At 47.0% G+C, this 71437-nt stretch overlaps 1 protein-coding gene across 1 annotated transcript; it reads left to right on the top strand.

Moving 5' to 3' along the window:
- The first annotated feature begins 4041 nt into the window (after positions 1 to 4041).
- On the top strand, positions 4042 to 37718 carry TGFBI (transforming growth factor beta induced). The gene is made up of 17 exons (XM_012436681.2): positions 4042 to 4175; positions 8735 to 8833; positions 18923 to 18987; positions 20429 to 20589; positions 20935 to 21099; positions 21356 to 21502; positions 23823 to 23964; positions 27267 to 27479; positions 28284 to 28421; positions 29010 to 29155; positions 29955 to 30091; positions 30915 to 31042; positions 33325 to 33449; positions 34729 to 34831; positions 35405 to 35484; positions 36563 to 36587; positions 37084 to 37718. The coding sequence occupies exons 1-17, from the start codon at positions 4042 to 4044 to the stop codon at positions 37122 to 37124; spliced, it is 2049 nt and encodes a 682-aa protein (XP_012292104.2). The 3' UTR covers positions 37125 to 37718.
- Positions 37719 to 71437: the final 33719 nt, after the last annotated feature.

The raw sequence follows: 71437 nt of genomic DNA on the forward strand, positions 1-71437 counted from the left end.
GCAAGATTGCGGAAAAGCCTTGAGAAATCAATCCAAAATCCCCTAAATGGTGATACGATCATACCTTAATGTTAGTAAACTGGGATGTTTCTTACCTTTGTTTGTAACATGGAAAAAATAATTAGTACATATAAAGTGCCATTCTAAGTGCTGTGTGTTATACAGGGGTAGAAATTCTCCCCAAATTTGATTCATGTCTTTTCATTTGGATATCTCATGCCAAAACTCACCTTTTTTTCTCCCTAGCAAGTCTCGGGGAGATGAATTTTAAGAGCTCTTGATTTAGCTACATGGTGGCCTCTGAAAATGATTTTGACTGTGTCTTCCGTCTCCAAGGATGCCCAAGCATCACCAGGAACTTATGGAATACGGCAAAGGCAGGCCCGGGGTCAGCCAGGCTGCAGATGCCAGCTCTCCCACCAGCAGGCCCAGAACTAGTTTCTTTCTTAGGTTTCTTTGTGAAGAACTTGTTGGAACTACTAATTTATCCTGATGTGCAAAGCTTGTTGTCATTCCCTACGGGGTTATTTTCAAAAACCAAACTATTGTCAGTGATCTTTCGTGTGCCACAGAATGTAAAAGCAATCATTTTTTAAAAAGCGCTTGGAAAAGTCTAGTAAAGATTCTTCAAGCAAGTCTCACTTTCTCCTGTTTAGATTATTTAATCTGGAAGGAAAAAATCTTTCTCAAATGAAAGGGCTTCTGGTGCTCTGTGTTTGCCTGGTCGGCTCTGGGTCATCTGGAGATGGAGGGTCTCTGCTCTTACCTCCAGCAGCATCACTTTTGTCTCCAAAGAAGCAGCAACCTCAGGTGGGAAAATATTTATATTCACAGGATTCTGCTTTTTACGTTTGAAAGAGGGAATGGGTGGTGGGGCATGGAGGTGGAATTTTTTAAAAAGTATCTAAACCATAAATGAAGTATTACTGCAATCTCTTTATTGAGCTCATGGAAAAACTCAAGTCACCAAATGTTAGTTTTGCAGGCTAGGGAAGTGAGGTCCAGTGAACTTGCTTGACTTGCTTTAAATCTTGCTAGAGAGAGAGCTGGAACCAGATGGCAGGGCTCCTGGTCTCTTACATACAAGGAGCATTTTTCCTAGAAACTGCAATGCAGCCAAATTCTACTGGTCTCAGGGGAAACTTGTTCTGGGAGTTAGCCTGAGCTTGAATCCCTTTGGGTTCTTCCCATTATCCTATGCCAAGCAGTCATGCTGAAACAGAGAAATGTTTTGTTTTCAACAAATGAAATGAGCATTTTCAGATAATTACTTCTATAGTTGCTCAAAACTGTCATATTATTTCATTGACCCCTACTATATAGAACAATTACTGGGAAGAGGCAATAATAATAATAGCAATGGATATTTATTGGCCATTTTACTTGAATTGTATCCTATAATCTAGTTTAGAGTCCCGTGAGGTAGGTTTTATTATCCTCTCTATGAGGTTGACTAACTCGCCCAAGGCCACACCGCTAGGAAGTAGCAGGACTGGTATTTGAACCCATCTTATCCTTTTCTTCCCCTTCCTCCTCCTCCTCCTCTCTTCCAATACATGGTCGGCAGGGAGCTCATCCAGTGCATGGCTTTAGCCACCACCTGCTCGTGGTGGTGACTCAAATCTGTGTCTCCAATCCTCACACTTCTTCTGAGCTCTAGACCTTTGAATGTAGCTCCCTCCTGTCTATCCGTCCTGGAAATGCAGGTGGCTTGTCATGTACAATGTAAACTCAAATGGAGCACTCTCCTCACACACCCAAATGTGCAGCTTCACCAGGCTGTCCAGCACAGGAATCCCTTCCTGCCAGCTACGAGCCTCGAGGGTAGCTCTACGCCTGCTCACTAACCCTCCATGCCTAAGGGGTTTCCAAGTCTAATCAATGCTACCACTGAAATCTCCCATACACCTGTTCCCTCCTCTCCACTCACTTGGCCACTGCCCAGGCAGGCCCTCAGTTGTGTTATACCCTTAGTAGGCCATTCCTCCTCCAGTACCCGCGCCACTCTGCTTGCTCCCTGCTTCCCCTTGCTCCTGTCCCTTCACTCTCATTATCCCTCTCCCTCCTCCTTCCCGCCTACTTTCTATCAGAGCTCTAACCTCTCCAAACCCCTCTTGTCTTTGTCTTTCCCTGGCTTCCAGCCTAACTCTCCCCTTCCCTTCTCAGACCAGCTTCTACATGCTACGCATCTCTCCATCAAACCACCATATTTGGGCTTCTGCCATCTGCTTTCCACAGCCAAGTCCCCAGTGACCTCTCTGCTTCCGACACAGTGGACACCATTCAGATCTGTCTTGAGAGCAGCAATCCTCACTTTGAGCAGCGCCCTCCTGCTAGGACTCCCCTCCCTGACACAGCCCCACACTCCCCACTTCCTGGGCTCTTCTGTCACTGGAGGATGACTTCCAGGTGTCCCTCACTCAAGCCCCCAATCCTCATATCCAGCTTTATTCTCATGGGATGCTTCACCAGGATGAGTCACAAGCACTTCAGACTCAAGGTGTCCCAAACTACTCACCTACCTGGCAAGCCTGCATCCTACATGTGCCTCATTCTGAATGTGGCACCGTCACCTGCCACAATGTCCAGACTACAAACACCCTTCGATATCCTTGACTCTCCTTTCTCTCCCACTCCCTGTATACAGACTCCAAGTTCTACCGAGAATGTTACCTCCTACATCCCTCAAATTTCCCCAGCCTTCCCCATCTCTGCCTCTACCACCATAGCTCAAGCTCTCACATGGTCCCTTCCTGGTTACCTGTTCTTGCCTCCTTAAACCTGCTCATGACACTGGCCATGTCACTTGCCTCTACTCATCATCTGCTTGGCTCTTAGCTGGAGTGTGGGTCCTGCTACCTTCCTTCCATCTTTCCTACCCTTGACTCCACCTCCCTGTACTTGAGACAACTAGATACCTTGAGTTTCCTGAATGCATGCCCCAGTTTTCCTAGTTAACTCCTTTTCATTTTTTGGGCCTCAGAGCAGTTATCGCCCTGTCAGGGCCAGGTTCCTCCTCTCAGCTCCTAACACCCCAGCTACACTTCATGGCACATGGTTGGCTTGGGCTATGGATCTCCACAACTGGGAGCCTTTTCACAAAGGGCTTAGGTCTCACTCACTCATCCATCTTTGTCTCCTAGCAGTGCCAGGTAACTGATGGGTGATTAATAGGTGCTTGGGTGAGTGTTACCTCTTCACCATGTGACAATTTGTTTACCTGCCATGAGTTCCTCCAGGGCAGGACTCTCCTCTTTGCAGCATCTGTCTGGCAGGCAGTGCTGCAGAGATGTTTACTGAGGGAGGGATTGAGTGAGCACCAAGGTGAGGACTCCACCCTTCCCCACAGGCTCCAAATGCAGCTTAAAGCCCAACAAAACCTGCCCCACATTTTTTTACGTTTCAGTGGATCACAAGATTTATTCATCTGTCTTTCAATGAGCATGACAGGTGGGGTGGAGTTGGGGGGTTAGAGATTGAGGAGCTGGGGAGAAGGTCGGCTCCTGGGATGCTGAGGCTAGTCTGATGGGTCATGGTATTTGGGGAATACCATGCCTCCCCCCACCCCTCCCTGCAGTGATTTGTAGCCTCAATATCAGTGAGGGATCTTCAGGCCCCCAGCACGTGGGACCCAAGCCCCAGAGACAGCTGTTCCTCACTCCCAAGGTCCCCATTTGGAAGCAGCCACAGGGCGCCTGAGGGACCCACACCGTGGGTTCCAGGGAGCCTTTGGCGAGGGAGGGAGGGCGTGGGTGAGGAGGCAGTGAGGGCGAGGGCTGGGGAGTCTGTGAGCACGGGCACAGCGGGGGAGCGGGTGGGTGCCCAGCACAGCCAGGGGCGCGAGGGTTGGGAGGCGCCAGGCGGCCCGCCCTCCCTGCCCCGGCCAGCCCCGGCCAGCCCCGCTTCCCCGCCCCTGGCGTCGGCTCCCTCCCGCTCGCCGCTTACTTAACCTGGCCCGAGCAGCAGAGGCGCTCTCACTTCCCTGGAGCCGCCCGCTCGCCTGTCAGTTGTTCGCTCGCTCTGTGCGCGTCCTCCGGCTCCATGGCGCTCTTCGTGCGGCTGCTGACCCTCGCCCTGTCTCTGGCCCTGGGCCCCGCCGCGACCCTGGCGGGTCCCGCCAAGTCGCCCTACCAGCTGGTGCTGCAGCACAGCCGGCTCCGGGGCCGCCAGCACGGGTAAGCAGAGCCGCCCGGCCAGGAGTGGCGGAGGGTCAGGACGTCGGGGCTCGGAGCGCACGCCGCGGGGGGCGTTGAAGTGGGCTGGGGGCGCAGAGGACAAAGCCGGAACCAAAAGCCGGCGGCGTGGGGCGCTCGGACACCAGCCCTGCACGCGGTGGAAGGAGAGAGAGGGAAGGAGGTGGGGGAACATGGAGGGAAAACGGGCAGCCGCCGCTTTGTAGAGGGAGTGGGGAGACGAACCAGACACCCCCGACTCAGGCCAAGAGCCTGAGATGGACAGTGCTTTTAGCTTCTCCTCCCAGCCGTTGGAGAAAGGGGGAGATGGCAATTCTCTGGCCATAATCACCGTAGGAAGGTGCCAAGGGCAAAGCCCATCCAGCAGTGCACCTATTCCAACCCAGCCAGGCCCCCCGCCAGTGACTCCAGACAAGAGCCTGGGCCACACACAGTGGCAGCATCCAAGGTGCCCCAGGCTCCTGTGCACCTGGCCAGACCCTGCACTCAGACACTGCTGGCACCCGACAGTACTCTCTGGATACAGCAAGGGCGGTGTGGCACCTCTTGCCCTGCCCAATGAAGAGCAGGAGAATGCACTGGGCCTTCACACACACTGTTCAAATGGGGAAACTGAGTCCTGAGTGATTCCACTTTCCCCAGTTCTGAAGTGTGCACTGGAGCCAGGATTGGAGTCTGTCTTAAAGTAATAGCTGGGTTTGTAAACGTAGGACACTTTTGTTGCAGGGATTCCTTTGAGACACTGAAGACGTGTTGGCTTTAGGAGACAAACTCAGGCAGAAGGTCTGATCTGGTTACGGCCCTAGCACAGACCCAGGCAGAGGCAGGCAACATTTCTACATTGAAAACCGGGCCATACCTGTGTTACACATAGCCAGGCTTTGCTGCAGCTTCCAGCCTACCTGGTTGCACCAACTTCTTTTTCACAACTAGGTAAAACTATGTGCGAGTAGAATCTTGTAGTGACTCCTCAAAGGAAGCCCAAATACCATTGGGGTCCGGCTTTCACACCCACAGGCAATGCCCGTATCTCCAAGAGACTGGGCAGATCTGTACTCAAATCAGAACTCGTTGTTGGGGATCACAGAGTTGACTTCAGAAGCCCTGACAGTCTTGGCTCCTTGCACTAGGAGTGCTCTGGGTGCGGGTACAGGCTGCCCCTTGTTGGGCGTAGTTGCCCTTGTTTCCTCTGCCTGTGCTGTGTGGTCTAGGCCTTTCAGGTGCTTTGGGCTTTGAGGGAGAGGGCCTGCTGGGAGCACATCTGACCATCCTACAGAGTGAAATCAAGCCAGGCTCGGCTGCAGCCTCAACACCCTCCTGGAAAGCAGAAAGTGCTGGGGACATCCGGGGGTCTTTGTGGAAGTGGGAGAATCACCTTTGACTTGGGCAGTGTGCAGAATAGAGTGAGGGGGGATGTCAGAACGACAAGGGGGATATGAGGCCTCAATGTCAAAATGCGAGCAACTGGCATTTGTATTATCTCTGCCCACCTCTCTGTTGGTCCCGCTGCCTTTCTTGCCAATGGATTGTGTTACATTTGGGTGCCTCAGTCTGCCTGGGAGGTTTCTGTTTCTTCTGTATCCTCACCACTAAGTCAGGAGAAGATCCTTCTAGCATGCCCTGCAACAGTGTCACCTGTAAGGGCATCTCTCTGCACATCCACAGTGGAGGGTCCTCAAAGGTATTGAGGGCTTTCCATCATGAGCCATCTTTATAGCAAACCACCTTCCCTTCAGAGCCCAGAAGAGTGCTGACCAGCTGGAAAATAGGGTTTTTTTCTTAAATGCAGATGCTCTTGATTATGAGTTCCAGATACTAGATCAACTTCCCCACCATACCCCTGCAGGCGAATCCTCTCGATTAGCTTCCTGCAGCACAGCTGGAAAGACCTATGGTAATCTGTGATGGGCAGAGTAATCTAAGAAGTCACAGGAGCACCCGTCTCCCAGTAGAATCTGGATGCACAGGCACATGAACCATGACAAAATGATTGCAGGCACAGTTGTATTTACTCTGATCTAACTGTCCCCGTTAATGCCACAGGGCTGCCTGGCCTGGCACACATGGGTGTGGCACCTCGTGCAATTGGATAATATTGTTCAAGCGCCAGCCTTTCATTCAAAGTGAAAACTGGTGGAAAGGGAAGGAAAACTTTACTATTTTAAGGATTTGTTGTGTGCTGCCAGATGCAAAGGAAGAAATAATAGCTGTGTCTTGCTTGTGCGCAGCACTTTATCATCCATCAACACTTTTGCTTTCGTCCTCACCACAGCACAGTGAGATCTATTGTTCATGTTCCCATTTTACAGGTGGTGAAACTGCAGCTTAGTGAGATAGAAAGTGACTTAGTTTGGACACAGAATACTGTTGGGAGAGTAGTAACTATGATGTGGTCTGTTGACTCCCAGCTATATCTGTGTTGCTATAGGTAAGGGGAAAAATAATCCTGAAAGAGAAGTAAAAATACCATCACTCTTCCAAACATCAGCCACCAAAAACTGAACTGAATTTCCTGAAGCACTTTGTTTTCAAATCCAAGTTGAACATCAGTGCTGTTATTCTTGAGGCAGAAGGCCCAGAAGTGACTTGCTCACTTCAATTAAGCTTCAGCGTAAATTTCCTATGTACACAGCCCACCCACACTCCCTGATGTGAAGAGGAGAGGGTCACAGCCACCCCCAGCCTCTGCTACTGCTACAGGACAGCAGCAGTGAAAACACTCAGCAAAGGAATGTTGGAGCCACATCCACAAGAGACTCACTGAAGATTCGCCAAACACCTACGGAAAGTTGCAAGGAATTCATCGACAGTAATTGTTTCCTGCTTGGTCAGATTGAAGAGCTTCTGAAATTCTACAGCAATAAACAGGTCCGGGGGCTAGAGTATGGCCAGCAAGGACTCTTCAGGGGTTGTTTGGGGACCGTCTAATCTGTGAATCCTAGGCAGCAAACAGAAGCCCGGTATTCAGAAGTCTGGAGGATTTGGTCAGCCCCGGCTAGGACTGGGTAGGCACAGGCCTCTGCTGGCTGTGGTCCCTTCTCCAGCCTTCACTTCTCTTGCCCTCAGATCCTTACATGGATTCACTAATGCTCATTGTCCCTCCTGGGCCCACTCACTTTCACCTGTTGAACAAAACACTGACAAGAGGTGACAGTCGTATCACCGTAGAAGAAACAAGGCAGAGAAATGAAGGGGCAGAATGGACTCCCGCCCAAAAGCCTGACTCTGAATATTTAAGAATTGTTCAATTTCCTGCAGAGGGATCATAATAGGGACAGAAAGTGTAGTTCTTACCGCAATATTGTTGTCTTCCTAAAAAAATACGCTGCACATCAAATGATATCTGTGGATTGCATTTTTCAAGTAACAGGGAAATTGATGTTAAAGAAATACTTCAGCCTTTGGTGATACCTGAAGTTCTCTGAGCTTGGAGGTCTTGTGAAGCCTTCAGTATTGTTTGTTTTCTTTGTTTTCCTCTGACTTGTGATTCAGTCAGATGCACGCCTCCCTCCGGCTCAGGAAGATCAACCCTCTCCTGATTGTGACCACGTAGCCACAGCAGCTTCCTTTCCCTAGGGGCTCCTAATGAAGGTTTCCAGTCACCTGGCCTGAGCACGGTTTGGGTCAGGACTTGGTATACTTGAATAAAATACACAAAAGCAAAATCCCGTGGCTCTGGAAAAGACCTCTTAGCAGAACCCCCAGACATTTAGACTCTGCTTTTTCACAGGGTCCCTGAGGATTCTTTAGATCTAGGTAGTTTGGGGAGCAGTATTTTCAACAAGTTCATTTCATGCTCCTTCTACACCCTTCCTGAGTGCTAGGCCCCATCTAGAATGTGAACAACAGAACAAGGCAGAACACTTGCCCTCTAGGTTCTGTTGAGTGTTAGTTGCAGAGAAGAGATACCCTCCACCTCCCTGCATCACTTATAGGATTCTGTTTGGAACCCAACATCAAATAAAGACTGCATCCACTGTCAGAGGATGGAAAGCAGCATGTCATCTGGGACATTGGAGAAAGGCACTGTGGGGAAATAGGACATGAGCTGGGATTTAAGTAAGGAACAACTGAGTGTTAAATGGGAGAGCATCCCCCGTCAGGGTCCTGACGGCAACCAGCCATGTCCTCTAGCTTATAGGATGGACAGTCACAATGGCTTGTCTTTGTCTTTGGGAGTCAAGCAGCTGGTCCAGGGATACAGAGCATGTCTGTACGTCTGTATGGAGAGCTGCCTGAGAGATGCTTTTGTTTACACTTACCGATTGCCCATGTCAAAGGATACTTACATGAGGTTACATCAATGTGTAAGAGAGATTTTAACAATTTTTGCGGGGGAAGCTTTCATGGGGGTTGATGGGAATCTAGGTAGACAGAACCAAAGTCTACCCCCAAGATACCCCCAGAACCAAGACTGAAATGACTGTCTCTGCTCTATCTCTAGAAAGTTCCAATGACCCAAGGAGGCCAACATGATGGGAGTCATTGAAGTGAGGTGGACATGCTGATCATCTTCCTAACTCTGCCACTTTTGTTTTCAGCCCCAACGTGTGCGCTGTGCAGAAGGTTATTGGCACTAATAGGAAGTACTTCACCAACTGCAAGCAGTGGTACCAAAGGAAAATCTGTGGCAAATCCACGTGAGTATCTGTAACCAGCCAGGAGGCCAAGCTGCATGCATGCCGGCCGTGGTGCCCCGGGGCCTGGGCCAGCCTTCTAAAAGGTCAGGCTGCCTAAAAAGCCATGAAGATGCATGTGTGAACGTGTCTGGGACCTGCGTACTGGGGAGTGGCATTTTTAGGAAGCTGGCCAATTTTGTTTTGCATTTTTAAGGCTGCTGACAAGACTTGGAGACATTTTTCAGGGCTGGTTTGGGATTGCAAGAAACATGAAAAACTGTGTGTGTGTGTGTGTGTGTGTGTGTGTGTGTGTATGTATGTGTGTGTCTCAATTCTCACAAAATAATACAAATATGCAGTGAAGCCACCAGCATGTGACTCTGGAAAAGAAAGCTTGTTGGTGAATTTGTACTAAAGAACGCCACCTTCCTACCTTACAGTCCTCAGGTAAACACTTCAAAAAGACTTTGAGTATAAACATACGCACATTATGAGACATTATAGCATATAATATTTGCTCAGACATCCTGAGTCAAACCCGGGCTCTACCTAGGCAAGTTGATTCATCTTCAGTACCCTCTACTGCTTTACCTGAAAAGTTGGTATAACAAAAGGACCCACCTTATTGGGTTATTACAAGGACTGAATGAAATAATGTACATAAGAGACTGAATATGGTGCCCAGCACATGTCAGTGCTCAATAAATGCTAACTACTATTATTATTATTACCTTAGAATTTGCAAATCTAAACCACACAAACAGAAGTAAGAGTGCCAACAGGGTGTGGACCAGTGTGGTTACAACAGGGCTTGTTGGTGTCTGCATCAGCAAGGATGGAGGCAGCTTTCACCCCACTGCCCAGCTCCCTGGTGGAATCAGGTGCATGTTCTAACAATGCTGGGGACACCTAATCTCTTTTGGCACTAACTGTCAGTTCTCAAAGCTGACTCCCTCCCACAGATAGGAAGATGTGCGTGACAAGTCTCCTGAGCCACTTGTGAGGGCCTGACCTTCCTCTTGTCTCCATACATAATAGGAGAATTAAGAAACTCTAAGCCACTATCTTGAGCACTTTCCTGTGTTAGGGATTTTTAAGTGTATTGTTGTGACATTGCTTTTGAGCAGACATCTCCTCCAATTTAAGAGCCAACTGAAAGAAGAGAAAGTGTTCTTTCCTTAAATTGTACCAGGAAATAAATATCCCAATGTGTGACGCTGATCAGGGTAGGCAGTTAGCAATCCTCATATGAATTTAGGGAAGTTGGAATTCGTGGCAGAGCTGGGGAGATACCAGCAGTCCCTGGGAGCCTGTCCAGGGCAGATCCATGGCAGCTTGCTCCCTGCCTGATTGAGAGCCCAGCCTGCAAGCTAAAAGTTGAATGAGCTAGGAGGGAGGACACACTACCCAGATTCAGCAAAGGAACGCCCAGCGATATTCTCGCTGCTATAAACAAAAAGCGACTATGCAAATCATATACCACCCATCCTTCCATGATGCCTGACTTAAAACATAAGAAAAAAAGAAAACCTTTAGTACTGATTGATTTTTTTCCCATGTGTGTATATTACCTACTCAAATTAACAGTTAATTAATTACCTACTTAAACGCAAAGCCAGGCCTCACATAATTGCTTCTTGGAAGGTGACCAGAGCGCTCGTACCAAGCAAATGACTCTTCTATATCTCAAGAGCACGGGGTTGGCTGGGTGCAGTGGCTCATGCCTGTAATCTCAGCACTTTGAGAGGCCGAGGCGGGTGGATCACCTGAGGTCAGGAGTTCAAAATAAGCCTGACCAAAAGGGTGAAACCCCGTCTCTACTAAAAATACAAAAAATTAGCTGGGTGTGGTCGTGCGTGCCTGTAATCCCAGCTACTAGGGAGGCTGAGGGAGGAGAATCCCTTGAACCCAGGAGGTGGGCGTTGCAGTGAGCTGAGGTTAAGCTATTGCACTCAAGCCTGGTCAACAAGAGCAAAACTCTGTCTCAAAAAAAAAAGAGCCCTGTGTTTCAGAAGACCATCTTTTTTTTTGTTTAAGTTTTTCTGAAAATGGAGACCCATTTATGATGACAAGCTGGCTATAGAGTAGCAACTGCCATGCATCTTTGGGGGTGCTCCTGGGCTGAAGCGTTTGCCTCACTAGTTAACAGTAGCTCAGTAACATTCTCCAGCAGTTCCCAGGCTGACAACACCGTCAGTGATGAGTTGCCTTGGCTCTTGTGCCTGTATCTTTGTGTGCCAGGACAAGGCACAAGCAACAGAGCTGTGTGTTGGCAAAATGTTCCTGAAGAGCGGGTCATCCCCTCGGGGGCAGGTTTGGATATGAGAATGTGGTGATGTGGTGGTGCAGCTCCCTTACCCAGTGAGCACAAGGGGAGTCCTCTGGGAAAAGGAAGAAATGTCTGGATGGGGTGTGGGTGGGGAGATGGGGTTCAGAGTGGACTGAGGCAAAGCCCAGTCCCAGCTGTTGGCCTAGTCTCACAAAGCCAGAAGGAGAGGACATTCACATTCAATTCTTGAATGTGGCCATTGCCTTGGGTAGCTTCAAAAAGAGGAAATGAAGATAGAAAAATATTATTTGATGTAAAACTTCAGGACAAGAGAGGCCCTTCCTGGAACATCACATGCAGTCTCAGGAAGGTGGAGCTGTCCTGGAAAAGATCCAGAGAACTCAGAGAGGGAAAGAGGAAGAGGTGGAACCCATCTCTGTTCTCCTAGAGAGCTAAGTAAGAGTGGCTTGGCAGGACCAAGACCAATGAGGGGACTACTGTCTGACTACCGTACGGTCAGAATTAAGTGCCGTGGGTGGTCAGGTGGGAAGGGGAGAGGGCTGTGCTGGCTGGAGTTGATGTCATCCTGGGGAAAGTGGATCCCTAGATGCCTTTAGTTGGGTGAGGACCAGACTGGGAAATGGAACACAGCAGTGGTTGGAGCAAAAAAAAAAAAAAGACTGTCTCAGCATGGGGTCCATGAGCAGTTGGGATTTTCTCAGCAAGACTCCAGAGAAGAGGCTGGAGCAGAAGTGTATGTTGGAATGAAAAGAAGCAAACTATCATGGGGGAGGGGTAACTCAGGTCATCAAGGAGAGTTTCACCTTGGAAGCAGACAAGGGATACCATGCATACAGGGGAAGACTTTGTGGTGAGAGGTCACACAGAGACATAGGACCTGACCTGGTGAGACAGGAGCCTGGAGCCACCTGCCTGCTGTTGTGAGGCCCTGGACTTCACGGCTCTCATCAGGTGAAGCTCTGTTGCCTGTACAAAAGCTTTTCTAAGAAGGGCCTGAGTCTCTGGTGCAATGCATCAAGCTAACATACGGGTTTTATTACAGGAAGTGGTTACCAGTGGGTCCCTATTTAGTGGCGTTTATTGTGAATTTTATTGTTTGGATATTTACTTTAGCATTTATTTCAGATCCTAAAGAGCACCGGAGTGATACAATGGCTAATCAAAGAGGGCTGTAGGGAGCAGACAGTCAGCATCCCCCTCTGTGATTTTAGGCCCTGGTTTGATTAGTAGCTGTAAAATTTTTTACATGTGGCACTTTGAGCAAAGGTGCAGGAAATTGTGGTCAGGAAGCCTGGCTGCCTCTCGACAGGCCTCCTTTATGCTAGCCCCAGGGAAAGGAGGTCTACTTAACAGCCAAGTCCAAGTTGACATCATGGGCCTGGAATAGTCATAGCAGGAGCTCAGACATCATAAATGTGGCACAGGGAGGGCTGGTTCAGGAGCTAGCGGGTATGGGTGGCAGCTATTCATTCCAAAAGTCTTGAAATTGTTTCACGAGCAATGCATTTCACAAGTGCAAAGCCCTTCTCTGGAGCCAAGATGAGCTGGCAGAGCACTCCTGTTTCTTTAGTAGCAAGTATTGCTTTGCTCGGGGGCAGAAATATTAATACTTCTTCAGCACTGCATTAATGCTTAAAGATTTAACGTTTAAAGAGACCAGCTGGTGCATGGTCTAGCTTTTCCATCAACTGGCAGGGCTTTTTCAGTAGCTGTCTTCTGGGCAGGACACCAGAGACAGCTGACATGAAGCTGAAGAAGATCTGTCCTTTTTCTCCCTTATATCCCACAACCTTGGTCCTGAAAGGAAAAAGAAGAAGATGGCGAGAAGCCATCCAAGCAGTCCCCAGACCCATACGAGCGCCTCCTTTCCTGTTTCATATTCCTGTGCAGCCAGCTGGGACCTCTTGAATAATCTGCTGTGGGGAACTGAGATTGGACGTATACCAAATACCAGAGATCGACAAAACACCTCTGTTGGGCAGTGTTTCTTGAAGGTTCTGTCCCATTCTGTAAACTAGGAGGCTGCCTAGCTGACAAGGAATTTTGTTCTGTTGGGTATTTACGTGAACCTACATGCCACCTGGAGTAAGGCCCTGTGGTAGGTAGAAACATGACCCCCTAAAAAATGTCCACATTCTAATCTCCAGTCCTGTAAATATACTCCCTTATTGGAAAAAGAGACTTTGCAGGTGTGATTAAGTTAAGGATCATAAGAGGGGGAGATTATCCAGGATTATTTGGTGAGTCCAATGTAATCATCAGGGTACTTAAAAGAGGAAGGCAGTGGGTTTAGAGTCACAGAAGACAAGGTGATGATGAAAGCTGACATTTGAGTAATGCAACCACAAGCTAAGGAATGCAGGCAGCTTCTAGAAACCGGAAACGACAAGCAATGGATTCATCCCCACAGCCTCCGTAAAGAACGCAGCCTTTGATTTTAGCTCCATAAGGCCAATTTCTGACTCTAACCTCTGGAATTGCAAGATAATTTGCATTATCTTAAGCCACTAAGTTTGTGGTAATTTGTCACAGAAAGCAATGGGAAGCCATCACAGGCCTTATATATTGAGTTCTATAGATGCATTTTTCTTTATTTCAATGTACTTTATCAATGGTCTCATGTAGGACATTGCTTTCAATGAAGTTATTAACAGAGCTTCATTGTTAAAGTTTAAACCTGGAGTTTCTTTAGAAGCTCCACAACTGACCACTTAGTTAATATGAAGCATCTGCTCAGTGCTTCTCATATGTAAGTTTATTTATTCTCATAATCACAGTATAAGATAAATATGATTATTAGCCCATTTACAGATGAGGAGACGAAAGCTCAAAAGGCTTAGGCATCCTGGTCAAAGTCATTCACTGGTAAGCAGAGGAGAGCTGTCCACTTCCCTTTGATGCCCCCAGGGAGAATCAAGCCTAGCAGTTAGTGTCAGTGACTTGGGAGGTGAACGAGTGAGCAGGCCTGTAGGGCCTGGATGAACTACCCCAGGTCTCTCTCTATAGCCCCAAACCTGTGGCTGTGGGTTCCAGAGACAAGGCCTCCTCATGGTCAGAGAAGGATGCCTTTGGCTTAGCCATCAACCTTCTCCAGGTTGCTCACCCCCGGCTGCAACGGGGCTCCCCAAGACTGCTCATCAGACAAGGAGCATGGGAACTGAGGTGACACAGTCAGCCTCCAGGAGCCCCCAGAATGCCCTCACATACTGCACACAGATTGCCACAAATAAAGTACATCCACTTTCTAAAGACTGTCCTCATCACTAATGAGGCTGGCCCCTGGCGAATGTGTAGTGGTTGAGGCGTTTGGTGATGGACAGTAGGTTAAAGCAAGCCCTGATTTTCTATTGGGAGGCTTCAGAATCAGCTTAGCTGTGTTTCCAAGAAACACAGGAGGAAGGCAGAAAGCGAGCCATTCCAGGCAAGCAGTCCATGGGCCATGCCAGATATCTAGACATTATGGGTCTGTGTTTGCTCTGCCATTCCTCTTGGAAACCATGGCACCCTGCAAGGTTTGCCTTCAGTCACAAGTGACTGGCCTACAGGTCCATTCCTTGCTCCAGTGACTTCTCGAATCTAGTTAATCCCTAGGTATTTATGGCCAGAGCAGCTGGCCAAATCCATGAAGCGTAGTGGTTGTTTTAAATTATATTAACTTCTGGTGAAACCCCGTCTCTACTAAAAATACAAAAAATTAGCTGGGCATGGTGGCGCATGCCTGTAATCCCAGCTACTCAGGAGGCTGAGGCAGGAGAATTGCCTGAATCCGGGAGGCGGAGGTTGCGGTGAGCCGAGATCGCGCCATTGCACTCCAGCCTGGGTAACGAGCGAAACTCCATCTCAAAAAAAAAAAAAAAAAAAAAAAAAAAAATTATATTAACTTCTTGGAAACTTATTTTGGGGAGAGAAACCTCAATACTTCTCTCTATCCAATCACGAGTAAAAATGTCATAAGGGACTGGAGAGCCTCCCAGACATCCCTACACATAGACTTTGGGTTGACATTATCTCTTTGCCCCCTCCTTTAAATTTTCTTCTAAATTAGGCACCTTCCCTAATTTAGGCACCTTCCCAGTACTGGTCTGTGACCTGTTAGGAACCGGGCCACACAGCAGGAGGTGAGTGGCGGGCTCCAGCATTCCTGCCTGAGTTCTGCCTCCTGTTAGATCAGCTGTAGCGTTAGATTCTCATAGGAGCCCTAACACTATTGTGAACTGTGCAAGCAAGGGATCTAGGCTGTGCGCTCCTTATGAGAATCTAACGGCTGATGGTCTGAGATGGAACAGTTTCATACCAAAACCATCCCTCCTACCCGCCACCATCTGAGGAAATACTGTCTTCCATGAAACTGATCCCTGGTGCCAAAAAGATTGGGGGCCGCTGTGTTAGGAGATCTGCTTTTTCCGACCTGAGGTTTTTCTTTATTAGATTGTGTCTGGCTGAGGAGAAGCCTGAAGCTTTTAATTAGAACAGCTTTGGCTGATGAGATTAGATTCAGAAACCAACAAATTCGTCTTTTCTATGCAGGGAAGCCTAGGAACTGGGGGGCCACAGCTGGGGGGCGCTATGGTTTCCCTCCTTTACTATGTTCATCCTGGAGGGATGGCATCAGACCCCTGCCTCTTTGATTGCCCCAAGCCCATCCAACCACAGCATCTGTGTTCTCCCTGGGACGAGAGCCAGGTAGCATGGCACACTGAGCTGAGTATAGGGAGAGTGGGGCAGGCCACTGCCAGCCCAGAACATTTTGGTCACGGTTGTCTGAAAGGGATCTCTTCTCAACCTTCGATTCACAGCTGCTCTCTGCTGCTCTGGGGCCATGCAGACCAGTTCAGAAAAGAGCTAGTTTTTGGGGGCAGTTGGAGGCAGGTGGACCACCAGCTTTGACACCTTTCCAACCCACAGGCTGCTACATTGAGGCGGAAGGAAGGCATGATTAACCGCTGCACACCTAGAGAGTGGCAGAAATGCCAGACTGGGCAGCAGGAAGGGAAGTGGATTAGGAGAGAGCTTCCTGGCAGAAAGCCACGCTCAGTTAACCAGGAAAAAGCCCTTGGCGCAGGAAGACTCAGTGGCCTGAGGGACTGAGCCTTGGTCGTGGGGTGTGTGCTGCATAAGCCATCCATGTGTGACAGCAGAGTGTAGTCCAGCCACTATGGGACCCGGGTGCTGAAAGCCCACATGGAGAGGAACAGTGAGTGCTGACAAGGCTTAGCCTTGATCACTTTGGAGACACCCTCTGTGTCTTCTAGATGTCAGACTTTCCAAATCTGTCTGCTATTCTCCAAACATGCGCATTTTCAAGAGCAATGGAAAAAGGATTGGACTTGGTGAAATGCAACAAGAGTCCTAGGTCTGTCCCTACCTACCTACGACCTGAAGAAACCCCTTCACCCCTCAGCATCCTTACAGCTTTCTTTCTGATTCTATCCTGAGTTACACTGCTCCAAGCTGAGACTTTTCTGCTTAGATCTATCCCTTCCTCCTAAACCCCCAACCTCCATTTCTCCTGGTGTCATTCTTTACACAGCCCCCAACATACACACACACACTTAGCCACAGGAACCAATGAGATAACATTTGAGGAGTTGGTTTTCTTTTGTCCTCAATGAAATCCTGGTGAGGTCACTTGAGCTGTTCGGCTCCTTTGTGGTTTTTTTGGGATGGAACTCAGAAGCTAACAATAGGGAAAAAGAGTCTTTGGCCAGCTTGCCCAGGGGCTCCACACCATGGAGAGTACTGTACATGTATGCACAGGGGACCCTGAAATGAGGACTTTGAGGATAACACTATTCCTCCAACTTTTTACTTCACCAACTCTGTGGATTTTCACACAGACACTTCTAGAAAGAAACTAATTCTGGGGGGACTTGACCTAATCCCACATCCCCAGCCCCAGTAAAACAGCCCTGGAATGTAGCACAGAGAGCCTGGAATCCCATGCACAGGCGTCCCTGGTCCTATGGGTTCATGGCTTGGAGCCCTCTCTGGATTTAGCTGGGAAAAGTTGGCAGACAGTGTCCTTTGAAAGAGTTCTTCTCTATCTTCTAGAAATATTGACTAGAATTGTGAGTGTGAGATTGCAAGTAACTTTTGAAATCATCTAGTTTAACTTCATCCCATTTTATAGACCAAGAAACTGAGACCAGAGAGAGAAATGGACTTTCAAGTTCACCCTGCTAGTTACTGATGGATCACAAGCCAAATCTCCTGATTCTAGCACTGTTTCTCTTACACCACACTGCCTTTAAAAGTGTATCAATCAAGTCTTACTTCAGTTGCAGGGGATGACTTTAGTTTCTGAAGATGAAATTGTGAGTCAGTCAAGATCAGTCCCAAGTCAATACCCTGTTTAGCCCTTGTAAGCTCAGGGATGAAAGTTTAGAAAGGTTAGAAAGGAACAGGATAGAAGGAGGACCGGAGAAAAAAGGCAAAAGAGGAAGGAAGGAGGAGGAAGCAAACAGAGAACAAAAAGAATATGCGTAGCCTGTCACTCCTCAGTCATTTCCTGGAGGCCCATTTCTAGCATAGTGACAGCTGCAGCTCCCTGGCCACCTGAGCATCTTTGCTGATCTGTCTCTGATACATACAGATCTTATCAGATAACGGATGAACCAGGTTTCATCTTCACTTAACTAAGTCTTCCCTGAGACGACTCCATTTGAATGAATAAGAGCAGGATGTCCTGGGCACTGCTGAGAGCACCCTCCAGACTCCTAAAGCCTGTATTTCTTCCTAGTCTGCCTGTTTCTCTTCTGGTGATGTCATTAAACATCCTGCGAGAGTCCCACAGTGAGCAGTTCTGTGGTAAAACCCGCTGCAATTAAAGTCTGAGTCCTTTCCTGTCCCAAAGGTCATATCCATGTAGAAGAAAGGGAAGGGAAAGGATGGATGTGTGCATTGGTTCCAGGCCTGTTGAGTAGAGAGCATGCTCACTCTGCTCTTCAGCAGAACCTGGGGATTTTGGTTTCTTAGGTGTGGGCTTTCAGAACACTTCCTTCCTTGCAATATTATTTGAAATTCTCAGTGTTTTGGGCGTCTCCAGAATATTGGGTTCATTAAAGCTGTGTATTTCAGATCTCCAGACAGTGCTTAATGTTTGCATATTTTCCATTTTAAACCAGAAAAAAAATATTCTTATTGATTAATTTTTTGATTTAAAAAAATGTGTATCTTCATAAGAGGAGCTTTATTTTCATTTTCATTTTACAGTTTAAAATTTGATTGTGAAGACGGAGAAAAACTTGGTTGTATATACACTCCCCTCTTTGGTTATTCAATCAAAGAGCTAGAAAACCGTGAGAGATTTAATCCAATGACCACTGCATTATACACATATGCCTTTTACAGATGAGGAAACTGAGACCCAGAGAGATGATGAAATTGACTGGGGATGTCTAAGTTGGTCAGTGACAGATTCAGAGCCAGAGCTGGTGCAGAGTTCTTTCTGCTCCTTCCTGTTCCCTTTCGGGAACACTCACTATCAGATTTCCTGTGAATAATAATGTTGAGGTAAAATCCTTGGTGCTTTATGTTTCCTAGTCACAACACTGAAAAGGCTGCCAGAGTCCTCTGTTCTCCCACTTGGTTTGCTGTAGGTGTTGGCAGCTGCCAGGAGCGTTCTACATAAGGGAGGAGTGAGACTCTCCTTGCTCAGGAAAAGCAGACCTATGACTTAGAAAATGACTCCTAAGAGGAGCGTGTTTCACCCACCATTCCTCTTCCTTGGCTGTGTAGGTGACTCCCTGGAGAGGGTTCCGATGACCTGTGAGGAACAGTGAAGCCCTGCCTAACACAAATGTATGGTTGTCTTGTTTCAGAGTCATCAGCTACGAGTGCTGTCCTGGATATGAAAAGGTCCCTGGAGAGAAGGGCTGTCCAGCAGGTGAAGGAATCTGCCGGGCCTTACCTGTTGGTGTGGGTGGAAGGGAATGGTGAGAGAGAGGAGTACCCACATAAAAGGCAGCAGAGTGTGAATGCGGGCAGTGGCATGAGGACATGGCATTCTCTCCACGTGCCCACTGGCCCCAGGCTCTATGCAAGAGCCTGAGGATGGAAGCTGGAAACAGTGCATTTCCTGAGTTGCTCCTTCTGGCCTCCTTACCACACTGGTGGAGCAGTGCCCTTCCTGGCAGGGCATTTCAATTCTGACCTGTCCATGCCCTTCCTGGCAGGCACAGGCTCAGGCTCAGGCTCAGGCTCAGGCTCTTGGCCTCTGCCTCTGGCTGGGAGTGATTCTAAACACATCCTGCAGGGTTCAGCCTGATGACCCATGGATGGGGCTGGGGGTCTCTGGTGGGCTGGCAACCTCAAGCTGAGGCGGGCTGGTCGCCTCAGGTCACGAGTTCAAGACCAGCCTGGCCAACATGGTAAAACCCTGTCTCTATTAAAAATTAAAAAAAAAAAAAATTATCCAGGCATGGATCCTGTAATCCCAGCTACTTGGGAGACTGAGGCAGGAGAATCATTTATACCTGGGAGGTGGAGGTTGAAGTGAGCTGAGATCACGCCATTACACTCCAGCCTGGGCAAGAAGAGAGAAACTCTGTCTCAAAAAAAAAAAAAAATCGTAAGACTGAGACATAACAGGAAGGAGGGCAATTTGGTTGGTGCCAAAGTCCCTAGAGCATGTGAGGGGAGAGATTGGTGCAGATGGGACCATGGAGGTACTGACTCAAGTGGAAGGACATGTGGGGAAATGGGATAGGAAAAGAAGAATGACCTTAGAAGGGGAGTTCAACCTCTGAACTCTAATTTCAGACTCTTGAAAATGAACATTAAGCTCATTTTGGTCTAAGAAACAAAAAACCAATGAACATGAAACTCATTTTGGTCTTTTAAGGCCTGAGAAACCCCTTCTAAACTTCAGACTACTTTAAGAAATAACATTTTATTACCTGCAAATACACACAGTACTTTGGAGATTTATAATAGTCTCTCATTTTAGTAGAAGCCATTAGGGAACCAGTGTCAATAAAAAGGTAAATCTGTAAGAACAGTTTTAATTAGGATATCTGTTTTCAATGTACATTCCTGCCTGTGTTATCTAAATGTCTGGGAACAAGAGGTTTGCTCTGCCGTGTTTAAAATGATTAAAAATCACCAATTAGTTGAGTTCGTGTAGCGAGGAATTTGACTTACTGAGTTGTTTTAAGGAGACTGTAACAAGCTTTAAGCCCCCCGGAAACAGCCTGCCTTTGTGCTTTCCCACACACCTCCTCGTCCTCTCCACCTGCAGATGTACCATGCTCTCTGGCAAAGAAGGGAGGGTCTGGTTGGGCTGGACCCCCAGAGGCCATCCTTCCTTCTGTCTTCTGCTCCTGCAGCCCTACCACTTTCAAACCTTTACGAGACCCTGGGAGTCGTTGGATCAACCACCACTCAGCTGTACACAGACCGCACGGAGAAGCTGAGGCCTGAGATGGAGGGTCCTGGCAGCTTCACCATCTTCGCCCCTAGCAATGAGGCCTGGGCTTCCTTGTCAGCTGTGAGATGACCCAGGGGACTTTTACGGGGAACTGCCTTACTTCCCCAAGGGGTGGGCATGATGAATGGGAGTCCGTAGTGATTTCCTACTCTTTCGGGAAGCTTTTTCCTTAACCCCTTAGAAAAGGCAGTGAAACTTGAGCTAAAATGTGTCTTACCAGGTGGCGTCTAAAGCCCCCTGTGTCCTAGTGGGCAGAAAGACCTGGGTGCTCCCTGAGGAGGGATCCTTGGCAGAAGAGAGGGCTGGGCTCACGGGGGCTGACAGCATGTTTCCCCAGATTTGCAAGGACCCCTCTCTTGAACACAGAGTCTGAGCCCCCAACTGTCCCCCTGTCCTTCCTCCTAGGAGGTGCTGGACTCCCTGGTCAGCAATGTCAACATTGAGCTGCTCAATGCCCTCCGCTACCACATGGTGAACAGGCGAGTCCTGACTGATGAGCTGAAACACGGCATGACCCTCACCTCTATGTACCAGAATTCCAACATCCAGATCCACCACTATCCTAATGGGGTAGGGGATCCCCAGCCATACTGCATGGCCCTTGGTCCACAATGAACCCACTTCTGTCCCGTGGGTGGGCTGGTTTCTGGGGTTGAAGCTGTAGACAACCATTCGTTTGTGCCTGCTTCTCCTTGGGCCATCTATTCCACAGCTTGTGGAACCCACACTCAGCTACTGTGTTTGAAAACACTGTTTTCTCCTTCCGGGGCTTTGGGACCATGTCTTTGTTCTATGGACTGCTCACCCTTGCTGCTTCTCTGGGCAGATTGTAACTGTGAACTGTGCCCGGCTGCTAAAAGCCGACCACCATGCAACCAACGGGGTGGTGCACCTCATCGATAAGGTCATCTCCACCATCACCAACAACATCCAGCAGATCATCGAGATCGAGGACACCTTCGAGACCCTTCGGGTAAGGGACTGCCCTGGGTGGAGGCCCAGGCTTGGGAGACATTGCCTCTGAAGAGGGGCCTAGCAGGACCTCTTCTGCAGGAGGAACAGAGGATGGCTCCTATAGAGGAACATAGAGCAGGTTCCCCTGAATGCCCTTGAACATGGAGAATCCATTGACCAGATCTAACCTGTAAAACTCCCCATCTGTCTTCCTATTCTTTTTTTTTCTTTTTGAGACAGAGTCTCACTCTGTCGCCCAGACTGGAGTGCAGTGGGGAGATCTCGGCTCACTGCAACTTCCGCCTCCTGGGTTCAAGCGGTTCTTCTGCCTCAGCCTCCCGAGAAGCTGGGACTACAGGCAAATGCCACCATGCCTGGCTAATTTTTGTATTTTTAGCAGAGATGGGGTTTCACCATGTTAGCCAGGATGGTCTCGATCTCTTGACCTCGTGATCTGCCTGCCTCGGCCTCCCAAAGTGCTGGGATTACAGGCATGAACCACTGCAGCCAGCCCCATCTGTCTTCTTTATAAAGTGTTCCTTTCCTTGCCTCCCCTGGAAAGGTCAGTGGTGTGTGGCTGCAGCAGCACAGGGTCCTCTGAGCCCTGGACCTGCACTGTGGCTTCCAGAGGTGGCAGTTCCCACATGGGGGACTAGAATAAATAGCCTATCAGGCTATGTGTGCTTTGGGATCACACGTCCCCATCCTAGGACCCTGGTTGCAACCATACCCATGTTTTCTTGAAGTCCAGAACAGCAGAGAGGCCACCAGTGTGGACACAGAAGTCAAGGGTCTGATTTCCAGCCTGGCTTTTCCGATGGCTCTGGGGCCACAGGAATACTCTTCCTTCCCCCATGCCCAGCAGGCATTTGTCTTACAACTGGAGGGGAAGGCATGTTCCTCTTGGCAAGGGCTACTCAGGAGGAAGTGGAGGCAGGCTGCCCCGTCAGGGTTTTTGCCTTCATTCAGGGAGAACTTCCTAACCACAAAGGATACAAGTGGGAGTACGGCGGTCCCTCCCTAGAGATCTCCAACACAGAGAGACAAACATGCTGGGGCCGGCTGGCACTGACGGGTCTTGCAAGCGTGGATGGCTGTTAGCTGGGAGCCTAGCTGTCTAAGCTCCTCTCCCATGCTTTTCTTCTGGGTTGCTGGAAGGGCAGGGGTCTGCAAGGGAATGATGTTCCCACATAGTTGGCGGCACATGAACAGCAATTGATCTCTTCGAGTCACCTCCTCTTACTGTTTAGATCTGGTAGATATTTCTTTCTTCCTTCTTCTGACCCTCCGTTGTGCCCATCTTTCCTTCTTAAAACATATACTTGTTAGGGACCTGCTACTTCCCTGGTGGTTCTGTGTGCCAGGAGTATAGAGGTGAACCAGGCAGGCAAAGTTCTATTCTCAGTAGAGCTAATATTCTGTCTGGAGAGAGACAACAAAGAAATCAACAAGGTAGCCATGGGCTGTGATAATTTATATCAAATGGGCAGGTAAATAGGGAGTGACAGTACTACAGGGAGGATTGGAGAGTCAGGGAGGTCTCTCTGGAAGGGGTGGCTTTTGAGCTGCGGTCTAAAGGATGAGAATGGGTCTAGTATACAAAATGCTGGAGCAAGAGGACACCTGGTGGAGGGGAGAACAATAGTGAAGGCTCAGGGCAGGAAGGGCAAGGAGGAGGCCAGTGGGTCAGGTCACATGTGAAGGGCATACAACGGGCAAAGGCAAAGTCAAAGTGGCCAGACCGAATCCTCCAGGACCTGCAGACCTGGGAAAGAGTCCGTCTCCATCCTGGGAGCAGCAGGAAACCATTCACGCCTTTAGAAGATCCTTCTGGCTGTGTAGAGAATGGGTGACGTGATCCTTCCATGCATGGGCTCATGTACATGATTACCAATGAATGCCGATTGAGTGTGAGGAGGGCTGCAAGCCATTAGAGTAGGCACAGCAGACAGACTCACCTTGGTCTGAGGGTGGGATGGGGTGGGAGGAGTGCCAAGTTGACCTCCCAAAGAAATGACATTTTAGTGGAAGAAGGAATAGAATCAGAGAAGAAAAGAAAGAGGGAACAGCAGAGGGGACAGCAGGGACAAGGATTTGGGGGCAAGAAAAGGAAAGGCAAGTTAAAGACATGAAAGATGGCCAGGCTGGCTGGAGCTCAGGCCCAGCAAGGTCCCCTAGGGACCATGGTCGTTGGTGAACTTGGATTTGGCTTCTGTTTTCATCTTGGGCTTCTGTAAAAGCCTTGAGCCCTTGAGGGGAAACCAGCGAGACTATGTGTGCATCTTCTGCGGAGAATGCCAGCGCCTCAGGGAGCACTCCATCTTCTCTCCTCCCCACAGGCTGCTGTGGCTGCATCAGGGCTCAACACGATGCTCGAAGGTAACGGCCAGTACACACTCTTGGCCCCGACCAATGAGGCCTTTGAGAAGATCCCCACTGAGACTTTGAACCGGATCCTGGGCGACCCAGAAGCCCTGAGAGGTGAGCATCCTTTGGCTCCTGCTGCTGCCTCATTTGTGCAGCTAGACTGAGCCCAAGACCTGCTCTAGTCCAAGATGGACATGCCACCTGCCATGAGGTGACCCTCAGGATATCCGCTCCAGCCGTGGGTTGAGGCCATCCTGTCCTGTTGCTTCAGCTAACCATGTCTCTCCAGCAGCCACACTGCTCTGAGGGCTGAGTACTGAATCCAGCAGCTTTTGTTTGGGGACAGCTGGACTGAAGAGAGAGGCATAGCTGGAGACCCACAGCTGGCCCTAGCCAGAAACAGGGAGAGTGAAAGGCTCGAATGATTAAGACCAGAGCAAGGCTAGCAGGTAGAGCGACAGCTTGCAGGTGTGGGGGTGGCAGATCCTGGCACTCCTGAAATGGATTCTTCATGCTGACTCTTCACTATTCCTCTGTGTGGCTAGGGACATGGATAAATCAAAATTACAGTTAAAAACCAGGCATAGGCCAGGCGCGGTGACTCACGCCTGTAATCCCAGCACTTTGGGAGGCTGAGGCGGGCAGATCACCTGAGGTCAGGAGTTGGAGACCAGCCTGGCCAACATGGTGAAACCCCATCTCTACTAAAAATACAAAAATTACCTGGGCGTGGTGGCAGTTGCCTGTAATTCCAGCTACTCAGGAGGCTGAGGCAGGAGAATCGCTTGAACCCAGGAGTTAGAGGCTGCAATGAACCAATCTCGTGCCATTGCACTCCAGCCTGGGTGACAGACTGGAGTGGAGACAGACTCTGTCTCAAAAAAAAAAAAAAAAAACAGTCATAGTCAACTTTTGACTCTCCATTTTATATTTCATCATGCCCTCCTTAGTGAGCTGCTAAGTTAGGCAGTGGATTGATTATTGCTGCAGGAGAGGGAAGGAGCTAGCATGTAATGGAGGTGAGAAAGGAGGACTCTGCCTTCCCCCTACCCTGCCCCTTTCTACTCCAGGACCTCTGAAAGGCCATGAGCACAAAGCTGCTGCCTGAGCTCCCTGAAACACAGGGAATGCCCCAGGTCTCTGGTACAGTCCACCACACTTTTCCTCTCAAACATATTCCAGGATGACTGCATTTCTTTTGAATCTATTTAAGCCCACCTTGTCAATGTGCTGTATAAAATGCCTAATGCATTTCAGACACCCTGTACATTTAAAGTTCTCTCCTTCTGTCTGTGCAGGGATGGGAAAGGGCATATTTCTGAAAGCACAGATGGGGAGATGGGATCTGTTCCGTGTCCAGGTGATTATGGTGCCTCTGTGCACCTGGCTGGCACTAGGGATGGTGGCCACGAAAATGAATACAGCACAGCCTTTGACATCAAGGAAATTAAGACCTAGTAGAAATGACAGGCTTAAAAATAGGTTGTTGGGATCTGATTTGGTGACTGCAATGACAGAGATACTCACAGCACAAAATGTGGAATGAGGGAAGGCGCTGGGACACAGCCTCAGGGGGCCCAAAGGCTTTTAGAACTGTACTCCCCATTAAAACATGGTTTGCACATAGCACATTTTTTGCTTTGGAGACCTCAGAACTCATTATAGGCCAGGCATGCCTATAATCCCAACACTTTGAGAGGCCGAGGCAGGGAGATCACTTGAGACTGAGAGTTCAAGACCAGCCTGGCCAACATAGTAAAACCCCATCTCTACTAGACATATAAAAATTAGCCAGGTGTGGTGGCGGGCGCCTATAATCCCTGTAATCCCAGATACTTAGGAGGCTGAGGTAGGAGAATCACTTGAACCCGGGAGGCAGAAGTTGCAGTGAGCCCAGATCATGCCACGGCACTCCAGCCTGGGCAACAAAGCTAGATTCTCAAAAGAAAAAAAAAAGAACTCCTTATCATAAATTGTAAGGAAAAAAGGTCCCTACTTCATCCCTTTTGCAAATCTGCCTTTTCCTACTCAATAACCAGCTTGTTCAGAGCAAGCACACTCTTGTTTGGTGCCGTGGCCGCACACTGGAAGGAACAGGTCCTTGCCCCACCCCCAACAGTCTGTTGTTACCAGCAGGTTGGCAGGCAGGCAGACGAGAAGCAGCCAGGGTTGGTGTGCCCGTTTGAAGACTGGTTTCCAGCTTTGGCCCTCCTCGCCCTCCAGGGCACCCTGGCAGGTTCCTCTACCATACCCTGGACTTCACCTTCCTTCTCTGAGAAGCTGAATCTCCAAGGCGTCATTCGCATAGGGTCTTCTCACCCTTTTTCTTTCCCTCTGGCTGAATGTGGCCAGCACCGGTTTTCAAGGCCATCAACTCGTTTGCAGCAGCCCAAGGCCTTGCAGGGCCTCAGAGCTTCCTCCTGCCCATGACAGTGTGGTTTTGGTTCCCACACTCTGGGACAGATTGAAACTCGCCTCTGTGGTGAGAATAGGGGACAGAGAGCCTTGGTGACCTTGGTGAGTGGCAGCCCAAGCCACCTGCTTGGCCTGGGGTGGGGCGGGGCTCTTTCTTCTTGACTGGTATTTGCAGCTGCCTCCGTCCAGCCCGTCTGGGCTCTCTAACGCAATGGAGGCCAGCAGGAGTCACGATGGGTCAGAAGCCCTCCTTGGGCCTCAGCCCTGCCCTGCCCCCTAAAGTAGCACTTGGACAAGCAAATAAATGATTATGTTTATGATTTATGGGTCTGGTGAATGGGATGGCAAAGACCATGTCTTACTGATCACCAAACCCTAAGATAGATCCTGGCAACTAGTAGACCCCTGGGCTAAATGAACAAAAACCTTGACAAATAAAGTGTACAAATAGCTCAGAACTGTCATTTGCTACGCTTTTCATCTTTTCCTACTACAGTTTCGTTTTTATAAAGGTCAGTAGATTTCTAAAATCCCATGGTAGGCTTTCTTGAGTTTTTCTTTTATCCCTGAAGTTCAGCTACAAATAGGCTAATCACTAACATTTGTTGAATATTTACTCTGTTGTCAGGCACTGTGCCAAGTGCTTTGCCTTCAGGATTTCATGTCATCCCCACAGTAGCCCTAGGAGAAGAATACAGTTCTTATGTCCACTTGACTGATGAGGAAATTGAGGTTCAAAGAGGCTCAATGACTTGAGCAAGGTCCCACAGCTGGAAAGTGGCCATGGGATTCAAAGCAGGCAGTCTGGCCACAGAGCCCCAGCTGCTTTTCTAGGGCACCAGGCAGGAGGTGAGGAGGATCTGGGCCCTGGGGTGCTCCTGCCTCATCTGAGGGTCCTCATCTGAGAGAACAGGATCCTCACAGTATGGGCAGGCTGCAAGTGGCCCCTGAGGTCATCCTGGAGCAGACTCTGACTTGACCTGAGTCTCTTCGGCCCCCAGACCTGCTCAACAACCACATCCTGAAGTCGGCTATGTGTGCCGAAGCCATCGTTGCGGGGCTGTCTGTGGAGACCCTGGAGGGCACGACACTGGAGGTGGGCTGCAGCGGGGACATGCTGACCATCAATGGGAAGGCGATCATCTCCAATAAAGACATCCTGGCCACCAATGGGGTGATCCACTACATTGATGAGCTGCTTATCCCAGACTCAGGTAGGCCAGGCCTGCAGGTGCCTTGGCCCTGCCCAGCCCACCGTCCCTTCTGCTATCCCTGGTGGCAGGGTTGGGGAAATTCAGGGATCTTTGGGTAACTTCCCTGCCTGGACCCAACTCACAGCCTCTCGGCCACTGCAGATGTGTGGGTTGTGACCAGAGTGATGCATCTTGAGCTTCAGACATGCAAGCATAGTGGGGAGCCATTGGAGGGGTCTGGGGACAAAGACACAATCACAGAGGCCTTTCAGAAGATGTGCCTGCTGTGAATGGGCACAGAGGGCCATTTGCTGACCTCAGAGCATGTGCTTTCTCAATAGTACCCAAGCCATCGCAGGGTCACTGACCCAGTGAGAATGACTGAATGGACTTTGGCCTGTGTTTCATTCGGAATCCTAGCCCCATTCTGGTCTTCCGGTGAGATCTGCACATGAGTGAAGGAATCTTGTAGGAAAAAACAAAATGCTTCTACGGCTGTGGTTGCTGGCCTTATCTACTTGGCAGGAGCCATCACGCAGACTGTCTTTCTCCCCAGTGTTAGAATGTGCCCTGACCAAGCTGCCCACAGGGCCTGGGACAGAGGCTGATCTCTGCCTAACTGAGCTCACCTCTCCTCCTGAGTGGTTAGATATTCTAGCGACTGTTCCCCTGATGACACAAGCCTGCTGGGCCCCAGCAGTGTTTGGAGGGGTTGTTGACTCACGAGACGACATTCCTGCTGATGTGTGTCATGCCCCGGGGTGGATGAATGATAAATGAAAACAGCACTTTTAACTTTTGAACCCACTTTCTCCTTCCTTGTAGCCAAGACACTATTTGAATTGGCTGCAGAGTCCGATGTGTCCACAGCCATTGACCTTTTCAGACAAGCCGGCCTCGGCACTCATCTCTCCGGAAGTGAGCGGTTGACACTCCTGGCTCCCCTGAATTCTGTATTCAAAGGTAACATGGGGGAGGCATCCCTGTTAGTTTGTCCCTGGAGGTGGCTTCCCCACCCGTCACCTCCACAACACTCTCTGATTTACGGCACCCCATGGGACATTAGAACTTCCACTCAGCTCAACCAAAAGCAGATGTGACTTCAGCAGAAACTTCAGAGGCTCTGTTGTTTCATTAGGCAGAGCAGAGAATGCATTTGGGGAGCCGTGCCTCGGAACTCAAGACTTAGATCTGGGAGAGCAGAGCATTCCTTTGCCTTTCTAGTTGCAGAGTCACTTGCCAATATATAGTCAGGAGGTCAGGGTGAGGATACAGCTGAGTTGCAACCACAGGAAAGCAGAGAAGGGGGCCAAGTTGTGTGCGTGCCTGCCCTTCTCTTAGGGCAAAACTCCAAACACCCTTGGTTATCTGGATCTTTTTTATTTCTCCACAGAAGATACCAGATGTTAAGGAATATTGGCAGCAGCTTGACTTGGTTTCTCAATCCCTGTTTCCAAACTCAGGGAGGGCTTTTTCATTGTATTCCTCTCCCATCATTCTCTTCATTTCAGGAGCACATCTCTCTGGACCTAACCACACCTTCTCTTGCAGATGGAACCCCTCCAATTAATGCCCATACAAGGAATTTGCTTCGGAACCACATAATTAAAGACCAGCTGGCTTCTAAGTATCTGTACCATGGACAGACCCTGGAAACTCTGGGAGGCAAAAAACTGAGAGTTTTTGTTTATCGTAATGTAAGTTCTGGGTCCTAAATCATGTTCCTTGGAAGCTCCTCATGGTGGGAGGTATATTAGCGTTAAAAAAAAATGTCCTTAATAAACAGGAGTTTGCATGAGAACTGGTTGCTGACAAGGAGGAAAATAATTTCTGGAAAGTATTGATACCAAAATGAGATCCAGCAGAAGGATTAGAATCTCTTTTTCTGGAGGCTTTTGAGAATAAACCACATGATTATCCACCCTATACTGTGAAGGAATAAGTCCTTCTTGAACTCAGGAATGAACACATGGGAGGAGGGATGGGGTTCGGACTCCTTCTGAGCTTATGAGAAGAGCAGCCCCCTGAACTAAAACACAGGCCTGCTTGGTCCAAGAGGTGTTTTCCCTCTTCTGTTGTATCTTCTTTGTTTTCAAACCCAACAATTACCCTGGAATGTCAAATAGGAAGTACAAGTCAACATAGCTCTTGCCTGGGACCAACCAGCACCATTTGGCTAAAGATGGTTATCATCTGTCAAACAAATAAATAAATAAATGGGTTCAATCTATTTATTTGGCCACTGTCAATGGACCTCATGTGTAACTGATATTCTCATTATGGGACCTCTGTGTAACTTTATTGGGGCCTCTCTAGTCATTCTTTCCTTAAGGAAGAGCATTTATTGTTTTATTTCCTGGAGAAAAGACATCATTTCATTCCAGCCTTAATAATCCACCCCAATAAATACTCCTTCATCTTCATGGATGATGACCCTGCTGCATGCCTCTTGGGAGGATAACCAGTCCTTGCTTTCTCTGTCCCTCTTCTGTGCAGAGCCTGTGCATTGAGAACAGCTGTATCGCTGCCCACGACAAGAGAGGGAGGTATGGGACCCTGTTCACGATGGACCGGGTGCTGACGCCCCCGATGGGGACTGTCATGGATGTCCTGAAGGGAGACAATCGCTTTAGGTAATTAGTTCCATTCCTGAGTGGGGCTTCTGCTGGGTGGTCATGCTGGAGCAGGATTTGGGGCCCCAGCTATTTGTCAAGGCTCCTTCCACCTTGGGGATTCAATTAACACTAGTGGTGCACTGCTATGACCTTCCAGACTTGGGATGGGGAAAAGGGGAGGGTTGCCTTGAAAGCTTACATTGGGAAGAAGGGTTACTTCTGAGAGTGTAATCCTCACATGCATGGGAAGCAGGGAGAGGGGACTACATTTTTATCACTGAAGCGCAAGGAAAACATCACTCTCATTGTAAAGCTCCAAGTGAGCCGAAGGCATGTAGTTTGCAGTGTGTGATGAGTCTCTCGCTCTCTGTGCAGTATCTGTTTATTGTAACTGAAGTCCCCTTGTGAGTTTATGTTCCTGCCCTGCTAGCTCCATTTCTGACTTGCTCATTCACCTTGGGGTGCTGTCACATGGAATATTTCCCTGTCACTGACTTCAGCCACCTCCACAAGGGCCTGGAGACCACACCCCTCTGCCCTCCCAGAATCACATCCCTGGAGGCTCAGCTAGTCTCTGGGTCAGCCATGCCTCTGCTCTTTCTTTTTTCTCCTTTCTCCTGTGCCTCTGACCTCTGGCCATTTAACAGAGCTCAGCATTCTTGCTGGGTGGAGGGAAGATGCAACCTGGAATTTGCTCCCTCTTTGGGCACAGGGAGAGCATGAAAACCAAGGTGTGTGCATTCCAGTGGTCTGGGCTCTTCTATCCCCATTGGTGAGGTATTTAAGGAAAATACCTCTCGGCTCCCAGGACAGGTGACATTTTCTGTGTGTGTATCCACAGCACGCTGGTAGCTGCCATCCAGTCTGCAGGACTGACGGAGACCCTCACCCGGGAAGGAGTTTACACAGTCTTTGCTCCCACAAATGAAGCCTTCCGAGCCCTGCCACCGAAAGAACAGACCAACTTAAGTACACATCTCCACTTTTCTAAAGTAGTGATCCCTCGGGGGCCCAGAGGGAAGCAGTTGACCCATTAGGGATTGACTCGAAGGGATTTAATGACAAGACTATTTGTGGAAGTGTGGACAGAATTAAAAGAACCAGCAAAGGATGAGGCCACCCAGGGACTAGCAACCCTGGGAAGCCTTTACTACCCCTAGGCCTGGGGAAATGGGAGGATGAGAGCAGGAACCAGTGAGGTCATGAGGCTTGGACAAGGGCACAGGATGGCAGCCAGAGCCATATGCAGCCACTGTCAGAACCATGCAAGTGAGGGAGGGCACTCAGCACCCCAGCCTCCCTCTCCTTCCACACACCAGTTGCCATCTGGGTCTCCCACTGGCTGATGCACGAGCAGGAGGGAGCCCACTGATGCAGTTCATAGAGCTCAGCCTCCTGGGCAGGAAACCAGACAGAGAGGAGTAGAAAAGAACTGAGGGTGGCTGCAGCCAGCCCAGTCACTGAGGCATGTTTCCTACTGGAGACCTGTGAGCACAGTGATAAAGAAGCCAGTTACTGGCATTGACTATCCCTCCAGACAAAAGCTTTCCCAAGAAGTTAGTCACGGCTCTGAGAGATCTGGTTGAGGATGTTTGGGAGGGATCTAGTGGTTGAGTGGCTAAGAATAACCAGGAAGGTAAGAGTACCTTGCAGCCGGTATGGTAAGGATGAAATAGGATGCCACAGACAGCGTCAGGTACACAGCCCTGGTCAGTAATAGCCATGACGTTGGGGGCCGGCGGGGAGGGGAATGGGAGTTGCAGCGTTTAGCTCAGATGCATGCTTGTGAGAGATGCTTCCATTCTCACAGAAAGGTGAGCCTGAGGAAGAGGAGGAGGAAGGACCTTGGCAAATCTTGGGGCCCCCATTGTCTACACCCACTTCCTGCTCTAGAGCAGGAGAATAGAAAGTTCAGATTGCAGCCAGCTCCGAGGTGAATTTGTGTCCTGTTTAACTATCTTTATTGCTAAATGAATGCCTATGTCTGTGATGCTGACGTATGTTCCTAAGGAGAGGGGAGAAGTTCATTCTGAACATAAACTTTTCATCCTCTGTCCAGCAAGAATGGAATATTACCCAGGTGGCCTGAGCTGGCTTGGCTTTCTTTTCACTTTCAATTATGAGGGAGTTGAGGAGGGGGATGGGGAAAGCTTCCCAAACACACCCTCCCCCAGGCCGGAGGCACCCCTGGGGGACAGAGGTGGTCCAGGTGTTAGAGGTTGGTCCAAGTGTTAGAGATATTGAAAGGACATCCCACACACCCCAAGGACTAGCGTGATTCTGCACTTTCAGGGAATATTTTGCGGAAGGGGAATCTTGTCAGCTCCAGGTTGTGGATGTTTGAAAATCACTTGGTACCCAGTGGCTCCATCCTCTGACACTCATGTGGATTTGTCAATAACCAAGTGAACTCTCCAAAATACTTTAAAACTTCCTCCCTTCTCAGTTTCAAGATGCTGGAAATAGCTGTTCATAAGCCCTGGGGAAATTTAGCCATTTGGCTGGTAATGGGAGTATCCAAGATGAGAGGGCAGCTGGAAACTTTCAGAATGACCTCCCACACTTAATTTGGGAAATGCCTGTGCACCTTTATGGGCAATCAGATGCCTGCCACGGTTGCTGGAGACACTGACGTGGGCCGAAAGGAATGCTGAGACGTGACGAGCAGAGATGCTCTGGAGGGAATACCCACCTCAGCCCTGACCTCATCGGCTCCACGGCTCCTCCACAGTACAGCTGTTGACTCTTTTAAGTTCTCCCTTCAGGAAATAGCCGTCTCAAACAGAATGCGCATTTGAGGGCAGAATGTGTAAATACTGCACTCCTGTGTTATAACTGTCGGGAGCCATGCTGATGATGAAACGTCCCAGATGCTGGTGCTGGAAAGGTCCCTAGCTTTCCAAGCAAATATTTATCTCATGGAAACATGAGTCATACTCAAAGAGGAGTATGGATTAACTCCTTCTCAGCAGCCAGGGAGCCCAGCTGCCCAGAGAGCGTATTTAACCCAGAAGTCCACAGACTGCAGGGGCAGATTCGTGGCCATGAACATGTGCTTTGTGTCCTCTGACCATTAGACAGATTGTGGGTCACAGTGTTGAGTATACAGTGGGAGCTTAATGAGTGCTTATTCCCTGGGCAGGGAGTTCATCTCAGGGGTGACCACTTGCATCTTGTCCTCTGGGCTCTCCTCGACCAGGCTAGTGACCATTCTTGGGATTAACTCTATCTCCTTTTCCCACCATCTGCAGAAACCGCCAAGGAACTTGCCAACATCCTGAAATACCACATTGGTGATGAAATCCTCGTTAGCGGAGGCATTGGGGCCCTGGTGCGGCTGAAGTCTCTCCAAGGTGACAAGCTGGAAGTCAGCTTGGTAAGTGTCCTGCAAATCAAAGGCTGGCTGCACCCTGCCACCAGGGCTCCAGGATGTATCTTACCCTGGGATGGCATTAGACACACACGACCTTCAAAATGCAGCTCAAATCTCTGAGTGTAATTTGCCCAAAGAAAAAGAGAAAAGAGAAGAGAGTCTTCAGGGAAATCCAGTGAGATTATAGGTAGACATGAATAAGAACTTCCAGATTTACAAGGGACTAGAGCATCTGATTTTACATCTGGGAGAGGCTATTAGATCTTTCTTCTCTTAAGGAGATGGTAGGCAATTACTTACATGACTGAAGAGATCAGTCTCTATCCTCACCCCACCCCACCCGCAAACCCAGGGATTCACTAAGTTGCACCATGAACCAGACCATCCCAAGAGGCTTTTTCAGTTCTGACACTTGCTCTGTGAGCCTTCCCTTGCTCTGCACATTGATGATACACATTCCACTTTGTAACTAACTGCAGTAAGAGTGTTCCTAAAGCAGATAGCCCGCCGAGCTCCAGAAATCTCCCTGGCTACACTGGTGGAGACCACTGATTGTGGAGGGACCACTCTTCAGTGTGTGGCTGGCTTCTGCTCCCTGTTCCTCTCTCCTTGTCTTCAGCCATCCTTTGCTCACCAGTTTCTCACCAGGAGCATAGGAAGCTATGCGTGTAGGGTGGTCGGCATGGGGATGACTTGTTTGACTTTAGCAAGTGGCTCAAGAATCTCCTAGCACTTGGTTTCAGATGCTGGGGACCTGTCTGTCGCAGGCTTCTATGCCTCCTACCCCCTTGAGTCTTGTCGCATGGACCCTTCAGGAAGACCTGAGATACATTTGCACTGGGTGGGCCTCCTATGAGAAAATCTTAAGTCAGGCACCCAGGCAAAGTGGAAGGAGCCTTTTGCTTAGAGCAGGAAGCCTGGCTTCCACTTCCAACTGTTCCACCTGCTTAGCTCAGAAGAGGCACTTCACCTGTCTTCAGCCTCAGTCTCCTCTCATGTTGATAGGACAATAATATCTACCCTCCTTATCATACACTGCTGTGATGACTGAATGGTTCACACAAAAGAGCATTATGTAAATTGCAATGTGAAATCCACACAGGAGATTCCAATTAATCCACCGCACCAAAGGTCTGTGAAGGGCAGGGACTGTTTCATTCACCAGAGTATCCCCAGTCTTATATAGGACCTGGCATATGAAAAGTGTTCCGTAAACACTTGGTGAATGAATAAAATAAATGTGCTCTAGTTTCAGCCACCACTCTCTGTTTTTTTCTTTTAGAAAAACAATGTGGTGAGTGTCAACAAGGAGCCCGTTGCTGAGCCTGACATCATGGCCACAAATGGCGTGGTCCACGTCATCACCAGTGTTCTGCAGCCTCCATGTAAGTGTCACCTCCCCATTGACTCTGCAGCCCGTCCCTCTCTCCACGTGGCAGTTGGTGTAGAGAAGGAAAAAATGTCTCAATAGAAAAACTGTTCTAAACAATGATCAGAAGAACATGTAGTTGTGATAAACTGCACTTATGTGACTGATCGCAGAGTCAGTTGGGTACTGTTGGTTTCGAATGCAGCACACTAAGGAACGTGAGGACACGTTGCTCTTTGCAGAGTTGCCCAGCTGTCTGAGCCCCTCGGACACAGCCCAGTTTTCTGTGTTTGTGTGGATGCTGTCCTCACGGTTCCCAGCACCCCTCTTAGAACACTTCACTGCAATGTGTGCTCCTTGCCTCCAGTGCAGTTGAACTTCAGTCCTGCCTCTCCTCATGTATGCATTCACCTTTCTTGGGGCTCTCTCCCCATGACCCAATTCTACTATGAGTCATGAAACATTGGAGAGAAAACATGTCTTTGGAAATGTGAGACAGAAAGCCCACCAGTGGCCTCAGTCATGGTTGTTATGAATGACGTGCTAATGGTTTCTTTCTCCTCAAACCAGTCTTTTCTTTCCTCTTCAGTCAACAGACCTCAGGAAAGAGGAGATGAACTTGCAGACTCCGCACTTGAGATTTTCAAACAAGCATCGGCGTTTTCCAGAGTAAGATGCCTGCTAGGTTTGCACCTAGCCTGAGCAGCCTCAGGTCCTCTGTTTAGGCCATCAAGGAGCCTCTCCAGCCCGTCTTCCTTAGCTGCTCCCCAGGGCTCTCTTAAAACTTCTTCCCACTCCCACTGGGGCATCCTCAGCCCCAGCCTGTGTCAAATTCAGAGTAGAGAACCCAGGCAGCTCCTGGGCCTTCGTGGGCCAAAGCCCAGGCTTTCACACAGAGGCCTCTGAGTCTCAGATCATGGGAAAGCCACTGCTGACGAGAACAGACATAGCTCTGGAAGCCATCTGCCCAAGAGGGCAGCCCATCCCAAGTTCGTCTTACAGTGGCCGGACCTGCCCTGAGCCTGGGCCTCTGGCTCACTCTTCTGCTGTCCATGGCATTGCCCATCCTGTGTGAGGGTGGGGCTCTCCTGGGCACTGTGTGGATTCTGGATACAGGGCTACTGGGCCTGCTAGGCATGTGGAGCCACCCCTTCCTTGCCCCAGTCCTGCCTCCCTGTCAAATGCTCTCTGGCTCTTTCTGAGCTTCCTTTCCTGCTCCCCAACTTGCCCAGTGCCCTGTTCCCTGCTTGGCTCCTTTGCTGCTTCGGGTCAGATGGAGCCTCTTGGGAATGTGAGGTGCCTTACAGAAGGTTTGCACTTCAAGAGAATAGGCTTCAGGGAGCATTCCTCAACCCAGAGGCCTGAAGCATCCTCTGTCACTTTACTTTTGAACACAGGGGTCTCCTTAGTGCCCTCGAGAAGGACTCTTGGCCCTGAACTCCTACTCCTGAGGCCACCCCTGCGCAGCCCCAGCTCCCCCAACTCCAGGCTCTAGTCTCAGTGGGGAAGCCTGGCTTTGGGGTCTCCTAGGAATGTCCACCTAAAGTCACACTTGATAGGGGCTTGCACAACTTATATCTGCCAAGGCCACCTGAGGAACTCAGGGCCTATCAGCTCTACCTTCCCCTTCCTCTTCCTTATCCCAGCATTTTTTCTGAGTAGGGGTGGCAGTGGGCAAAGCCATCGCCATAAGCAAGTGCAGATATAACTTTCACTAGAAAACCTGACACCTTGTGTTTTCTTTCAGGCTTCCCAGAGGTCTGTGCGACTAGGTAAGTCTGGTCTGGGTTTGAAGTCTTTGCATACCTGTTTAGGCCTTACCCCCAAGCAAGCCCAAGCCTGCCATATGCTGTATATAGATAAGAATATCATGGTGCCGTAAAACAAGCCTGGCCTTTGGAGTCAGAACAGCAGGGTGACTTGGAGTCAGACCCAGAACACCCCACTTCCTTCTCGGTAATATGGGGATAGTAAGAATAACAACCTTTTGGGGTTAATGTGAGTCTTCAGCTTAGGGAGCCTGGAAATACCACAAAGGCCTTGGCAGGAGCCCACAGTGAGGATCTAGTTCCAAGCTGATAGGTGCAGAAAACCAGAACATCAGGCATTGAGTAAGAGTGAAGTTTCACAAACCAAAAAGCACCTGCTATGTGCAGGAGAGCATGGCAGAAGGAGGCTGCTTGGCCCTGTTCCTTGAGATCCTGACAGTGTCCTAGACAGACATGGGAAGATCTGCACCTATTTGACTTTACAAACTTCTCTTTTCAGCCCCTGTCTATCAGAAGTTATTAGAGAGGATGAAGCATTAGCAGGAAGGACTACAGGAGGAATGCACCACGGCAGCTCCCCGCCAATTTCTCCCAGATTTCCACAGAGACTGAATGTTTTTGAAACCAAATATCATACTTCACACATGGGCCGCACCATAATGAGATGTGAGCCTTGTGCAGGTGGGGGAGGAGGGAGAGAGATGTACCTTTTAAATTGTGTTCCCCCTAAACATGACTGTTAACCCACTGCATGCAGAAACTCGGATGTCACTGCCTGACATTCGCTTCCAGAAAGGACCTATCCCAAACGTGGAATTTGCTGCCTATGCCAAGTGCCTGGAAAAGGAGCTTCAGTATTGTGGGGCTCATAAAACATGAACCAAGCAATCCAGCCTTATGGGAAGTCCTGGCACAGTTTTTGTAAAGCTCTTGCACGGCTGGAGAAACGGCATCATTATAAGCTATGAGTTGAACTGTTCTGTCAAATGTGTCTCGCATCTACACATGGCTCGGATGCTTTGATGGGGCCCTGTCCAGGTAGAAAAGAAAAGGTATGTAGGGCATGTAGAGCTCAGATTTCCCAAGTGTGACAGAGCCATGGTGTGTTTGTAATAATAAAACCAAAGAAACATATGCCCTGTGTGCATGGTACTGTGTGCTGGTCTGAGGCCATCATGCTCCTCCACACCTCAATTCCACTCTGGAGAAGCTCAGCAAGGAGCCCCAAGGGATGGTTTTTGGGAGATTCCAGCAGCCAGCCCTCAGATACCCAGACAGCTTATGGAGGTTTGAACCTGTCTTTGCCAAACAGATTTTATTTCACCCTCCTCCAGCCCTGGGGTTTCAAGCTCTCAGTGTTCCCTTCACCCTGCACTTTATTCCTCTTATTACTCGGAAATACCTTCCTTCCAGCATGGTGATCCCCTGCCTGTGTGCTGGACTTTTGAGTCCTTAGAACCACCCTGTGAAGTGGTTGCCAGCACAATCCCATTATGCAGATGAGGAAACCAAGGCCCAGGGAAGGGACAACCAGCGGCAGCACATAAAATAGCTGAACTGGCACTGGAACCCGTGTCTCCTGACTCCCAGGGACACCACTGACAACAGAACAAGACCACATTTTCCAGGCCCATCCCCTCTGCCAACCCACGTTCAGATTCCTTCCTCGGCTCCCATAATCTCTGGCGTCTAAAATGTCCTTGGCACTCTGACAGGTGGTGTCATGTGGTTGTGGTGCCATCGGCCCCTACCCATGTGGCCTGGGGACCAGTCGTGTGACCTCCCAGGATCTTCTCTTCTGTAGGGAGATGACCATCACATCTACTTCATGGGTCCATCGTAAGGATGAAATAAGATGGACTATATAAAATGCTTGGTACGGCACTAGGTGGCCTTATTTTTATCCTCCTCTCTGGGACTGCTCAGGATCAGTGCACCTGAGAGCCTTTATGTGTGTCTTTCCCACAGGTGGGCTGGCCCACTTCTCTGGAGAATGGGACAGACTTCCTTCCCACCCACATCTCCCTCTGCCAAGGCTGATTCATTCCAGCAGGCGGAGCTCATTTCACTCCATGGAACCAATGATGCAAAGATATATCCCCAGCACAGCCGCTGGTCAGTCCACTGCTGCTGGGAATACAGCAACGGAAGTGGCAGACAGAGACCCTCTCTTATATAGCTTCCAGTCTGAGGAAAGACGGATATGACATCAATCCATTAAAATCATTCATCCATCAGTTCCACAAATATTTGTTGAGGGCTGCCTATGTATAACCCCATGTTAGACCCTGGGGAATAGACATGTCACTCTCATGAGGCTTCTCTACCGCTGGGGAGGAAGAGAATTGTCAGTCAGATAATGGCACTACAGACTGTGTGTTCTTAGTGACTCTGAGGACAGCACTGTGGTTCTGTGACAGATAATGAAGGCTTTGGAAGCAGGAATGCCCAGGAGCTCCCGGGAATGGGAGGAGATGAGAGGAATGGAAGGAGCTCACCTGGAGGGGAAGGCGTCAGGCTAGGGGCTCAGGGAGAAGGTGTCCTGAGAGGTAAGGCTTAGCCTTGGGTATGCACCTGGTCCCCCTCACTCTCCTATAGCTCTGTCCTGCTCTTCCCACATCCCTGGCAGCCACACGGGGTTGGATGGCCAATGAGGGCCTCGTTCATGCTGGGCATCCTATGCTTCACTATAAGCATCCAAAATATGCACGCTGCACTTTACCAAGACAACCTCAGAACCCAAAGAGGTGATCAGCCTAAGTTTTAAAGACCCTTAATTTTAAAAATAAAAATCACTACAGGATCAGTTATAAATGCCAAAAGCTAAGTGTGTTTCCAGTTCTCGCCTTCATGCATCCCTGCCACTCCCTGCCCTGCCTTTGCCCCACCTCCTAGTAATGTGGGCTCCACTCTGCTCTCCAAACTCTCCCTGGAGAGCCATCCTCCTTGTGGTTGAGGACCATGCACAGCCTTCCCCTTCCAGCCAAAGAGGGCCAAATTCCCTTTCTGGGTTCTTAACCATCCACACCCCTTCTTTTCTCGTGAAGACTCAGGCTAAGCATTCATCAGGGCTGTCATCTGGAGGATGGACCCTTAGAGCTGAGAGGCCAGCACTGGGTGTTTCCAGGGGAGGGGTGTGATTGTGGGAGGGAAGTGTACCTCACCCCATCAGAAGGCCAGAGGGCAGCCCAAGCCAGAAGGAGGTCACCCAAGCCTTGCCTGAGCCCTGACCACTGAGCCCCAACCAAGGAAGAGGAAGGAGAGGAAGAAGGGGAACGGGCTCTGCTTGGTCCACTTCTCTTTTTGCTGTCACTCTGGAAATACAAAGCCTTCTGGGATGTCGAGAGGACTGCAAAGACCCTCAGCATTGGGCCTGATGCCTCCCAGAGTGGGGTATGCCTTTCCCGCATGGTGGGGGGTGGCCCAAACCTGGCCACATTGGCCAACTGGGAGGCCAGCTCAGCCATGGGGTCAGAGAGGCCTGCTACACTGGGCTATGCACCTATGTGCATTTTTTATCTATTACTTACATTGATACTATGACACAGGTAAGTACTATTAAAATTCTTATTTTACTGCTGCAGAAAAAGAAGCTTAGAGAGCCAACGTAGTTTGCCAGGTCACAGAATAGGAAGAGGCTGAAACGCAAACCTGGCCCATTTGGCTCCCAAGACCACATTCTTAACCTCGCTTCTCCCTTCTGCCCAACCACACCAGGGGCCAGGAAAGGTAGCCAAAGTAGCCCTGGACAAGCAGACTCGAATGCCAGGGTGGGCGGAAGGGCTCAAAACCCCCAGCCCTCCTGAGAAGCTCCTGCAGGCCAAGTCTCTGCTTGCACAGCATAGACAATAATTTATTTCCATGTTGCCAGGGGATTGAGAAGAATTAGCAATAGCTGTGAGTGCCCTAGCACTCATGTCAGGAGAAAAGGAGAGGAAAATACCTCTGTGTTTGAAAGCATAACTCAATGCTATGCTCTTAGAAGAGCTGCCTGGAATATTGCGCTCAGAACTCTTTTCAAAGCCAGGAGAGAAAGCCATGGAATGAGGGATGGGCCCAATGCCCTGTCCAGAGAAGTCAAATGAGGCCGCCTTGGGCCCTCCCTGTCTGGCAGGGAAAGAAACCCATCCATTCCAGAAAGCCAGAGAGCTAGTCCAGAGAATAAGTAGGGGGTGGAGAGGACAGGAGTCTGAGACAACCTCTACACACATGCACATGCATTCATACACAAACATACAGGTACACATGTGCGTACATACACACACACACACACACCCCTGCATGGGAAACAGAAGACACAGCCTCAGGCAGAGAAAACATCACAGTACACACACTCGTGGTTGAGAAGAGGACTCTGGGACCTGGGGGCAGAAGGCAGCAGCCGGGGCTCTGGCCTCAGGCCTGTTGAAGGAGGCTCCTCGGAGCTGCTGCACTTGTCACTCATGCAGACCCTGACAGTTCCGTCCCTGCAGTGCTGGAGCTCACCATCATTTTGGGAGGCCATGGAGGTCACTGAGACTTGCAGAATGAAGAGGCTGAGGAGGAGAATTCAGTCTGAAGAACAATATCATAAAATCTCTGAGGCAATGTGAGAGAGTTTTGTGTGGCTAGAGAGGAGAGCAGAGAGAAAATTCCTCTGGTGAGAGGTTTGGGAGCCAGACTGTACTGGGCCTTGTAGGTTAAGTACTGTCATAATTAGTATTAAGAATTTTAGACATTATCCTTAAGACAATGAGAAGCCATTGGAGGTTTTTAGTTGGGGGAGAGAGATACAGAAGGGTGTGCAATGATCAGATACATTTTTTATTGCAGTAAAATATACATGGCATAGAATTTACCATTTCAACCATTTTTAAGTATACAATTCAGTGGTGTTCAGTACATTTCCCATTGCTGTGCAACCAATCTCTTTTCATCTAAAATTGATCTTTTCCATTAAACACTAATTCCCCATTCTCCCTTCCCCTCTGTCCTTGATAACTTCTGTTCTATTTTCTGTCTCTATGAATTGGCATTCTCTAGGTATCTCATGTAAGTGGAATCAGTATTTGTTCTTTGTGATTGGCTTATTTCACTTAGTATGATGTCTTCAAGGCTTATCCATGTTGTAGTTTATGTCAGAATTTCCTCCCTTTTTGAGGCTGAATAATATTCCATTGCATATATGGAATGAACACTCATGTTGTTTATTCACTCATCATTTGATGTACATTAGGCTTGCTTCTACCTTCTGGCCCTTGTGAATGGTGGTGCAATGAATGTGGGTGTACAAATATCTTTCAGAGTCCCTGCTTTAAATTAGTTTGGTTATACGCAGAAGTGGAATTGATAAATCATATGGTAATTCTATTTTTAATTTTGAGGAGAATTGCTATAGTGTTTTCCATAGTGGCTGCACTATTTGACATTACCTGCAACAGTGCACAAGGATTCCAGTTGCTCCACATCCTCGTCAACACTTGTTATTTTCTGGTTTTTGGTAGTAACCATCCTACTGAGTGTGAAGTGATATTTCATTGTGCTTTTGAGTTAGTTTTGTTTCCTGATGACTCGTGATGTTGAGCCTCTTTTCATGCACTTATTGGTCATTTATGTTTTTTCTTTGGAGAAATGTCTATTTGAGTCCTTCGCCCATTTTTAAATTGGGTTCTTTCTTTTTTTACTTCTTGCACTTTAGGAGTTCTTTATGTATTCTGATATTGATTCCTTATCAGATATATGATTTTCAAATATTTTCTCCCATTCTGTGGGTTGCCTCTTTACTCTGTTGACAGTGTCCTTTGATGCATAAACATCTTTAATTTAGATGAAGTCCACTATATTTATTTATTCTTTTGTTGCCTATACTTTTGGTGTAATGCCCAAGAAATCATTGCTAAATTTAATATCATGAAGCTTTTCTCCTATTTTCTTCTAAGAATTTTAGTTCTTACATTTAGGTTTTTTATTCATTTTTAGTTCATTTTCGTATATGAAGTAAGGAAAGGGCTCAACTTCATTATTTTGCATATGGCTACCCAGTTTTTCCAGCACCATTTGTTGAAAAGATTGTCCTTTCCCCATTGAATGATCTCAGCACCCTTGTTGAAAAACATTTGACCGTACAGGCAAGAGTTTATTTCTGAGCTCTCTATGCTATGGGTCTGTATGTCAGTCTTTAAGCCAGTATCACACTGTTTTGATTATTGCAGCTTTGGAGTAAGTTTTAAAAATCAGTAAGTAAGAGTCCTTCAACTTTGTTCTTCTTTTTCAAAATTGTTGTGGCTATTGGGAATTCCTTGAGATTTTGTATGAATTTCAGGCTAGATTTTTTCTATGTCTGCAAAAAATATCATTGGGATTTTGATATGGATTATATTGAATCTGCAGATCACTTTGAGTACTATTGACATCTTAATAATATTGTCTTCCAATTCGTGAACATGGGATGACTTTCCATTCATGTGTGCCTTCTCTAATTTGTTTCAACAATGTTTTTTTTCTTTGCAATGTTCAGTGTTCAAGTCCTTCATATCCTTTGCTAAATCGATTCCTAAGTATTTTATACTTTTTGATGCTATTATAAATAGATTTTTTTTTTATTTTAAATATGCTTTTAAATGACTTTCTTGGTTTTAGTGTGGAAAGTGGGTTGGAGTGGAGGGTAGGAGTAGCAGCTGGGAAGCTGATTAGGAGGCCATTACAGTCATCCAGGCAAGACATGACGGAGGACCAGAGTGGCGGCGCTCAAGATGGATGGACATGGAGGAATTTGAGATATATTTTGGAGGTAGAAAAGATAGGACTTGAATATGCGTTGGAAGAGGAGCATGAGAGAAAGGGAGGATTCGAGAATGGTACCAAAGTTTTTGCCTTAAACAACAGTCAGCTAAAAGGTGATGCCATGTTTTTCTAAAATGCAGAGCAGAGAAGAAGTACTGGTAAAAGAAAACTGAGAGTCTACTGTGGATAGTTTAAGTTTGGGAAGTCAATTAAAAATCCAAGTGGGATGTTAAAAAAAATAAAACCTGTTAGATATTCGAGCCTAGAGTCAAGGAAGAGGTCTAGGCTGATATGGAGTGTTGGGGCGTTGGTAGATACAGGTGCTATTTAAAAACAGTGACTGGATGTGATCTCCCAGGGAGACAGTGTAGAGAGAGAAGAGAGCCTGAGACAGAGTCTTGGGTAGCTCCAGCATTTGGAGACCTGGCAGAGGAAGAAAAACCTGCAAAGGATCTGAGAATATGTATGTGGAATCCTAGAAGCTGAGGAAGGACAGCCCTTTAAGGACAAGCATCAACTGATATGAATTATTTAAGTGTCCAATGGGTTTACCCACATGCATGTCATCAGGAACCATGGCAAGAGCATCTCAGGGGAGACAAGAGGACTGCCTCTGGGCTGGGAGGAAAGGGGGCAGGAAAGAAGCATACATTTTCTGCTGTGAGTGCTTGGATGAATGCCGCTTTTCAGGGATTGAGACCCCTACAGGCATATGAAAACCTGGAAATCTACTCGTTCAATCTTACCCTTCATGTTAGAATCAGCAGCCTCCTCTTCTATCCCCCATACATGTGCCGCCATAGCCCTAAGGACTTACCTGGGGTAATCTCCACTTTTTGTTTGACCTTCCCTTCTAGGAGGTGAGCTGCTCAGAGATATGTAGGGAATCTTCCCACTACCTAGCACAGGTCCTGGCACACATTACATATTCAAAAGGTGTTATCTGAGACCCTAGTTTTCGGAGAACAAATGGCTCCTTCACTCAACAAGGTGGACTCAGGCCCCTGCTGCTATCTAAGAAAAGGAAGAGGAGGCTTCTCCAGACCCTTGAGGTATCCTTCTGGGAGGCTCTCATGCATGTGGGCTGAAGGAAGCCTGCAGCCAGAGCTCTCCTCAGGTCATCTCAGAAAAGCAGGGTGGCTTGTGGGTGTCATCATTCCCAGGGAAGCCTCCTGCCCAGCTATGTGTGCCTCAGTCCTGTCTGGCTAAGACTCCCTAACTGAGAAAGGGCACCCCTGGGTCAGCAGGCCCTGGCTCAGAGAGAATATCTGGGCCCAGAGAACAGGTAAATGGCTGCTGAGTCACACTGCAGAAGGGTCACTTCATCTTTAGCAGGTGACTCCACCCTCTAACCCTTCTGGGGAGGAAGTTTCATGCTTGGAGGGCTTTTTCCTATTCCCAGGACCCTAATTCTATATTAGAAGAAAGTTTGACATTTGAGAGCAGCAGAGACAGAGAGGAAAGACTTATGATTAAATATCCTCATTGGGCGGAAACGAGTTTTTGAGTGAACAGATGGAAAACTACTCTCTTCCCCTGTCAGTGGGGCCAGTGAGTCCCTGCGGCTTCTTGGCAACAGCTTATAAATAATTCAAGTTCAAGGAAGCCATCTGCATGGAGGGACCTTTCCCTGATGACAGCTCTCAGTCAGACTTCCAGAACTGGAGGGTGAGGGGAAAGCCCTCCTAGAAGGGCTGTTTTCAGCCAGCTTTGAAGTGAAGAAGACTTGGTCACTCCCATGGTGGAGGGAGGAGAAAAGGAGGGGTATAGGAATAAGTACTCCTGGATCCTCAGTTGTTCAGTCATACCTGAGAACTAAGGAAGAACATGGTCTTTGAACTGCCAAGAGCGGCCTCAAATCCCAGCCCTGCTTTAGGAGGAATCACCTACAAGCAGATCCTATTCACTTTTAGACTAGAACAAGATTCCTAATCTTCCTTAGGCCAGGGACTTCTGATAAAAGCTGTGGACTCTCTCCTCAGGAAAATGCACAGGTATCTACAATACACATGGTTTTGATGACCACCTCCCCTCGAGCCCTGTATTAGTCCATTTTCATACTGCTATGAAGAAATGTCCAAGACTGGGTAATTTATGAAGAAAAGAGGTTTAATGGACTCAGTTCCACATGACTGGGGAGGCCTCATAATCATGGCGGAAGGTGAAGGAGGAACAAAGGCATGTCTCACATGCCAGCAGACAAAGAGAGCATGTACGGTGGAATTCTCCTTTATAAAGCCAACAGATCAAGTGACACTTGTTAACTATCAGGAGAACAGAACAGGAAAAACCCACCCCCATGATTCAATTACCTCCCACTGGCTCCCTCCCATGACATGTGGCGATTATGGGAGCTACAATTCAAGATGAGATTTGAGTGGGAACACAGTCAGACCATATCAAGCCCCTACTTGAAATACATTTCATTCAGACCTGAATTCTACAGCACTATGTGCTTCCTGCAGGGAGCCAGCAAGTCCTCTACCCACAAAGCACCAAGCTTAGACATTGCACACAGTAGGTAATGCATAAGCATAGAACAATTAGGCCATCCAACTGCACCCCAGTTTCTTTGCCTGCAACAAGGCATAGAGGCTGCCCCTCAATGGCGCAGTGGCAGCCTGACAGCAAGAGAGGAGAGAGAAGAGCCACAGCCAGGTATGCCGTGGAAAGGCCCTCAAGAGCTCACGGCACTGCCCTGCTTAGCAAAGTACACTGCCGAGAAACCCTGTCATGTCAGGAATATGAACGACCTTTACTCCACAGGCAAAACTGTTTCAATACTGGAGAATCCATGGGCTTGGAAACCCTGATAATTTAAGTAATATGGAAGCACCTTCTTTATGGTTTATCATTTACACACTCGAGAGAACTCAACCAGGAAGGAAATCTTCAAACACAGTTATCAATAGCCTATCTCTTGTTTTGAAGATCATAGAATTTACACAGGTGAATGATTTTAAAAAGGCCTTTTGTCATCTTTCTAACCAGATTTTTGGAAAAAATGTATTTACGAATTTAGTTTTATTTCCTAATATGTCTATCATGTTCTTTTTAACTTTTAAATCCAATTTGAATTTTGTTTACTCTAAGATGGAAATTCAGGGTCTTAATGAATTAATTTCACCTCGAAATTTTTATCCCACCGTCAGAAATTATCAATTATTTTCTTATTCATTGCATTGTTCTGCCTTCTTGGGAGATATGTTTCATTATTATTCATATCAGCTTGTGTCTCTGGGCTACCATATCTGTTCCTTTGATCTACATAACTGTGCTTGCACCTGGACCACACCACTTAAATTGGTGTAACTTAGTATCTTTCAACATCTCCTACAGTCAGATCTCTTCGCTTTTGAAGATAACTTTTTTCTTTTTACGAAATTGACACTTTGTCCTTGTGGAAGTTTTAGAAAGTGTAGGGAAGCAGAAAGAAAAAAACCATTATCAAATCACTGGAGCAGATCCTTTCAGATATTGTGTTTGAGGAAAACATGAGCGTATATAATATGTTGCAGTCTTCCCTTATTGTGCTATAAGTTTCAAAATAAAAAGAAAATAGGTATTGTGATAGGCAGAATTTTAAGATGGCCACCATGACTTTCGCCCCCAGTGTTAATCCCTTGATAGCAAAAAGGAGATTATCCAGATGGGCCCAATCAAATAACAGTCTTTTAAGCAAAGGCTTTTCTCTCCAGCTGGTGGCAGAGGTGGAAATCAGAGAGATTTGAAGGCTGAGAAGGACTTGGTGCAAGGTTGCTGGTTTGAAGAAACAAGAGCATGAAAAAAAGAATGCAGACAGCCAGTGAGGAAATGAAGACATTGGACCTTCAGCTGCAAGGAACTAGATTCTGCCACTAACCTAGATCAGCCTGGGGAGGGACTCTCCTGAGACCCTCCAGAGAGGAGCCCTGCTGTCACTGTGATTTCTGCCTGTGAGACCCAGAGTAGAGAATCCAGTTGAGTCCATCCAGAATTCTGACTTTACAGAATTATGAAATAATTGATGGGTGTTGTTTTAAGCCACTAGGTTTGTGGTAAATTGTTAGGCAACAATAGAAAACCCATATAGGCCTTTAAACCAGTGGATGATAGAAAGAAATGCCCTTTGTCATGTTTCTTACTATATTCTTTTAAAAATTCATATTTGGGGATAAACCTGTGAATATTGTTTCATTTTCTTCACTGAGCCTCTGCAGAGACCTCTGAGTATATGGGAAGTCTGAGTCCTGGGCCGAGATGGGTCTCTGCGGCTGGACATCAGGATCAGGCCCCGTGTGGCATTACTGTGAAGTAAAAGGCCCTTAGGAATCCGGGTGATTCTCCAGCCCTAAAACTGCCCCAGACCCATGGGGACCTGCTGAGAACTAGGGTACAGAACTCCCCTGAGGCTCTGGCTGTACATTTTCTACCACATGCATTCCTGGGCTTCTGCCCTGGTGAGCTAGCTGAAGGGCATCCACACACATCAGGACGACATTTGACTGAAAAACTATGATCCCCATCAGCTGGGCCTGTGGGATTTTGCAGGGTCAGGAGTAAGTGCCCACTTTTGCATTTTAACACATTAAAGTCTTCAATTTTCTGCTCCATGGCAGGCAAGGGTGGCTCTAGGGCTGGCTGGAGAGAGAGAGAGACTACATAATAAAGAGCCCTGGAGCTCTTCACACCTCCAATGCGGATGTTAATAATCAAAGACACCTCTTCTGGAAGGCCTGGTTTGTACAAAGCCTCATGCCTAGTAATTTACATTCATATTCTCACTTGGTATAATTTTTGTTTCCATTTTACAGAGGAGAAAACTGACACTCAGAGAGACTGAGTAATTGCTGTGGACTGAAAGTCTGTGTCTTTCTAAAATTCTTTTGTTGAAAATGTAATCCTCACTGTGATGGTGTCTGGAGATGGGGCCTGTGGGAAGTGATTAGGTGATGAGGGTAGAGCCTTCATGATAGGATTAGTGCCCTTATAAGAAGAGTGGAGCGAGCTGGCTTCCTCTCTCCACCCAGTGAGGCTGCAGCAAGAAGGCAGCGATCCGTACATCAGGAAGAGGGCCCTTTCCAGGAACCAAATTGGCCAGCACTTTGATCTTGAACATCCTAGCCTACAGAACTGTGAGAAATAAATTTCTGTTGTTGAAGCCACCAGCCTATGATATTTTTCTTATAGAGGCCTGAACTAAGACAAGAATTTACCCAAGGAAGCATTGTTATATTAGTGATGAAGTCAGGATTCTAACTCAACTCGACACTAGGTTCTTTTAACCACTACCTTGGGTAGCCAATGGGAGGGTGTGCATTCAGCAACAACACACAGAGAAGTGGTTCTCAATCCTGGTTGCATGTTAGAATACTCCAAGGTGCTTTTTAAAATTCTGATGCCTAGATCAGAGATTCTGATTTTAATTGACCTTAAGGGAACTCAGTCCTCAGCAGTTTTAAAATCTCCCCCAGGTGATTTCAATATGCAGAGCAAAGTTTCTCCAATATTACTATGCATAAGAACCCCCTCAGAACCTTGTTACATATACAGTTTTCTAGGCTGTACCTTGTCAGCCTGTTTCGGTTATATAGGGAGGACCCCAGGAATTAGCTTCTTTAGCATACATCCCAGCTCAGTGTTTCTCAGAATTGTTGAAATGAAGATTCCGACTCGAGAGGTCTGGGATGGAGTTTCAGACTCTGCATTTCAAACAAGTTTTCTGGTCACACTGCTACCGGTCTAGGGGCCACACTTTGAGTGGCAAATGCCTCAACAGGTGTGGAAGAGCTGCCCTAGCCTAATGTTTCTAAAAGAGTAGTCCTGGGGCTGCCTGTGAACTTGTTAGTAATGAAAATTGGGAACCCACCTCAGCCCTACTGGATCAACAATTCAAGGAGTGGTGCCCAGCAGTTTTAGAAAGCCCCGGCTGGGTACAGTGGCTCACGCCTGTAATCCCAGCACTTTGGGAGACCAAGGCGGGTGGATCACGAGGTCAGGAGTTCAAGACCAGCCTGGCCAAGATGGTGAAACCCTGTCTCTACAAAAAAAAAAAAAAAAAAAAAAAAAAATTAGCCAGTCACAGTGGCAGGCTCCTGTAAATCTCAGCTATTCGGGAAGCTGAGGCAGGAGGATCGCTTGAACCCAGTGGGGCGGGGAGGGGCGGAGGTTGCAGTGAGCCGTGATCATGCCACTGCACTCTAGCCTGGGTGACAGAGGGAGACTCTGTCTCAAAAAAAGAAAGAAAGAAAGAAAACCCCCCACCCCAGGTGCTGCAGGGTACAATTTGGGAACCACCACCAGAGGAACGGACCACATCTGCTGAGACAGCTGCTCAGGGCAAGCAGAGTGCAAGTGTCTTAGAGGTCTCTTCTTTGCTCAAAGGCAAAACTGTTTCCCCAGGGGGCCCAGTCAGGTTGAGCAGGAAGAAGACTAGGGTCCTACCAGCCACATCTGGAACCCAGCATGAATTCTCCAGCTTCCCAACAAGGTCAGGGGCGGCCATGTTGGTATCATTATGTAAATATGCAAAAGGAAACATTCTTGAAGGAAAGCCCTTGACTTTGATTTTAATGCGATCTGGCTCAGCCCTCTCTCCAGATGTCTATTTACTGGCTTACCAACAGCTGCCAGGGAGATGCAATGCAGGGTTGATTTGTTTGTTTTCTTTCAATTTAATGCATCTGTTTCTGGAGCGCAAATACCCATATCTGGAAAGCTGTGGGACTTCCATGACCTGAAGAAATACAGAAAGTTAATACCTTCCTGAAAGATTATCATTCTGAACATTCATTCACTTATTCATTCTTTCAAAAACTATGTATTGAATGCCTGTGGTATGCCAAGCTAGGGAGAAATGATAATACCATTTATTGTGTTAGTGAGATCTTTATTATTTTCTCATCTCACTTCTATGAGGTAGACAGTATTATTAATCTCCCCTCAATTTTGGAGATCAATAAGCTGGGGATCAGAGAAATCATCACATGCCCCAGGTCACACAGTCAATTGTGGGGTCATCAGGTAGCCAGGAAGGTGGGAAGTAGGGCTGCTTTGTCCATTACCTGTGAACCTGCAAGACTGTGGATTGGGGCGCTTGGTTAAAGATCCTAAAGCAAATGGCTATTCGTGCAGAATTAGCCAGCTTGTGTCTGCTAGGTTGGCACACAGTGACTCCATGTGCCACTGCCCCACACATGTCTATACCATCCCCAAGAGAGCTAGAGAAAAGAGAAGCCTTTGGCTCTGAATGTCCTCCTGGGACAGCTGCCATTTAGTAAATAGTCTCTAATTAGTCCATTTATTCACTGTCTCCTCATGGGCCCCTACCTCGTGCCAGCAGTTTCTCATCACAGGGGAGTGAGAAAAACAAGAGAGGGATAGAGAAGACAGCTTGGACTCACTGGTCCAGTTAACGGGATAGATAAGATCCCACAGCACCCTCTTCTTTCTCTACCCTGAGGAGATCCATCCCACCAGCCCACACCCTCTCCAGGTGTCAGGTACCAGGATCCCCGCCCCTACAAAGTCACCAGGTACCCTTTTCAGGGGTCTTTAGTCTGGGCAAGGAATCCAAACAAGCTCCCTTAAAAAGCAGAACCCAGAATGGCTGTGCCTCTCTGAGCTGGAGCCCTGGCCCTCTGCAGACAGCGTGCTCAGTTACAGTTGAATGTGGAAGAAACAAGAGAGCTGGGCCTGGGGATGGGGGGCAGAAGTGGTCCCTTCTGCTTTCCCCGAAAATGGGTCCTGTCCCCTGCTTCCCACCCCTGGGCTCTGGGAAGGTCACATGAGTCTCCTATTTAAAGTCCAGCTGCTCTGCCTGGCCCTGAAATGGAAGCTTTCAAAATCCAGGACACCAGCAAGAGGAGCCAAACAGGCAGCGGGCACAACCCCACCAAGAAGTCTCTTATAGCTGAGGGATGACCTCCGCACTAAGAAGTTGTGTTGCTGTAATGCTGTTTCAAGTCTAAAACAAAGGGAGCATTAAGAACCATACACCAGCAGCCTTGGAAGGCAGCTAGAGTTCCCTTTGAGTGGGAAGAGGAGACTGCTGTCTCCATTTCATCTTCTGCCAAATACATGCGTTTTTCATCATCCACTGGTTTCCTGCCTGAGGCTCTCGAATTAAGATGGGGTGTGTCTCCAGCCATCCCCACAAGGTTCAGATTTGGGGATTTAAATAGACGCAGAGCATCCCCCCACATCCCTCTAGGCCAGCTAGCTTCTATATCCCAATATGACCCCGGGAGCTTTGAGCATTTCCTGTTTCATAAAAGAAAATTAGAAGGGAGGATCAGAATGGATCATCAGTCCATGCTACTGTGTGAGGAATGGGCTAAAGGGTGCTCACAGAAAGCAGGGAGCCAGGTGAATGGCTGCTAAGTAGTCCAGGTGAAAAGGGATGGAGTCAGAATTTATTGGGAACAGGTTGCAGTGGCAATGATGAGAAGTGAATTCAGGATATATTTTAGAAGCAGAAGAACCCATCCTCCCCTACCAAAGACCTCCTGTCTAGAGGCTAGTAGTCACCAGGATAGAGGAATGTTTGTCCCTGAAAAGGGTATTTGGTGATCTTATGAGGAAGGGGATCCTGGCACCTGAACCCTGGAGGGGGTGTGGGCTGGTGGGATGGATCTCTTCAAGGTAGAGAAGGAAGAGGGTGCTGTGGGATCCCACCTACCCTGAGAACTGGACCAGTGATTCAAAGCTGTCTTTTCCATCCCTCTCTTTTTTTTCTCACTCCCCTGTGATGAGAACTTGCTGGCACGGAGTAGAGGACAATGAAGAGATAGTGAATAAATGAATTAAGTAGGGACAGAGAGGCTTTGCCATAAAGGGGACAAAGAAATAGACGTTGTCAGGAAAGGACATGGGTTAGGGGAGGTTTTGTGTGTGTTTTGCTTTGTTTTGTTTTTGCTGTGAGGGGGACCACATTAAGGTGAGTTTGAAGGCTGATGGGAATATTTCAGCAGAGTGGGGAAGCTGGTGGGGTAAGAGGTTAGGCAGAGGTGTCCAATCTTTTGGCTTCCCTGGGCCACGTTGGAAGAAGAAGAATTATCTTGGGCCACACATAAAATACACTAACACTAATGATAGCTGATGAGCTAAAAAAAAAAAAAAAAAAAAAAAACGCAAAAAAAAAAAAATCTCATACTGTTTTAAGAAAGTTCATGAATCTGTGTTGGGCTGCATTCAGAGCCATCCTGGGTCACGGGTTGGACAAACTTGGGTTAGGGGCTGGGATCTGAAGGTGTAAGAGGTGTCTCATGTGGTGAATGCCCAGACACCTCAACTAGAAATGGAGAGAAGGCGGCAGGCAGAGAGCCTAGAACCATTGTGGTAAAGGTATTGCCTTTCATGGTGGGGAGGTAAGGAGATCCTCAGGTTTATGCAAATTCATTTCATGAAATGTAAGGCAGATAAATCAATTTGGGAGAAGGTTTGAGGAGAGGAAATATGAAATAGTCACACTCGTGTTCTTTAAAAATGCGGGTTCCTAGGCATCACCCAGTGACTCTGATTCAGCTGTCTGGGGTGGGTGGAGAGAGGAAGCTGAAGTTTTAAAAAGATCCTTAGGTGACGCTGGTGTGGGGATCGTCCCTCTCCTACCCACAGCAGGAAGGATTTGGTGTTGGTTTTGTTTTACATTAAGTAATCTGTGTTCTTTATGGTAAGCTGGAAAATGAAGATTTACCAAATGTCAAGTTGAATCCCCCTACTCCCTGACTCCATCACCACCATCACCACTGCTAATATCTCGGCTTCCGTCATAGGTCTAGCTCAATAGGTTCCCCCTTAGCTCAGTTTCTCTGCCCTGCAAGATTCAAGTTTGTGCTCTTCTTTCTGTGCCAGAGTTGTTACTCTCCCAGAGGGAGGTGCTCGCTCCTAATGGTTCGCTCTTCTCAAACCCCTATAAGGATCCTTCAGGCCAACCTCTTGGGTGAGGAACAGAGGGGGTCCGTGAGTCTCCAAGGGCCTGCTCCTGCTTCCCAAACTGAGGGAGGAACTCCCACCAGCCCTAGGTGTAGCAGGCGGACCACCAAGGGCCACAACACCTATCGCCTAAGGGATATACAGTCCCTGGGGCTCTCCGCTTGGGGGCGCGCGGTAGGGGAGGTGCACACCCGACAGGAGGCACGCGGGAGAGGCTCACCCAAGAGAGGAGGCGCGCGGGCGGGGAGGCTCACCCAAGAGAGGAGGCACGCACCCGAGAGGAGGTGCGCGTGAGGGGAGGCTCACCCAAGAGAGGAGGCGCGCACCCGAGAGGAAGCGCGAGGGAGGGGAAGCTCACTCAAGAGAGGAGGCACGCACCCGAGAGGAGGTGCACGTGAGGGGAGGCTCACCCAAGAGAGGAGGCACGCACCCGAGAGGAGGTGCACGTGAGGGGAGGCTCACCCAAGAGAGGAGGCGCGCACCCTAGAGGAGGCGCGCGTGAGGGGAGGCTCACCCAAGAGAGGAGGCGCGCACCCGAGAGGAGGTGCGCGTGAGGGGAGGCTCACACAAGAGAGGAGGCGCGCACCCGAGAGGAGGTGCGCGTGAGGGGAGGCTCACCCAAGAGAGGAGGCGCGCACCCGAGAGGAGGCGCAAGGGATGGGAAGCTCACCCAAGAGAGGAGGCGGGCACCCGAGAGGAGGCGCGCGTGAGGGGAGGCTCACCCAAGAGAGGAGGCGGGCACCCGAGAGGAGGCGCGCGTGAGGGGAGGCTCACCCAAGAGAGGAGGCGCGCACCCGAGAGGAGGTGCGCGTGAGGGGAGGCTCACCCAAGAGAGGAGGCACGCACCCGAGAGGAGGCGCAAGGGATGGGAAGCTCACCCAAGAGAGGAGGCGGGCACCCGAGAGGAGGCGCGCGTGAGGGGAGGCTCACCCAAGAGAGGAGGCGGGCACCCGAGAGGAGGCGCCCGTCCAGGGAGGCTCACCCAAGAGAGGAGGCGGGCACCCGAGAGGAGGCGCCCGTCCAGGGAGGCTCACCCAAGAGGGGAGGCGGGCACCCGAGAGGAGGCGCCCGTCCAGGGAGGCTCACCCAAGAGGGGAGGCGGGCACCCGAGAGGAGGCGCCCGTCCAGGGAGGCTCACCCAAGAGGGGAGGCGGGCACCCGAGAGGAGGCGCCCGTCCAGGGAGGCTCACCCAAGAGGGGAGGCGGGCACCCGAGAGGAGGCGCCCGTCCAGGGAGGCTCACCCAAGAGGGGAGGCGCACACCTGAGAGGAGGCGCGGGGCGAGGAGATGCACACCCGAGAGGAGGTGCGTGGGAGGGAAGGCCCACACTGGAGGGGAGGCGCCGCCACTTCAATCTAAAGCCCTGAGTATAGGCAAGTTGTGATCCGCAATTCTACTTACAGGAATTCAATATGGAAAACACGTGTGCATGTCGCTGTGCATTAAGCTGTTACGTCAGCTAATACTCAAATCTGGTCAGCAATGCTGTAGATGCTGTGGGTACAGCAAAGGCAGATGCCTCTGCCCTTGTGCGGCTTCTAGAGGGGAGGCTCCACGCTAAAGGTAAAGAAAAATTGCATAAAATGTCTGGACACAATGCCAAGCACTAGAAAGGAAACAAGTAAGGGGTGGAGAAAAGATGAGAAGGGCCATTTACTTTTATTGTCTCAGATGAGAACTTGTCTCCCAGCATAGGCATAGGCCGCCAGGGAGGAAGAAACTTGGAGCTTTAAAAGACATAAAGAAAAATTCCAAGGGGGTCTCACTGGCTGTGGTCGTCCTGGTGTGCGGCAATATATGCGAAATAAAAAGCAATATATACAGATAAAATAACAGACGGCAGCTATTGCCGTTAAACTTCCATTCTACTTGAAACGAAATCTGTAACGCACTCCGTGACCCGAAGTTGCGGGGTCTCGGAGTTTCAAGGTGTGTCTCGTGAACTGCACGAGCATTTTTTGTCCCCATGCATCCTACCTGGCAGTAGAGGCCGATCACGCCCCCCCCCCCATAAGACCAGTGGGCCACCTCCATACTTTCTGTTGCACCATTAAAGCAACACCAACTTATGTTATCCACCTATTAATGTAGCAAAATTAAAAGAGATTAAAAAAAAAACCATAAAGTCCTCAAAGTGATGGTTATATAGAATTTAATGCACAAAAGGGTCAGTAAGCACCCGCGGGTCTCGAACCCCAGCGCAGAGATGGACAGATAGAAAGTCCTGCATGAGGCGGTAACTGCTTGAGCTAACTCCGACCAGTATAGGGGTATGCAGTTGAAACTTCTAAACCATAGAAGAGTGACAGCTTGGAGAGGTAAGGGCTGCATGTGTTCCCCGCCCCCGGGAGGCCTGCGTCACGTGGTCCCGCCAGCTCTGCGCCAGGAGTCCTGCTAGCGTGACCTGGAGATCCTCCCAGTTCCTCCCGCCCTCATCCTGCGCAGGAACTGTGGAAGAGGGCAAAATCCAATCCTGGAGGGGAAGCAGGAGGGCACGGGGAAGCACATTGCGGGCCGCCTACCTAGGTCCGGCAGCCAGGCTGCTGAGGAGTACCCCCGCAAAGGCTTTTTGGGGTTCCCTCCAGCAGACCAGGGCAGCCTAAGGCCTCCATAAAATCGCCCCCAGGCAGCCTATAAACTTGCCAAAGGCAGGGGTTCCATGGTTTCATTTTTCTGCCAGATCCTGAGCTGGGCCCTGGAGAACAGAGTTCATGATCAGCAAATCCTCTGTTGATGGGAGGTGAATGAATTAATGAGTGATTATCAGGGCACCAGGGCCCAGGAGTAAGCCCTTCTAGAATAGAGACCACAGGCTGAAGACTTTAAAGCTTCGTAGTTCTAGAGAAACGCTCTGATAAGGCCGAAGGAGAATGAATCGTTCCTCTTTTTCCCCAACCCACCCCCTTGTCTACACTACTTTTATTTTGAAAGAATCAGGAGCTGGATGGAGACAATTGCTAACAAAGAAAATGGGACCCTCAGGATCTTAATAATAACGTTCCCATTTATTGAGTGCGCGCGCGCGCACACACCCACACACACAAATACCATGTGCCAAGCTCTGGATTAAACATTTACCTCATTTCATGACCAGAGCAACTCTGTGAGATCCGTGATGTTGCCATTTTGAAAATGAATAAACTGAGTGTCAGTGGTTATAAGTAACTGAAATGTTAGGAATTACAAAGTGACACATTTATTCAAGAACAGAACCAAAGTCTAAATTCTCAAGAAGGAGAAATAGTTGCATGTAGTGTCTGTCTGTCTGCCTGTCTTGCTTAAACGTATCTCAAGCAACTGGTAAGCTGCACTAGACAGGGTCTTTCATTCTGTTCTTTGCTGTCTCCCTATATCCTCTCCAGTTCCTAGCCTGGTCCACAGTAACACTCAATATACATTTGAGTGAGTGACTGGGGAGAGTAGGACCCCATTATACTAGAAACTGTGCTGCCCCAACCTGGGTTTGAATCTGGCTCCCCCTCTTCCTAGCTGTGTAGCTTTAAGCTTTTTAATAATTGTTCCTCGTATTCATTTTGTATTAAACAAAAAACACTAGTACAGTAAAAATTAAAACAGTAAAGGCAGTGAAAGCCAGCCATCTTTGACCTAACTGCAGCTTCCAATACAGATCCCTCCCCAAAGGTAACCACTGTTTTTTTTAAATTTTGCTGTGTCTCCTTCTAGTCCTCTTCCTATTATATAAAGATAATTTAAAATATATAGCTTTATTTGGGTTATGGCTGTGTTTTGATATGAAGGACTACCCTGTACACATCGTTCTGCTCTTGCTTTGTGGGAAATTCCACAGCATGCCTGGGAGGTCTCTCATTATTTATAATGGCTCCCCAAGAGTACATGAAGCATGATTTGTTCTGCCATCCCCTGTTGGGACTAGACATTGAAGTTTTGTTTTGTTTTTGTTTTTCCTGTGAGTTTACCAATAGCTCTCCAGTGAACACCTTTGCACAAGCCTTTTTGTGAACATGGGCAATTTCATGAATGTGAGGATAAATTCCCAGAAGTGGAATTGCTGGGCTGAGTAGCATATACATTAATTCTAATTGCCAAGTTGTCATCCAAAAACGGGGCGGGGCTGTTGATAGCATATCCCTGATGGAGGGAGGCATGGGAAGTTATGTTGAAATAACACATCTTATTCAGGCCAGGTACCTAGTAGTCTTGGTAAACAATTACAAAAATAACTGCCAATGACCATTTCCGTGCTAGCCATTTCCAGCCCCCGATCTGATCCAGCCCGGGCTTCATTGCCTGGAGCCTGGGTTTGGGAACGAAAACTGTCCCGCAGGAAGGACTCAGCGGGTGCGTTCCAGGTGCTCCCCCTGGTGGGGAAATGTCCCTGGACAGTAAGGAAATCCCCCGTCTTTGTAAACTTTAAATCAAATCACATCCGTCCCAGTTCAGAACCTTGAAAGACCTCCTCTCATTTGTATAATCCAGTCCGGACAGGGTTTGCTGGATGATCGGGTGCCCACCTAACTTTCTGACACTACCTTGTGCCCCTCTCCTCTTTCCTTGCTTTGCTGCAACCACCCTGCCTTCTCTGGTTTCTCAGGCATGCCCTTTCCATCCTGTTCACTCTCAGAGATCCCTCAATCCTCCATTCTCATTCTAACACTCAATTCTTATGCCACAACCTCAGAGAGTGCTTTGTTGAACACTCTGTCTAAAGGGCAACCTCTCTCCTCTCCACACACCCTCCTTACTTTTCATCACGTCAGCCTAAGTCTTTCCTCCATTAACAAGACATTAACCCAGACATTGCCAAATACAGTAGAGACAAGTGTCATGAAGACAGAGACCATATCTGTCTTACATATGCTCCTTGTCTCCCAGTGCCTGACACAGCACCTGGCAGTAGAAAGTGCTCAACATTTGTTACATGAATGGATGAATTAATTAATAAATGATACCAACAAGCAAGAATGGAATTGAAATTGAAGCTAGCAGTGAGTGAGGCAGGACATACCTCCTGGGGTTTTTGCTTCCTCACCTCCATTTGCCCTTTCATAATCAATATAATAATTTTTCCCGCCGGGCGCGGTGGCTCACACCTGTAATCCCAGCACTTTGGGAGGCAGAGGCGGGTGGATCACGAGGTCAAGAGATCGAGACCATCCTGGTCAACATGGTGAAACCCCGTCTCTACTAAAAATACAAAAAATTAGCTGGGCATGGTGGTGCGTGCCTGTAATCCTAGCTACTCAGGAGGCTGAGGCAGGAGAATTGCCTGAACCCAGGAGGCGGAGGTTGTGGTGAGCCGAGATCACGCCATTGCACTCCAGCCTGGGTAACAAGAGCGAAACTCAGTCTCAAAAAAATAAATAAATAAATAAATAAAATAATAATAATAATAATAATTTTTCCCTAGTGTAGCCTTTAGTCAGAGGCATTATCCTGAGTGCCCTGGAGTAGAGAAAATAATATAGAGGAGCTTTCCACACCTTTACTTCCGTAATCCTCACTACAATCTGCAAGGTAGACTCTGTTATTTGCTGGATAAATAAATTGAGACTCAAAGGCAAAGTAGCATGTGCAGCTAGTGTTGGGCTCAAAGAATGGGAGTACCTGGGGAGGGGAAGGTTAGAAAACAGTTTCTTCCTCTTATCCAAAAGGACATATAGTCCAAAAGGAAGTACAACCTCATGCTTGCGGAATGGTGGTTCTTCTCAGTGGGGAAACGTATACTGGCTAGAATTCAGTGGCAGGCTCACCTATTCAGCACATCTTTAAAGATCATCTACTTTGTGCCAAGCCCTTCAGAGCTGATTAAGGGGTCAACTAATTCCAGCCTTCAAAAGCCTTGCAGCCAAGACATGTAACAGATCATTGTTCTGTAGGATGTCAAGTGATATGTTTGGAGTACGTACAAGCAAGGCTATCACATATGGCCAAGTTGTGCATAACTCAAATCTGGGCATTGCCCTTCAGAATGACTGATGTGAATGGTACTGTCCAGAGTTATGCAGTGTACAACCTGAGCAAACATACATGGCTGCCAGTGGGAATGGGAAAACTCATCTGGCTCTAGGTGCTCAATCTGACGAGTGAGAAGAGAAGACAGAAGAGATCTCAGCAGAGCATCAGTAGGTAGGGTTCTATGGAAGAAGCAAAAACTAGAGAAATAGGAGGAGAACCAGAGCGTTAGAGAAGTCAACAGAAGAGGAACCAAGATGGAGGTGAGGCCAACAGTGCCAGAGGCTGTGCACAGTCAAGCTCCCAAATGACTGTGGCAACGAGGAATTAGTTGGTCACCTTGGCAGGAGTGGTGAGACTGAGAGTCAGCTTTTTGTTTGTTGAGGAACGAATGGGACATGGAACAGAGTGCGTGTGTTCAGCTTTTTCTGGAAGTTGGGCTGTGAAAGGAGAGAGGGAGCAAGGGTTGTAAGGATCTTCAGGACTGGGAAGAACTTTATTTTGTTGTACGTTTTTCAGATGGGAGCCTTGAGCATGTCTAAACATTGTTGAGAAGGAGCAGTAGCAAAAAAAGAAAAAGTTGAAAATACATTCGAAAATGTTTTTACTAGCATAATTCATATAGGAAGGTTGCAGACGAAGTGGGATTCATAGTAGGCAAGGATTCCAAATGACAGCTAGTCAGGATTCCAGAAAGCTTCAAGGAGGTGGCAGGCTTTAGTCCTGGGCAAAAGGGGCCCCTGCCCTAAGCCTACTGCTTTAAAGAGCCTTGCCTGTAACCCTCACCACAGTGTGATAAGGAACTGTGAAGGAACCAAGGGAAGGGTTTGAACTATACCTCCTGCCATATACAAAATACAACCATTTAAACAAATGAAATTTAGGTGATGATGGAGCATAGATTTAAATGTATAACCTAATCTAGAACTATTTTAGATTATACTCTAGGTAACCAGAACACTCAAATCACCTGCCAGAATGGCCCTGTGCCTGCCTGCTTTCAGCATCTATATGGGTCTTTTTCTCAGGGCATCTTTCTGAAAACAGAGCACGCCAAAAGGGAATCCAGGTCATTTCATGAGCCAGACAAACTAATTACAAGAAAACAGCAGAAAATATCCCTTATGAACACAGATACAAAAAAATCTAATAGTTTAGCAAATACAATCCAACAATCTATACAAAGGATAATACAGCATGACCAAGTGGGCTTTATCCCAGAAATGGAAGGTTGGTTAAACCTTTGAAAATCAATCAACCTAGTTTACTGTATTAACAAACTAAAAAAAGAAACCCGTATTATCATAGCAATAGATACAGAAAAGGCATTTGAAAATTTTAACATCCATTCCTGATTTTTTTAAAAAACCTCCCAGCAAACTAGGAATGATAGGAAACTTCCCTAACCTGATAATGGCATCTACCAAAGGGATACTACTAATACCACACTTAAGTAGAAAAGGCTGTTCTCCCCCTATGATCACAAATAAAACCAGAATGCCTGCTCTTACCATTTTTTAACACCATATTGAAGGTTTTAGCCCATGCAATAAATCAAGAAAAAGAAAAAAAGCTTATCCAATTGAGAAAGGAAGAAGTAAAATTGTTGGCAGAATATAGAAAATCTGATGGAATCTAGAAAAGGCTGCTAGAACTAGTGAGTGAGTTTAGCAAAGTTTGCAAGATACAAGATCAGCATACAAAAACCAATTGTATTTTTATTTATTAGCAACAAACAATTGGATATTGAAATTTTTAAAATACCATTTACAAAAGCACAAAATGCTATGAAATACTCAGGAATAGATACGACAAAATATGTGTGAGATCCATAAACTGAAAACTACAAAACACTTCTGAGAGAAATTAAATCCTAAATAAATGGAGAAACATCTCGTTTACAGTCCAAAAGACTCAATATTGCTGAGCTGTCAGTTCTCTCCAAATCGTTCCATAGATTCAGTGCACTCCCAATCAAGTCCCAGCAGGCTTTTTGTAAAAAGTTGACAAGCTGATTCTAAAATTTATATACAAAGTAAAGGACCTATGTTAGCCAAACAACTTTGAAAAAGAAGAATAAATTTGGAAGGCTATCACCACCCAATTTTAAGACTACAGAAATCAAAACAGTGTAATATTGGCATAAAGATGGACAAATAGATCAATGGAACATAATCGACTCCAAAAATTGGTGCACACATATATAGATAACTGATTCTTGACAAAGTTGCAAGGGCAATTAGATAGAGAGGTATATATTCTTTTCAACAAATGGGGCTGAATCAACTGGTTATCCATATGCAGAAAAATAAAGTTTGAACCATACTTCCTGCCATACACAAAATAAAACCATTAAATAAAAATAAAAAGCAATGTTGGATTGTAGATTTAAACATGGAATTTAAAAAGCATAAAGCTTTGGATGGTCACAGTGGCTCACACCTGTAATCACAACACTTTGAGAATCCAAGGTGGGAAGATTGCTTGAGGCTGGGAGTTCCACACTAGCCTGGGAAACATAGTGAGCCTTATTTCAATGAAAAAAATAATTGATTAAAAAATCTTTTAAAAGTAAATACCATACAACTTCTAGGAGAAAGTCTTTTTGACTTTCAGTTAGACAAAGATTTCTTAGATAAAAGATCAAAAATTTTAAAAAATCACAAAAGAAAAAAATTCATCAACTGAATTACATCAAACTTTAAAACTGCTTTCTAAAAGAGGCTGTTAACAGAATAAAAAGACAACCCATGTGTAAGGGTTCTTGGGTTCTTGCCGAGTTTAAAATGAAGAAATTGAGGCCAGCACAAGAAGATCCAATGCGAATTTATTCAGCTCCCAGGCAAGGTTCTGCGGTCCGACAGGAGGGGCCAGAGAAGTCGCACGGACTCCTCTCAGACGTGAGGTTTTATAGGGAGCAGGGCAAGCTTGCTATTGGCAGGTAGGCAGGGTTTGAATGCTATTGGGTAGATTTACAAGACTTGACTGCTATTGGGTAGAGTCACAAGACTCGACTGCTATTGGGTAGAGTTACAAGACTCGACTGCTATTGGGTAGCTAAGACTTGAATGCTATTGGGTAGATTTACAAGACTTCTTTTGCATTTTGGAGGGGTTCTTTAAGGGAGGGCTAGGTGCTGTGTGAGGGGAGTGGGCGTGTCTGAGCTCTTGGAGAGGGAAGGGAGTGTGTTCGAGCTCCCGGCAAGGGAGGTGGGGGTGTATCCAAGCTCCCGGCAAGGCGACCGGCCTTACACCATGGACTGAGAGAAAATCTTTGTAGATGGTATACCTGCTAAAGGGCTTCATATAGAATACAAAACAACTCAATAGTGAGAAAACAAACATCTCATTTTTTTCCATGGGCCAAAGATTTGAATAGACATTTCACCAAAGAAGATATGTGATAGCAAATAAGCACATGAAAAAAAAAAATCTCAGCATTGTTAGTCTTTAGACAAATGCAAGTTAAAACCATAGTAAGAAACTGCTATGCATTTATTACAATGATTGAAACAAAAGGCCATTTTAAGTGTTGGCAAGGATGTGAACACATATGCTGCTAATGGGGATGTAGAATGATATCATTACTTTGGAAGAGAAAGTTTGGCAGTTTCTTAAAAAGCTAAACATACACCTATCACATGATCCAACCATTCTACTACAAGATATTTACTCAAGGGAAAAGAAAGCATATATAGAAACAGAGTCTTGTACATGAATATTCCTAGTACCTTCATTTATTATAGCTCCAAACTGGAAACAAGTCAAATGTTCCTAAACAGATCAATGGGTAAACAGTCTGTGTTATATTCATACAATGGGATACTATCCAGCAATCAAAGGGAATGAAATAGCGGTACATGCAGCAGTGTGGATGAATCTCGTAACAATTTTGCTAAGAGAAAGAAGCCAAACGAAAAGAGTACATGCTATATTGTCCCATTTATATAAAACTCTAAAAAACGCAAACTGATCTATTTTGACAAAAGTAGATGCAGAGCAAAGGTTGCCTTGGGTGGGAAGGTGGGAGGGTGGAGTTTAAAAGGGCAGAGTGGGGATCTTTGGAGCGTCTTTGATATGTTTACTATCTTGATTGTGGTGATATTTTCATGGGGGTATACACATGGGTCAAAATCAGTCACGGGCAGTGTATCGCATGTCAATTTCACTTCACTAAAGCTCTTAAAAGACTATAGTACATGAGTCTCCTTATATACTCTAGCCTGGGTCTGCACAAGTGGTAGGAACCAGCTTGGTGATAGAACATCAGTGGAAGAGTTAAACATTAGGAAAGATGAGGAGCAAAGAGCCTTTTCTGAGTGTGTCTGTGTGAATGTTCCGTGTTTGTGAGAAACAGAGAAAAGATGCTTTTCTCAATCGCCCAAACACCAGAGGTTTCCAAAAGTGACCAGATAATATAGTTAACAGCAAGTATTTATTTAGCATCCATCATGTCCCCAGCTTTGTGTGAGATTCTTGACAAACTTATACACTGATCCTTTTGATCCTCCCAACAAATTTACATTATTTTGGCAGTTTGGAAAACAGGCTCAAAAACCTCGAGTCAGCTGTCCAAAGTTGAACAGCAAGGAAAAGACAGGGCCAAGACCTTCGGGACTCACAGGGCTGGACTTGTTTCCTCTCCCTTTCTCCCGCCCCTCCCTGCAGATAGCTCAGAGTTGGGCGGTTCCAAGCCACTGCACGTGGGCGGGTGCTGAGACAATGGGCCGGGCCTGTCCAAGTGCTCAGCCCTCCAAGGTTAGCTATTGTGTGCGGAGCTATATATAGCTGATTGTTGGGAGGAAAGAGAAAATAAGATTTACTTTTTGGAGGTTCAGAGGGTTTGGACGACTTGAAGGCCTCTGCAGGACAGTACCGAAAGGTCATTGTCTAAGCACAGTTGGAGTGCGGTTTCTTGGCAGGGGGGAGGTGTCCTGACCCAGGAGGTGTGACACGTTCCTCTGCTCAAAATAGAGACTGGCCATTTCCTGAGTGGGAGTCAGCCGAGAGTGGGACGGCAGCCCCAGACCTACAGCCCTGGTGGAGAGTGGGAAATGGGACGAATACTCAGGGCCCTGAGGCTCTGGAGCTGGGGTTGGGGGATGACAGACAAGGCCTATGGGATAGATAGTTGCTTTGTTGCTGAAGGTGCCAGATGTGGCTCCCACTTCTGGTCTGGGTGGGGTGAGGAGGAAGGGAGCATGGAGTGAGGCTTGAGTCAAGCTGGCTCGCAGGGAAGAATTTCCAGGGAGAGGCTAGTCCCCTGCAAAAGTGAGAAAGTGGAGGTGGTTTTGAGGCTCCCAGTCGCTGGGTGTGGAGGAATTGATGGTTCCTGTGCAGGAAGTGACTAAAGAAGGGTCCGGAAAAGGAGGCAGAGGCCGGATGATGACCCTGACGGTGTGAGTGAGCATTCAGAGGTGATTTTCTAACTGGGTGAGCACCAGCAGTGCTCTTGGGTTTAGATCCTCCATAGGATCCAACTTAGTAGTTAGTGGTAGGTTGGTTTGCACTGGTATAGCCATTCTGGTCGTTTAATGTAGAAATAACTGGGTGGTAACTAGCTACTTCCCAGATCCCCCAAAATGACTCCCCACCATTATGGCCAGTCTTGTCCTACCCCTTCATTCCGTGGGATCCTTCTCTTCACTTCCCACAAAATCCAACCATGAGAAGGTTAATGCCTAGCCTCCCTCTGATTGGCCAGTGCCAGGACTGCTAAATACTTCAATATCACTTTCCCTGGACCCCAAAGAGCAACAACAGTCATTTATTTTTGCTGTGTGCCAGACATCATTCTAGGGGGTTTACCTACATTAACAGCAACAGCAATAACAATAAGACAACAACAATAGCTAACGAGTATTGGGTGCTCATTAGATGTCAGGTACTGTGCTGATGTCAGGTAGTTTGGCATTGATTATGACCCTTAATGCCCACTCATTCACTATAACCCTAAGTGGTGGGTTCTGATATTATCCCCCATTTTCAGAAGAAAAAACACTCAGAGCCTGTAAAGGTTAAGTAACTTGCTCATAGATAGTAAGTGGCAGGGCCTGATCCAAATCCAGGCAACTCCAAAGCCCTTGTTCTGCAATTACTCATCCTGCAAGAAATAATCCAGACATACTCATAAAATTGTCTTGAAAACCATGGTTCTTTTTTTTTTTTTAAAGAGAAAGAGAGAATAGGAAGGAGGAAAAAGGAAGAGAAAGAGAGAGAGAGAATGAGAAGGAGGGAGAAGGAAAAGAAAGAGGGAGAGAGAATGGGAGTATTGCTTTCTTGCCCAGGCTAGAATGCAATTTAGTAATGGGTATTGAAAACCTCTTTTATACTGATAATTATACTTAATGATGTAGTCAGGAAGGAATAAGGGAAGAAGATAACAAACAAACAGCCAACCAATATTTAATTTAAACCTATGAAATGCTATGCGATTACTGAGGAGTGATTTACTTCCAATTATATAGTCACCTTTGGAATAGGTGTGAGGTGGTAATGTCTGTTTTGTGTATTTGAAGTGGAGAGTTCTATAAATGTTTATTAAGTTTACTTGTTCCGGGTCTGAGTTCAAGTTCTGAATATCCTTGTTAATTTTCTATGTCGTTGATCTATAGAATCGTTAGCTCTTCTTGTTGCATTGATCTTTTTGCCATTATGTAATGTCATTCCTCGCCTCTTTTGATCTTTGTTGCTTTAAAGTCTACTTTATCAGAGGCGAGAATTGCATCTCCTGCTTTTTGTTTATTAGTTTATTTTTACTCTCTGTTTGATTGGTACATCTTCCTCCTTCTCTCTGAGTCTTTGTGTATTGTTGCATGGAAGATGGGCCCGGATGCAGCATACCGATGGGTTTTGGCTTTTTATCCAATTAAAATATATATAAGTTTAATACCGGCGTTTGATGCTAGCTGGCTGTTTTGCCCATTAGTTGATGTAAATTTTTTATTGTGTCAAAGTTCTTTGCTTTTTGATATATTTTTGGAAAGGCTGATATTGGTTGTTCCTTTATATATATAGTGCTTCTTTCAGAAGCTCTTATAAAGCAGGCCTGGTGGTGGTGAACTCTCTAAGTACTTGTTTGTTTGCAAAAGATTTAATTTTTCCTTCGCTCATAAAGCTTAGTTTGGCTGGATAGGAAATTCTGGGTTGAAAGTTCTTTTCTTTAAGGATGTTAAATATTGGTCCCCACTCTTTTCTGGCTTGTAGGGTTTCTGCTGAGAGATCTGCTGTAAGTCTGATAGGTTTCCCTTTATGGGTAACCTGACCTTTCTCTCTGGCTGCCCTTAGTATTTTCTCCTTCATTTCAACCCTAATAAATCTGGCGATTATGTGCCTTGGGGTTGGTCTTCTTGAAGAATATCTTTGTGGTGTTCTCTGTATTACCTGGAGTTGAATATTACCCTGCCTTGCCAGGTTGGGAAAGTTTTCCTGAATGATATCCTGAAGAGTATTTTCCAACTTGGATTCATTCTCTTCATCACATTCAGGTACACCTATCAAACGTAAATTAGGTCTTTTCACATAGTCCCATATTTCCTGGAGACTTTGCTCATTCCTTTTCATCCTTTTTTCTGCATTCTTGTCTTCTCGTTTCATTTCACTGAGCTGGTCCTCGACTTCTGATATCCTTCCTTCTGCTTGATCAATTCAACTGTTTAAACTTGTGCATGCTTCACGAAGTTCTCGTGTTGTGTTTTTCAGCTCCATCAATTCACTTATATTCTTCTCTAAATTGTCCATTCTCGTTAACATTTCGTCAAACCTTTTTTCAAGGTTCTTAGTTTCTTTGCATTGGGTTAGAACAAGTTCTTTTAATTCACAGAAGTTTCTTATCACCCATGTTTTGAAACCTGCTTCTGTTATTGGAACACACGTGTAATCTATTAAGCCTTGTTCCATTACTGATGAGGAATTGCAATCCCCTGTAGAGGGAGAGGCATTCTGATTTTGAGTATTCTCTACCTTTTTACGCTGGTTTCTTCCCTTCATTATATATTTGTCCGTCTGTCGTCTTTATAATTACCGACTTTCTAACTGGGTCTCTGACGTCCAACTTGTTGATTCCCTGCGCCGAAATCTGAGCAATCCACTGCGCCGGCCAAAACAGCAGTGTTAAGATTGATGGTGCTTTTCTGCCCGGGAATCTCCGGACTCTGCACCAAGAACTGGCGTGCTAAGGAAAACCGCCACGCCGGCCACAAGAGTCGCCCTGGCGACCCGTGGAGCTCCTCCACTGGGAATCTCCTGGTCTGTGAGCAACTAATATTCGTCTGAAAGTGTGGTGTCCTCTCGTTCTTTGCGCTTTCACTGGGAGGTACGTGCCCGAGCTGCTAATCATCAGCTATCTTGGATCTCTCTCCCATGGTTCTAATATTAAAAGCACTCCCTTCTCTTCTGATCTGAGAGTTTAGCACCTTCATTAGCCACTTCCTCCAACTTTGCTGCTTAATGTTCCTAATACATTTTCTGAATTTGGTGGACACCATTTGCATGCTGTGGAAATAAATTTGATTGTACCAAGAGCTTCCCAGTTAATCTGATTCAACAGTGACCTGTAACACTCTCTATAGGAGATGTACGTGAGTCCTGGCCACTGTCTGCTAGGGACTGATAGGAACACAGAGCCTTCCCTAGTTCCATGTCATCCATTTGCTCTTGAGACTCTAGAGCTTTCCTGGAAACTCTGCTTCCAGATTCTTTTTTTTTTTTTTATTGTTGTGCTGAAGTCAATGCAAAAGCCATTAATCTCGTGTCTTCTTGGCAAGCCTCATAAAAGATGCCCTGTTCCTGAAAGCAGTCCTCTTGCTGACTGTGTTCCAGGAACTGTCCAGAGTATTAATGGCTAGTCATGAGCATGCACTCATCCATTCCTCAACCCTGTGGTCAGCACTGGGGAAGGGCCATGGGCCAAATAGTCCCTGTTCCTGACCTCACGGGGCTTATAGTCTAGGGAAAGAAGTATATATTAGGCACATGATTACAGAAATACAGGTAACTGTGTAATTATGTTTTGTGATAAGTGCTATGAAAGAATAGTGAAGAGTGAAATGAGAGCTGATGTCAGATCTTAGATTGGAGTGTAAGAAAGTAGGAAGAAGGAAGATTACAGGTACTATTCAGGCTGACACATGAAAAGTCAGCCAAGGGAAAGAAGGAGAGGATCTCAGAAGTAAGTAAATTCCCAGTGGTAGGAACAGCTTGATGAAGGCCCTGGGGTGAGGTAAAAGTTTGGCATTGTTGAAGTCAAGAAAAGAAACCATGGCGTCTGCAGTTTAATGAGCAGGGGCAAAAGTGGGAGAGAATGAGGCCAGAATGGGGTGGGGCAGATCTCCTATGGATAGGGGTCTCTTAGGAAACGCAGATGAGGATTTAAGGCCTGTGGAGAAGAGGGGAACACCTTTGGGAACAGATAACCAACTTAACAATGGTAAGAGAAGGAGCCCAAAAAGGCACTCTCTGCCCATAAGGAGCATGAGAATGGGCAGTTGATTTCATAGGAAAACTTATCTCAGGCTAAAATCGTAACATACTGGCAAGGGAAAGCATTCTTGATTAAAGAAAACCCAAAGAAGCAGTGATAGAAATGTATTCCTGACCTTTAGGGGCTGGGACATTGCCTGAGTCAGGATTCTTTTAGTTAAGTGATGGAAACCGACTCAGTCAGCTTAAGTGAAAAGATAAGTGTGTTGACTCTGACAACAGAGGAGTCCAAGGAGTAAACTAGCAGAGTGGAGAGGTTCACCTTGTTCTCAGTTGTCTTTCTCTGCATCTTTCCTCTCCCTTCCCTTCTCTCTCCTTGCCAATTTACCCTGACGTGGCTTCATTCCTGCGCAGGTAAAGATGACCTCGTGCTACTTCAGATAAAAGAGCTGGATTGTCATCTGAATTCTGACTGTCTGGCTTGGATCCTATGCCCATCCTTGAGCCAACTGCCAGGAGAACAGAGTGTTCTGGTGGCTCTGGGTCAGTCCCACCCAAATCAAGTGGATCAGACTGGAATGCCAGTAGTATTAAATGTGACAGGGGTCATTCCCTAAAGAGGTACTGGTGGACAAAAATAGACCACCTAGGGTCAATGAATACAAAATTTGTTCTTGCTTCTACATGTAGAATTTTATTGTTCATATATAAAAATAAATTTTATTGTTCATATATATGAGCAATAAAATATATATATTATATATATAATATATATTATATATAGACTCAATCTCAGTGTCTCTCTCTCTATATATATATGATATATATATAGACACAGATTGAGTCTATATATATAATATATATAAATATTTATAGTATATAATATATGTATTATATATATAATGTATAATATATATAATATATAATCTCAGTGTAGAGAGAGAGAGACTGAGATTGAGTCTTGCTCTGTTGCCCAGGCTGGATGTGCAATGGTGTGATCTTGGCTCACTGCAACCTCCACTTCCCAGGTTCAAGCGATTCTTGTGCCTCAGCCTCCTGAGTAGCTGAGATTACAGGCACTCACCATCATGCCCGGATAATTTTTGTGTTTTTAGTAGAAAAGGGATTTCACCATGTTGTCCAGGCTGCTCTCGAACTCCTAACCTCAGGTGATCCACCCGCCTCAGCCTCCCAAAGTGCTGGGATTACAGGCTTGAGCAACCGTACCTGACCTGTTCTATTATTTTTATAAGTAAAAAAGAAGAAATTACCCATAATTCTACCATTTATTGTTAATATTTTTCTGTACATGCTATCAGTTACACACACACACACACACACACACACAGAGACATACACATATTTTATTGGTTTCTTTTATTTTTTTTTGAGTGCAGTGACACAATTTTGGCTCACTACAGCATCCACCTCCGAGGTTCAAGCAATTCTCCGGCCTCAGCCTTCCAAGTAGCTGGGATTACAGGCATGCACCACCATGCCTGGCTAATTTTTATATTTTTAGTAGAGATGGGGTTTCACCATGTTGACCAGGATGGTCTCAAACTGTTCCTTTTTTAAAGTAATCATTTAGTAGAATTTAATTCCAATAGTATTGATATTTAATTTTTCCAAAAAAGCTTAAACCTGTATTCCTATAATCACTGATGTCCTAAATGGAACTTTTGTTGGTACTCCTCTACGTAAACCTCATTCAAAAGCTTTCACTCCCTCCTTTCTTTCTGAATATTTATGGCTATTACCACTATCCCCAGTCACATTATCATTGGTTTGTGATTTAATCATAGATATTACAGTGTTGATTTTCCCAATTGTTTTTTTAACTCCTTGTCTTACTTTAATTTGCATTCTTCATTTTGTAATTTAAATTTAACCTGTCTAGAATACTTAGTACTTTTTACCTAGAAAACACTATTGTACTTCCTAAGTCCTGGAACAGCAAGAAAAATGGTTTTTACATATGACTGATAACTTGACTGGACGTGCAATTTGTGGGATGTAGTTCTCTTCTCTCAATGTCTGGTATCATTGTTTCACTGTCTTCCAATTTTCACTGTGGTTAATGAGAAGTTTCATACCAATCTGATCCATTTTCCTTTGAAAATAAACTTTCTCTTCACCTGGAAAAGTCTTGAACTTTCTCTTTAATCTCAGATTTAAGAAACTTCACTGGAGATGACTGGTTTGGGGCTTTTTGTGCAGCTTGGAATTTGACTTGCAGCCATTTAGTTTTCAAAATGCAAATTTTTCTGCATTTAGAGTTATCTTGCATTGTTTCTTTAACATTTTTCTTCTTCTGTGCCTTTTGCCTTAAGGATCTCCTGTTATTTATTTATCGGATCTCCCAGAGCTAAGATTCATTATGAATCTTATCTTGTACTCATTATTTACATTTACTTGCATATTTGCTTTTGGGTTTTGTGGATATTTTTGCCTTTTGTAAGTGTGTGTGTGTGTGTGTGTGTGTGTGTGTGTGAGAGAGAGAGAGAGAGAGATGCTTCCTTTATTTGATTTTCCAGAATACAAATTTCATTTTAATCAGTAATTGTTCTTTTCCTGTTCCTTGGTTAATTTAAAATTTTTTTGCAGTTTTTATATCATAACTTCCTTAAAATACTCAGTTTTAGAGACCTCTTGTTCTTCCATTAGAACTGCCTCCATAGGTGTAATCAGTGCCTGTTGGGGACATGGCTTCCCTTTTTAAAATAGCCTGTGAAATTTCTTTCTCCAAAACGTTGAAGTTTTGTCTTCTGTTAGATTGTCTCCTGCTTTTTAGTATTGTTGAGAAAAAGTCTGATACAGGCCTGA

The sequence above is a fragment of the Aotus nancymaae genome, unplaced genomic scaffold (assembly GCF_030222135.1).
Source record: "Aotus nancymaae isolate 86718 unplaced genomic scaffold, 86718_ANA_hifiasm-v0.15.2.pri h1tg000064l_1, whole genome shotgun sequence".
In the NCBI taxonomy this organism is placed as follows: Eukaryota; Metazoa; Chordata; class Mammalia; order Primates; family Aotidae; genus Aotus; species Aotus nancymaae.

Excerpts from the sequence above, each read along its gene's own strand:
- TGFBI (XM_012436681.2), top strand. The coding sequence starts at position 4,042 with ATGGCGCTCTTCGTGCGGCTGCTGACCCTCGCCCTGTCTCTGGCCCTG. Across the intron at positions 29,156-29,954 it reads GAGTTTTTGTTTATCGTAAT|AGCCTGTGCATTGAGAACAG; the intron begins GTAAGTTCTGGG and ends TCTTCTGTGCAG. Across the intron at positions 35,485-36,562 it reads AAGCATCGGCGTTTTCCAGA|GCTTCCCAGAGGTCTGTGCG; the intron begins GTAAGATGCCTG and ends GTTTTCTTTCAG.